The sequence below is a fragment of the Physella acuta genome, unplaced genomic scaffold (genome assembly GCF_028476545.2).
Source record: "Physella acuta isolate Inbredline_101_S28 unplaced genomic scaffold, ASM2847654v3 ptg000250l, whole genome shotgun sequence".
NCBI classification, from domain to species: domain Eukaryota; kingdom Metazoa; phylum Mollusca; class Gastropoda; family Physidae; genus Physella; species Physella acuta.
Window position 1 is genome coordinate 93881 of NW_026731769.1, and position 70934 is coordinate 164814.

At 32.3% G+C, this 70934-nt stretch overlaps 7 protein-coding genes across 10 annotated transcripts; 3 read left to right on the plus strand and 4 right to left on the minus strand.

Annotated features, from left to right (window-relative positions):
• The first annotated feature begins 2791 nt into the window (after positions 1-2791).
• Positions 2792-8870, plus strand: LOC131938578 (ribonuclease P protein subunit p14-like). Its single transcript, XM_059296676.1, has 6 exons — positions 2792-2904; positions 7191-7270; positions 7396-7483; positions 7837-7910; positions 8034-8115; positions 8412-8870. The coding sequence occupies exons 2-6, from the start codon at positions 7191-7193 to the stop codon at positions 8460-8462; spliced, it is 375 nt and encodes a 124-aa protein (XP_059152659.1). The 5' UTR covers positions 2792-2904; the 3' UTR covers positions 8463-8870.
• Positions 8871-10304: 1434 nt separating this feature from the next.
• LOC131938591 (cell division cycle protein 123 homolog) lies at positions 10305-16827 on the plus strand. Of its 2 annotated transcripts, none has more exons than XM_059296697.1 (13): positions 10305-10332; positions 11330-11406; positions 11897-11965; positions 12193-12292; positions 12439-12477; positions 12754-12849; positions 13134-13240; positions 13627-13760; positions 13945-14064; positions 14180-14208; positions 14293-14394; positions 15851-15985; positions 16652-16827. In XM_059296697.1, exons 2-13 carry the CDS (start codon positions 11333-11335, stop codon positions 16745-16747), a joined length of 1101 nt encoding a protein of 366 aa, XP_059152680.1. In that variant the 5' UTR covers positions 10305-10332; positions 11330-11332; the 3' UTR covers positions 16748-16827. The 2 variants fall into 2 exon arrangements, with proteins under 2 accessions (XP_059152680.1, XP_059152681.1); XM_059296698.1 differs by lacking the exon at positions 10305-10332 and adding an exon at positions 10574-10621.
• Positions 16828-21232: 4405 nt separating this feature from the next.
• Positions 21233-34159, minus strand: LOC131938590 (uncharacterized). Of its 2 annotated transcripts, XM_059296695.1 has the most exons (22): positions 33996-34159; positions 33083-33228; positions 31968-32066; positions 31503-31808; positions 30713-30950; positions 29591-29689; positions 29093-29170; positions 28702-28795; positions 27873-28106; positions 27598-27756; positions 27272-27383; positions 26761-26892; positions 26510-26614; positions 26270-26382; positions 25850-26058; positions 24222-24408; positions 23937-24066; positions 23611-23747; positions 23241-23442; positions 22263-22405; positions 21557-21715; positions 21233-21310 (listed from the first exon to the last, which is right to left on the minus strand). In XM_059296695.1, exons 2-22 carry the CDS (start codon positions 33197-33199, stop codon positions 21253-21255), a joined length of 3111 nt encoding a protein of 1036 aa, XP_059152678.1. In that variant the 5' UTR covers positions 33200-33228; positions 33996-34159; the 3' UTR covers positions 21233-21252. The 2 variants fall into 2 exon arrangements, with proteins under 2 accessions (XP_059152678.1, XP_059152679.1); XM_059296696.1 differs by lacking the exon at positions 29591-29689.
• A 1131-nt stretch (positions 34160-35290) lies between these two features.
• Positions 35291-49937, plus strand: LOC131938584 (conserved oligomeric Golgi complex subunit 5). The gene is made up of 21 exons (XM_059296687.1): positions 35291-35395; positions 37788-37927; positions 38146-38203; positions 38429-38483; positions 38640-38709; positions 39055-39175; positions 39436-39566; positions 39900-40065; positions 40336-40448; positions 40736-40813; positions 40984-41071; positions 41312-41510; positions 41682-41843; positions 42092-42191; positions 42597-42707; positions 42875-43041; positions 43350-43478; positions 43719-43904; positions 44078-44204; positions 44450-44529; positions 49523-49937. Exons 1-21 carry the CDS (start codon positions 35359-35361, stop codon positions 49626-49628), a joined length of 2424 nt encoding a protein of 807 aa, XP_059152670.1. The 5' UTR covers positions 35291-35358; the 3' UTR covers positions 49629-49937.
• On the minus strand, positions 44737-49126 carry LOC131938585 (uncharacterized). The gene is made up of 2 exons (XM_059296688.1): positions 46202-49126; positions 44737-45949 (listed from the first exon to the last, which is right to left on the minus strand). Exon 1 carries the CDS (start codon positions 48164-48166, stop codon positions 46580-46582), a length of 1587 nt encoding a protein of 528 aa, XP_059152671.1. The 5' UTR covers positions 48167-49126; the 3' UTR covers positions 44737-45949; positions 46202-46579.
• An 848-nt stretch (positions 49938-50785) lies between the features above and the next one.
• On the minus strand, positions 50786-58097 carry LOC131938586 (4-hydroxybenzoate polyprenyltransferase, mitochondrial). 2 transcript variants are annotated; one of them, XM_059296689.1, is made up of 8 exons: positions 57805-58097; positions 56342-56874; positions 55962-56128; positions 55723-55844; positions 55339-55424; positions 52828-52961; positions 51657-51845; positions 50786-51101 (listed from the first exon to the last, which is right to left on the minus strand). In XM_059296689.1, the coding sequence occupies exons 2-8, from the start codon at positions 56859-56861 to the stop codon at positions 50949-50951; spliced, it is 1371 nt and encodes a 456-aa protein (XP_059152672.1). In that variant the 5' UTR covers positions 56862-56874; positions 57805-58097; the 3' UTR covers positions 50786-50948. The 2 variants fall into 2 exon arrangements, with proteins under 2 accessions (XP_059152672.1, XP_059152673.1); XM_059296690.1 differs by lacking the exon at positions 52828-52961 and adding an exon at positions 54817-54947.
• Positions 58098-65156: 7059 nt separating this feature from the next.
• LOC131938587 (uncharacterized) lies at positions 65157-66474 on the minus strand. The gene has a single exon (XM_059296691.1). It carries the CDS (start codon positions 66376-66378, stop codon positions 65401-65403), a length of 978 nt encoding a protein of 325 aa, XP_059152674.1. The 5' UTR covers positions 66379-66474; the 3' UTR covers positions 65157-65400.
• Between the last annotated feature and the right edge of the window lie 4460 nt (positions 66475-70934).

Below are 70934 nucleotides of genomic sequence, written 5' to 3' on the forward strand. Positions count from 1 at the left end.
TAGGATTAGCACATGACGATTACATGTATTTTAACAATCAAACAGGTTTTTTTAATTTGTCTTTACAAAACAACAAATACTGCTTAGAAATAAAAGTTGTAAAAAACTTATTTACAGAAAATGTAGAGGAAAAATTTGACTTTTTATTGAAAGTTTTGAATACTTTTAAATTTTTTAATAGCTTAAAGGTATATATATATATATATATATATATATATATATATATATATAAGAACCATACCAGAATACTCAGGGAATGGTTGCCTTCTATTATCTATATATGAACACATTTCCCAACTGGTGTTCATGAATTTTTACCACTAGCTTGGGTAACAAATCAACCACTTTACACACCTCACCATATCACTATACGTTTTGCTAAATGAGTTTTTTAAAATAAATTAATGGCATACAATTTCTCACAAAAATGATAAAATTAACCATAATTATTCTTTACATTTTAATATTCTGAAAATATACTGCCTCAATTAAAATATAATTAAATGTCTATATCACTGTGTGACTTGTTTACCAAATTTTAATATTACTTTTATACTGGTATATATTATTCAATAATATCATTTTTTTAATAATATAAATTTATAACATTTTAAAATTTTGTACCCACTTGTTTATTTTAAATACTACTGGTACTTAACCTACTAATGAAGCAATATTATAAAATGTTAAAAAATAATTGATGGCTAAAATATTTTGAAAAATGTAATTTTGTAACAGTTTTAATTTTTCATTCGTTAAAAAATATTGAGTAATAAGACACTATATTTAATTTGTTCCAAAACGCTGCAGCTAAAGATATTTTATTATAAATATTATCTTGTTAACATTGGTAGTTTTTATAAATTATTTACCTATTGTAAAAATGGTTGTTAAACTAACTCAGATATCTTTGATCTATTTACAATTATAGTTACATCACTACTTTTACTTGCCATTTTGTGCTTTTGAAGAGTTGAAGAATAGTTAAATCTTTATAAAAACATTACAATACTTGGAAAGAAATGCAATTATGTTACTGTTTTTAATGCTTTTTGTTAATGAATACATTATAGGAACATTTCAATTACTTGACACTCGATTATTTAAGAAATTAGTTGGTTGGGGTTTTTTTGGCATTAGAAATACTTATAGGTCCATCTTTTGAAAGAATTACCTTTATCATTCAATAATAACCACATAAACATTGAAACATACAGCTAGTCACCACAACCTATGTCATGTAGTGTAAACATTTTGAAGTTATCATTATTATTCAAATCAGTTTTATTTTGTTAAAAAGCAATACATTTTTTGTGTGACTATGTGGTTGTTGTTTTTTAAGCTCCCTGACAGACATATCTTTAAAAGTAATCACAAAATGTATACCTTTGTACTCATTTAAATTTTTGTTATCTTAAAGTATGTCTCACCATACAAGTATTTACATATATATAAATTAATACCAGTAACCCCTGTGTTTCATCATATGCAATAATAAAGTTTCACAAAATTATCTATTTCTTAAAATGTTATATTTTTGTCATTAGACAACTGCATTTTGTGCATTTTTATATGTTGAGCAAGGAAAATCTTTTCGCATAGGACTCATCAATCTACATTTTTAATCTACATGGTTTCAATCCTCCCCCCCACCCCCCCAAAAAAAATTATATATATATATACATATATATATATATATATATATATATATATATATATATATATATATATATATATATATATATATATATATACCCCAATTCTATTTTGCCTACTGCCGTCAATTTGTGTGCACATTGTATTAATCCACCTAATAGTTAAAGTGGAAAAATCACCGTTTCCATAGTAAATTAAAAGTCTCGAGTTCAAACCCTCTGGCAGATAAGGTTCGATCCCTCCCAACACTAAAAATTAAGAATGAAGAAGAAGAAGAATAGTTAATTATTAGATTTTGGTATCACCTCCTCCCCTGTCGTTGATAGACTTATCAGTTATTTCAAATACTCAACAAAACCCACTTTCTTTGGTAATTTTTTCAGTAAGTGGAACCCCCCCCCCCCCCGGGTGATAGTTTAAAGTGTTAATAGTATACATTTGTATCCATTATCAGTTATTAATATAGATAGATTAACCAATTAACTAATTAGTCATTAATTGAATTTGCAAAATGCAAGTTTTCTCTATATATTTTGCAATTTTTTGCCATGGTGTCACCCCCCTAAATGGTGTCATCTGGTTTCGTCTGCATCCCCCGCCTTGCCACTATATATATATATATATATATATATATATATATATATATATATATATATATATATATATATATATCACTGCCTAAGAACCAGACTGTTCTAAAATGTTCACAATGCACCATGGTTAAAAGCTAAAAGCATTGGTCAATTATAAAATCTACAACACATTTTAGTGACTAACTAAAACAAATGTGTTTTATTTTCGTATTTTAGATTAGATACTAGAGTAGATCTATATAAGTTTAGACCTTTAAAGTTAAAGACTAAATCTCCTAAAAACGATTTCAGCTATTAACTAATTTAATATTAGGACGTCAAGAAAAAGGTGTTTTAAATGACAATCAGATAGGTGTAGACTCTAAACCTAATATAGAATCTAGATCTAGTTCCTATTTTTATTGTGATAATCATTTTAGATCTAGGTCTAGATCTAGATATTTTTTGACGTTTGACATTTTTTGGCTTTAATTTTTTTTCTCAGTATTTGGACTTCATCACATGGGATAATCTAAAAAATATGATCTTAAAAAAAAACGAAATGCGAACTTAAACTCAGCACTATGCCGGCAATTTATAAAACTTCTGTTTGTTTAGGCCTAGATCAAATTATTTATTAATTAAGGTAACTCTCTTATCATTGCCCTTTTATTTGGTAAGTTCACTGAAACATGATCCCTTATTCATTTTCCTTTCACGCAGGAAACCCTAAAGGAAACACTTTTTTAAAATAATCTTTTACTTTACTTTAGTTTTAGACTTTAGTTTTGAGCAGTGTGAGTGATCAGGATCAGTCCAGTACTCAAGTAAGTAGATCTAGATCTAGATTCTAGATCTAATTCTAAATCTACTTACTTTAGTTTAGTTAGTTAGTACTAGGAAATCTACTAATCTAGGTCTACTATTTACTATTACTAAGTTAGTAGGCCTAACTACTTATTTAGTATTTAGTTAGTCTACTAACTAGTCTAGTAGTAGTACTGTAGTAGAGTACAAGTATTAGATCTAGAAATCTAGATTATTATATTAATATTATACTATACTAAGTAATAATTAATAATTTATTAATTATAACTAATTTAAATAGTACTAGTACATAAGTACTATCTAGTACATTCACAAGGACGATATTTCGAGTCGTCCCTTTGAATCCCGGACAGATCGTCCCCCCCGGCGTGGCCTCAGCCAACCGGCGGGCTCGTTGCATTGAGTTAAATATAAACTCAAAACAATAATATAAACAATCTCCTTTTAGGTCGGTCAGGCCACATACCAGGCACGCACAGTGTTGTGTGTCGTGCCTTAACCAAAATAAACTATCTCCCTTCATTATCATTAGATATATTTCATTAGTTAATTAATTAATTAATTAGCTAATTTATAAAATTATGTATGATGCTATAGCATTAGGTAAGTTACAGTAAGTATCATTTTTTAAACTATGTATTTGTACTATAAAGAAACAGCTTCGTTGTTTGAATACCACCCCTTCCCCTTCTTGAACTCAAAGTTCAACTTTTAACCCCGTTCGTAGAGACATGCGGTATGTTGTAAGGCGGCGGGTGGGTAGGGTATATACTCATTGAAGAAAAAATCCACTGTGGTGCGTGTTATTGGCCTTGGGCCTTCTGTGACGTTGTTGGCGTTTGCTGTGAGGGGGAGAGGGGTGTGTTATATCCGTTTAAAAAAAATCGCAACATGGTATTGGCCTATGATGACGTCGGCGCAAGCGGGGAGGGGGGGGGGAGACACTTTTTTTTTTAAACCAAGAACTAGGCGTTTAAAGGCTGTAATGAAAATCAAGGACTGGTTTAGCCATGATGTCGAATTTAACGAGTGATGCTTGCTGGGTCTATCATCATTCGATTGCTTGGCGATGGGAATCTCGCCAAGCTCAGTTTATATTTACAGTGAACTATTGGGATGCTGTCATACACAAAGTAACAGCTACCGAATGTAGCACTTAAAACATCGAGTGCATCCCGCTCATTATAAATTTGAAATACAAGTTATGGATTGCCCAAAAACTTGAAGGACTATCAGAATATATGCATTGTATTATAACATTAATCATTACGATATAACTAAAATGTGTATCCAAATATTTTTAGGCTAACAGGATCTGCATTTAAATAAACAAGACCTATTAGGCTACTTTTGCATGGTAGCACAACTACATTTTTAGATTTAATAATGAGTAGCCTAGTCGTGCATTAAAGGGCTGTACTCAATAACAATGAAAAAAATGAAATGCCGGCTTCAAACTTCAAGCTATGATTTCCCCGTATTCTTCTACTAGAAATATAACTCCCTTGTTCTAATGACCTCACCCTCCTCCTCTCACCTAGTTCAATTTAAAGTTACACTTTCAACCCCGTTAGGATGCGTGAGCTACTGATGACCTAACTATTGAAAAAAAAAACTATTCTGGCGTTAAATTGCCCTCCCCTACTCGCAGCACTTTGGGGCCATACACACCAGGAAGGTCTAGGTCGGTGTTGTATCTCGTGCAAATTTACTCACAACACGACTACACACTATGGTTGTATCCAGGACTAAAGTCTAAAGCTGCGACACTCGCATAGAGTTGGATTTATTCGTTAGATCATTGTGCTTCAAATTCTGTTTCAATATTGGATTAGATGGATATAATGTTGGAATTCAGTTAGTTTGTTATATTATATTTATCTAAATGTCGTGTACCATCAGAAACTAAATTGGTTGACAAGACACATGTGTAGGCTAAAGAATGACCTCTAGATCGAGCCAAAGATGGCTGGTTAAGGTTGACAAACTGTGGTTTTCAAATTTCATGGTGATGCTTTTCTAAAGGATTTTATTTTGTGCTTTCTTTGGGATTATTTTGTGTGATGTGATTATTCAGAAGTAATTTGTAAGTAGAAGCTTTTCACATCCAACCATTTTAACAGTTTGCGATTGATCTGCGGCTGGGCTGATTAATTTACATTTAGCAAAACTACACACTACACGGCGCCCTCAGGCCGTTGTTTCAGCATGCCCTACTAGTCAATTATAGACAAGTTTAGAATCAATACATAGAGCCAACACACCGATTTTTATTTAATAATCTTCAAGAGCCATTCCTATAGGGTCGTTATTTTCACGAAATTGTCGTTTTCCATTTTGTTGTCAAGAAACTGGTATTTAGTTCACGAGAACGTATGAAAACCACTCATGCGTGACCGAAATCGTCGATTGGGTGCCTTCACGTGGTTTGACACGTGTTGACCTAGGCCATTGTTTACATCCAAAAATCACCCAAAACGGCCTTTTTTCGAAAAATTTGTTTGAAAAAATGGCTAAGTCCAGTTTGAAAAAGTGTCATTTTCGAGCCCATTTTAAAAAACGTAAAAAAATCCGAACTACACGTAGAAAAAAATGGCTTTTTCGGCCCTTTTTAGCTCCAAAAACGCGTCGCGTGACGTCACCGTGACGTCAGCCGCCAACCAAAACGCGGAGAAAGCGCGCGTTTGATTGGTTGGCGGCTGACACTATGAAATCCTCTAAGGACGATTCGAATGGTATACCCATTCACAATTATCAGACTGACTATGTGATTATGCAATTTTACCTGATATCGGAACATTTATATGATATGAAGGGTGACTGCTTAGGCCCTAATATTTATTATTTAACTTTCTTAACAAAATTAGAATTCTACTTTCTATATTACCACTGAAAAAGAAGACTGTCAGAGCAACCCATTTTTTTCAAAAAGTCAACTTAGCAGACTTTGCAAGTAGCGTCTTCAAATATCAGTTATTTTATATGATTTATTTTACACCCTATTTAAAAATTGGGTAGAATAAATTTTAAAGGAATTTTTTCTTTTATCTACATGTTATTATCATTAATTTTTGTATGTAATCAAAGAACTGCGAATATTAAAAGTTGAAATTTATGACTCCGAATTTTTTTTTGGTAGGTATAATTGATCGGTAAGACTTGTTAATTTTTATAAATTTTTATACCTATTTGAAAACAATTTAGTATAAATTTTTAAGGAATTTTTCTTTTGTCCAACTGTTTGTTTTCTTTGTTTATTTTTGCTTTTTGTGAAAGAACAGGGGAAATTATAAGTTTAAATTCCTGACGCTGTTATGTCCCTTTAACAATTAAAGTTGAGTAGTAAAAGCGTTCAATTATCAACCCCTTTTTAAAATTTTAATATGACATTTCTGAGAATCTGGTATATACTATTATTATATGATACGAGCCGACCCGCGGCATATCATACGCCGCTATTTAGTTGTTTTATTTTCTACTTTTCATTAATTCATAATTTGTGAATTCGACAGTACCAATGCTGCCACTGAAAATATTTGCTTTAAAACACTATCAGTAGGTCGTTAAGGATGATACTACCCCCCTCTTTTCCCCCAACCCCTACCCTACACCCCCCCCCTGTGAAAGCAGCCTCCTCTTAGTTACCTCCCCTAAGTTTAAAGTCGTTTTAAACTAAATTATCTGTCCCTAATAGCCGTCACTAAACCCTGCTCTACGATTGTAAACATTTTGCGTGAACCAAAGCTCATCAGACCATGTAGCTTACAGCTTGGTGTTTTCTAGCATCTCCAAGAAGAGAATTATATATATAGATAGGCCTAGCATATATCATAACATCTCAGAATAAGCATAAATTATAGATGCCATGTAGTATTATTACACCTGGTCGATAAAAATGTAAAAAATAAGTGCAATAGTGTTTTTAAAACATCAGCTTACTGTTTTAATTTTTAAGATTCCTAATTACTAAAAAGTAGAAAATAAATGTTAATGTCATTTAAATGCACCTATAAAATAAAATCATTTCTTTCTTTAATAAAAGCATTGGTTGCTCATGAAATCTCTACTGACTCTAACACCAGTTTGTAATAAAATCTCATGCCATGACCTATCTATAATTTTGATATGTTTCAGATGGAATCACATGAACACAGCCAGTCATGTTTGTTAATAGTGGATAAAAAGCATCCCTACTTTTACTTCAGACTTCAGTTGTAAGTATTGTAATATGTTATACATAAATATTGAAATACTTCATTAAAATATCTGCATATAAAACTTTGTGAAAATTAGAACTTACTCACACTCTACAGATCAGTTGATTAAAATTTTATTTCAGGACAATAGATGATGAAAATGTTAATGAATTAACACATACACAGTACAAATACTTAATTATGCAAGCTATTACAGAAACTTTAGGGCAGGTATGTACTAAACATTTTTAAATAACTTCACTAAATAAATCTAAATAGATTTTAAACAGTATATAGATAAAATTTTGCATAAAGAAACACATTTTAGTTCCAGAATTAAATATAAATTCTAAAAATATATAATCAACCAAGTTCTAAAAATGGACATATTTTATTTCTTTATTAATAAAGTTTTTCAGCATTAATAAGTCTTCCATGTGCAAGTGACCCCACTGACATTCAATACCACCAACATCTGTTTCATGACTAAAATCTGGAAGTAAATGTCTAAAAAGCTAAAAAGTTTGATGTGTGTTTCTTGTACTTATACTTTAAATTCAATTTTTTTTCTTTTACATCTGTAGATAGGTGCTGCCACAACTGTTGATCTTATAAGAGTTATGGACAGTGGCATGGCTTTGGTTAGAGTTCCAAGCAGGTGTGTGCATCAGACGTTTTATCTAAGTTAATAGTATATATGTTGTAAGAATAATTAGTAAAGCAGTACATTTTTTAAATTTTCAAAGCTTATAAACTACCTGTTTTTTTTATCAATACTTAGTAAAGCTGAGAAGATTTGGGCATCACTGACACTTTACGGGACAACTCCAGCCAAGAGAAGATGTGCATTTAGAGTTCTCCAGGTTTGTTATTATTATGAGATGAATTTTTTATACTTAGAAATTAATTATCAGACAGCAACAGGAAATAGTTTTTAACACACACAACAGTTTAATTAGTAACATTTATTAGTATTAGTGAGGAAATTACATTTTTAATTATGAGTTATCTAATATTTAATAATTAACACATTCTCTTGTAATTTTTGATAGAATGTACTCTCAATTTTACTGAGTAAAATGTGTATTTTAGAAAGATAATTATCCTTTACTGAGGTATGGCTGTAAAAATATAACTGAAATATAAATATTCTTTTCAGGCTTCTCCATTTCTTATGTGTCTTGCATTTAACTCAAGAGATGTGAGGTGACAATATGACAGATTCACATCTTGATGAAACAGTTTTGTACATATTTAGAATAAAACAGGAGAACATTTTTTTTTACTTCATTCAGCTGAAAACTTAACTTAGTAGTGGATTTCAAGCTGATTTGACGGAAAACCAACAATGTGTAACACAGTATTTCTCTTCTTGTTTTTTCTTCTAAAAGCTCAGAGATACCTCCTTAATTGAGCTCATATAACTATTATTATATATTGTTACTTTTATTTAATAAGAGAAGTAATAAAATATTTGTGTATTTTTTGTATATAAAGAATGACTGTTATTCAATTTTCATGAATATTACAATTTCACTTATAATGCATAAAATGATTAAAACCTCTTTACATCAAAACTAAGGATGCATTTTTAATTTTTGTTTTAAATGCTCATGAATACTTTGGTTTAACAAAAGAATACTTAAAATATGGGCAATAGAGCAATGATTGCTAATCCAAAATCTCAAGCTTGAATACTGGGCTTTTGTCCATAGAACATCTCTTAGTCCACCCAGCTTCCATGAGTACCTGACTCAGGGAAAGTAAAAGCGACTTAGCATTTATTTGACACACTATCCATTTAAATGCCAAGGTCACAGAAAAGATTAAACTCAACTTAATCTGTCCAATTATCTGGAAGGTTGGAAAGGAAAACTATTTTTTTTTAAATTTTACTCTAAATTTTTCCAACAGTGATAAACAGTTGATGTATTTAGATATACAGAGAATTTCTTATCAGCTTTAATCCAACTAATGCTTAATGCAGTTGTGCATACAGATGTATGTGCGGTTTATAAAATAAATTAATAAGCTTAAATATATGAAACAAAGCACTTGAATAGTGACTTATGTCTTAATAAGAGATGAACAGTTGAAAGAATTTTTATTTTAGCTCAAAATTGAGTGTCCAGCAAAAAACAACCACACAGAAATCTTAAAAACTTATTTCTTGGTTAGCAGTTTTTTTTTAAATGGCTGGTACCCCATCAGGGTTACAGGTAAATATAGGATTAAGGTTCATCTGCTTTTGCCTTACTTGGGTAATCAAAACTTGATGATTTCAGAACTATGACTTTGAATAATATGAATCTATGTGGCCTAGCAGTAGAGAGCTAGACTGCTAACACAAAAGTCTCGAGTTTGAATCAGGATTCAATTCAGTAGAATGTCCATGAGTCCACCCAGGTCTGATGGGTTCCCTAACCCACGTTAATACACACAAATGCTGCTAGGCTTAGTGCTGACCACACTATCTCTTCATTTGCCAAGGTCACAGAAACAGATGAACTCTACGTCTTGGATCCGAATGGGAAAAGATGATGAACTTTGAATAAAACATAATGATGTAGGAAGAGTTGAACCCTTTTTAAATTTACTAAAAAAATAAAGTAACTAAAATTAAGTTGTGCTCTTTTAAATTGTATTAACATAATTTATTAATACAAAATTAAAATCGCTTTAAAAGTGAAAGAGGAAGAATGCTAACATATTTCCTAATTTAAGGCTTAAGGAATGATATAGGCCCTCAACTTAAATTTGTATTATTGTTTAATCTTGAATTTAAACTAAAATACATCATATCATAACATTACTGTAAACTAAGCTCTAGATTAAGGTTTGTTACTTCCCTACTCAAAACGCTTGCTCTATTGTAATGATACAAAATATGTGACCTTGTACAAATTTTACAAACAACAATTTTTTTTTAGATTTAATTAATAATTAGATGGTGGTCGAAGAAAATTTATCTTTTGTCTCTTTTAAATTTTTTATTTTGTATTTGTCATTTTTGGCAATTTATGCTGAACTGATCTGGCAATTTTTATAATAAAATGTAAACAAACTAAAAACAAACTAAAGTAAGCTAAAGCATGTCTAAACTACTCTACTAAACTCTAGACTCTAGATCTAGATCTAAGTCTAAGCTCTTAACTAAAATCGAATCTAGAATCTAGATAGATTGTAGATCTATAATCTAGATCTACTAGTAGTGTAACTTGACTCCACAAGGAAGTCAGATCTAGAATCTAGATTAGATCTAGATTATTCTAGATCTAGAATCTAGTAGAAGAGATCTAGATCTAGATCTAGATCTAGATTACTAAAACTAAATTTTTAAACTAAAAAAAAACAACTCAGAACTGACTGGTATTTATAAATATTAATTAATTAATTAACTAGGCCTAATAATTTTAAATAATTATTAATTAAATGATTAAATATCACATTTTGATTGTAAGTTGTGGTAGGCCATGCCATGGGGTCGGTAAAACTAATTTTAGCGTATTTTTGTGTGTACTTGAGTGTTTACTGTTTAATTGTTTTGGTTGTTTATATAATATATTTATAATAAAATACGCTCAACTGGAGGTGAACGTGAAGCAGGGACCAAAGTGGCAGGGAATAAAATACGCTAAAATTACTAGAGTTTTACCTGGTCTTAGACTAGCACTAGATTCTAGATCTAGAGATGAATAGACTCAAGATACTGTCTTCTTAGAGTAACTTTAGACTTCAGGCCTTTATGATTATCATATTATAAAAAGTAAAAAGTAATTTAAGTTAATAAACAATAATTTATTGCAGGCATCTGTGCAGAGCAAATTGCATAATAATAAAATACATTAAATCATTAAATGAATAATTTTAATTATGGAATTCATAATCATATGCCAATGCTAGAAAAACAAAAGAGTGCTACTTCTGTCTTCATTTCTCCCAGAGAGTGTAGCGACCCTTCCCGGCCCCCAGGGACAAACTTTCGATTTGCACCCCCACCCTCAAACTTTTTATTTGCACCCCCCCCCCCTTGAAATTAAATTTGTTGTTTTTTGTTGTTGTTTTTTTTTTTTACAGGAAATGAAGGTCTGCAATGTTTTAAACTGCTCTTTCCCAGAATGGTATTGCAATTTTAAAGGCATTACCACAGAAAGGTTTGTATTAGTAGATCTATAACCTGTTAAAACTAAAACTGAATTTCAGTAAAATTGGAAATGTGTGCTAAGAGAAAAATAATTACATTGGCAAAAATAATGTAATAGCTTAAACCATCAAATTCATAAGTAGCATGGCAATACATTTGATTGGCTATTATTACTAACTGATTAGTTACAATTTTTAAAAAGTTATTGAGAAGCACTCAGCAAGGTGTTCATTTGTAAAAAATTTCATGCTATGTAAATGTGTTCATGCCCAACCATAAATTAAATAGCCAAGCACTAAAGTGATGTCACAATGTTCCAAACCTTTGATCAACTTAATTTTTGCTAAATGTGCACTTTTTTAAAATATAAAATTTTATGATGCTCCACAAACATGTCACCCCCTGTAGCACATTATCTGAATACTCCTCCTTGTATTTTTTTTTAAAAAAGTTTGTTTTGTATAATAAATAATAAACTTTTGGAAAATATTATATTTCAGCATCATAATTCCATTGCCAGGCACATTTCTGAACTATCTTCATACAGATGGTGTTGTTTTACCAGAAAGGTAATATGCCTTTGTAAAATGTGCAAAAAATGTTACTAAATTCAGGTAAATTACAGAAATCAATATAAATTATGAGTTATGAACAAATATTTTTCAGTCTTTCAAATGAAACATCTTTAAAACATATATAGGCCAATATCTAGATACAGAAATATACTTTTAAATTATTTTCAAAAATAAAAGTCTATTTTTCTGTTTATGTTATACTATAAGTTTTTGTTTTACAGTTCAAATCATGGCATATATACAAAAACCAAAAAGATGGCAATGGATGGAGATGAAGATGATGAAGATATCAGAGATGATGAGTTAATGAAAAAATATGAAGTAAGAATCTTTTAATATATATTTTCAGTCATAAAGAGCTGGCCAGTTTTTTAGCAGTTTTTGGAGAACAATATAATTACATAAAATATATATTTCTGATTAGTTTGTATTTTAGAAGTAACAGAATTTTTTGTGTGCACATCTAGGCTGACTGGGCAACAGATTACAGTTCAAAAACAGCAATGGTAAGTTTGTTAATTTTGTGAAGTTCAAATGATTGGATATAAATATAAATTTTTCTCACTGCTTATTTTAATGACAATGAATTGCATAATACAAGAGCTGTTATGCTGATCACCACTGAGACTATTTATCCATAAACCATTGACTGTATATTTGATCTGGTTTCCAGTAGTGGAATTTAAATAATTAATAAATAAGTCAACTCTAGAGAGCTTTGTTTATTAAAAAAAAATATATTGCTGTTAATTTTCTTTTTTAATTATTTTACATATTTTTAGTCACCAGATTTTGGAGAGTTTGACATTAAGGTCAAGTCAGCTATTAAAAGTCTGGGTGGTAAAGTATTTCCCAAGTTGAATTGGAGCTCCCCAAAAGTAAATTTTATTTGATTTTGCATGATTAAATGCAATATTTATAACTGTTTATAGTTTAAATTGGAATATTACATTTTTTATCTATATGGAAAAAAGAAAATAAGTATCCCCTTTGATGGAAATTTCTTTTGAGTTCCCAAGATTTCATGAAATGTTTATACGAAGAGAAAGGTGTGAAGCTTTTATTTATTCTTGTGACTTTTATGTGTTATCTCAATGATTATTGATATATTTTATGCTACCCATATACCTAAACTATCTCAGTAAATAATTTTTATTTTTAGGATGCCCACTGGATAGCATTTGATAAATCATTGATGTGTACCTGCCCCAGTGATGTTTATTTATTGCTGAAAAGTTCACAGTTCATAGCACATGATTTAGATCAACCGTAAGTAAAAATACCTTTGTTTTTAATAGGAAATAAATATGCTGACTTTATCATTATATAGCTTAAACATTAAGCTCTGAGCAGCAAGATTTCAAATACGTTTTCAGATTAATTTAAAAGACCTTAGATGAAAACTGTAACAGTCTATAGATTGTAGTTAGTAGGCAGTTATGTTGAGAACATTTAGCCACTCATACACTTTATAAAATACTGCCACTCATACACTATATAATATACTGTAACAAAAATGTTTTTTTTTTACTTTGAGTCTATCCTTTGTCTCTTGTCCCCTAAATAATGTCTGAACAAGGAAAACTGAGATAAACAATGCTGTTTCAGTACACATATAAAAGTCTATAGTTTAAATGTTAAGTCTCTTTGTCCAGGTTTCTTATGTGTGAAGATTATACCCCAAATACCCATGATTCGTCTTTGAACTTTTATCTCATACTGAGAAAGTGGGAGCCTCCTGATCCATCTACAGAGTTCAGATGTTTTGTACATGAAAATAAATTGATTGGTTTGTAGCTTAGGTTATTGCAGTTTTATAATGACTATAGACAATTTAATTTCAATATGAATAATCACTTGTGCCTAAAAACTAATTTAAGTTTACAATTAGAAAATATCTGTATGTACTTTGTTTGCTTGTAGATCTATTTCTGTATGTAACATAATGATTTATAAATTCTAATTTGTCATAGGTGTCTGTCAGAGAAATGCTAATAAATTTTATCCACACATTCTTAATGACAAGAAAAGCATCGTTGAAGATATTTCCACTTTCCTGAACCAGTCCTTGACAGTGTTTCCTGACTCAAATTGTAAGTTTTTATTTCTTGCTTAATGATCAAACGCTTTCTTCTTAAATCATAGCATTTCTTTTATATCTATGCTTGTGCTTAAAATTAAAATAAAATTTTAGTTTTTCTTTTTCAGATGTATTTGATATTGCTTACAAGAAAAAGGTAAAACTGAATTTTCTCATATGTAAACAAAGAAAAGTAAAATGGTATTGCAAATAATTTGTTAAAATGTTTATTTGTAAATAGGGCTGCGTATACTTGATTGACTTCAACCCTTATGGAGTTGTAACTGATGCTTTGATGTTCACTTGGGATGAACTCAACCAGATGGCAGATAATAAGAGAGAGGTAATTCTAAAATATGTTTGTTGCTTAATAGTTGGTAGTAAATTTCACTTTTTAGAGTTCACCTGTTTTTGTGGGTAAAGTCATCTTAACCATAAAAAAAATACCTGTGCTACTTTCAACTTGCATGTTCCTTGTAAACTGCTTGAAGATAAAATCTGAAATCTGAAGCCAAGAATTCTAAAAGCTAATTTGAATTTAATATATGTCTTCACACCCATGGCTTGTGTAAGTCTACATCCTTTAATAATCCATTAATTCAATGACACTGCTGTTTACGTTGCCGGGAAAGATTTCTTGTTTGTGTTCTCCCTTTTCAAAAATGTTTTTTATAATTGTCCATAAATAATCTTAGCCTTAAAACGTATTTTTTAAAAATGTTATCTTTTTGCTTAACATTCCTGTTCAAGCATCAAATCAGTGTAAAATATAATAAGCTACCTTGAACCTCTTTATTTAAAACTCCTGTTTAGTCCCCAGTGTCATTGAATCAATGTACATATTTAAAACTCCTGTATAGTCCCTCGTGTTATTGAACCAATTTACATATTTAAAACTCCTGTTTAGTCCCCAGTGTCATTGAATCAATGTACATATTTAAACTCCTGTATAGTCCCTCGTGTTATTGAACCAATTTACATATTTAAAACTCCTGTATGGTCCCCAGTGTCATTGAACCAATTTACATATTTAAAACTCCTGTGTAGTTCCCAGTGTCATTGAACCAATTTACATATTTAAAACTCCTGTATAGTCCCCAGTGTCATTGAACCAATTTACATATTTAAAACTCCTGTGTAGTCCCCAGTGTCATTGAACCAATTTACATATTTAAAACTCCTGTATAGTCCCCAGTGTCATTGAACCAATTTACATATTTAAAACTCCTGTATAGTCCCTAGTGTCATTGAACCAATTTACATATTTAAAACTCCTGTATAGTCCCTAGTGTCATTGAACCAATTTACATATTTAAAACTCCTGTGTAGTCCCCAGTGTTATTGAACCAATTTACATATTTAAAACTCCTGTATAGTCCCCAGTGTTATTGAACCAATTTACATATTTAAAACTCCTGTATAGTCCCCAGTGTCATTGAACCAATTTACATATTTAAAACTCCTGTGTAGTCCCCAGTGTCATTGAACCAATTTACATATTTAAAACTCCTGTATAGTCCCCAGTGTTATTGAACCAATTTACATATTTAAAACTCCTGTGTAGTCCCCAGTGTCATTGAACCAATTTACATATTTAAAACTCCTGTGTAGTCCCCAGTGTTATTAAACCAATTTACATATTTAAAACTCCGGTATAGTCCCCAGTGTTATTGAACCAATTTACATATTTAAAACTCCGGTATAGTCCCCCACGTCATTGAACCAATTTACATATTTAAAACTCCGGTATAGTCCCCAGTGTTATTGAACCAATTTACATATTTAAAACTCCTGTCTAGTCCCCAGTGTTTCGTTGTGTTGAAAGTGAGGCTGGTGTACAATGCTTGGACTATGCCAACTACTCCATACCCCAGGACATTCAGCATCTTACAACAGGAGAGGATTCTTATAAGCTCATGGATCTCATGAAACTTGTAAGTATACAACTTGGGCTGTCTGTTTAATGTTGATTATTTTTTCACGAGTCTGTGTATTCAGTAGGTGTATGGTCCATCAGATTTTGATGATCCTTTTATTTATCTTTTCCTTTGATACCACCTCTAGAATATCTTTTTTTTTGTAGATCTAGACGTTTAGTTGTCTTGGGCTGGGGGGGGGGGGGGGCTACTAGATATGTATAAATATGTACGTAGAAGTGTAGTTGGTTAAGCCCCAATTGTGTCCCGTTCTCCCCCCCCCCCTCCCCCCCACCAATCCACTGCTATACATGTACACATTAAAAAACTGAGCTGTTAAATATACTATAAAAGTGACAAATATGCAAACCTGGTAACTTTTGAAAGACCTACAATTTTCCTCTAGATCTGCCCATGGGGGCCAATCTAATTGATTCACCAAAGAATTGCTTATTCATTGATGCTTGTCAGCATGTTATCCTACATGACTTTAATTCATACTACTCATGAAGAAGTAGAGTTTGTAGTTGACACACTGGTCTGTTAGATCCTCTTTTTCATATTGCCTACATCTGTTTTAATAATGTACTGACATTTTTGTAGATTGCTTTCTACTCAACAGTTAATAAATTGAACAAACTAGTTTACAACTGACATAATTTATAATTTATTATCTTTTTACAGCAAATACAAAAAGAGTTTGACTCAAGTTCTAGCTCTGATGAGAATGAAGAAGCAAGTAATCAAATCAAGGACAGTTTTCAAAATGACAGCAGATGACACAGGGGAAAAAAGTTCAACAGTATTATATACAATTTTATTCTATTTCATTAATGTATATTAAAAAATCTGGTTAATTATTTTATTTGTTCTCATTGATTTTTAAAAGAATTTGAGCAAGTAATAATTCTTTTTGGCTTAAAGTCAGAATAATCAATTTATTTAAAATAATTAATTCCAGGATTAAAATTTTTAGATATCACAGACGTATAACAATAATGTAGTTTAATCATTAATAAATTATATTGTAGCATTTAGTTTAGTTATATAATTATGTTTTATAATGCAGGCTTAAGAAATGTTATAATTTAAGATACTGCATTGTTCATGAAACAGGTATAAACATAGTTGATCATTTGTATGTGGTTTATAAAATCGTCACAAAAAAAATAGATGCTTAAAACAAAGCAAAAACAAAAAGGCACTACAGTATTTAAACATATTTCTTTTGGCAGTTCTATTTTTCTGTTTATTGCTTCCAATCACAACCTATTAAAAATATCTACCTGAGATTTAAAAAAAAATCATATATTTAAGATTTGCTTACATGATTCACTGATTATTCTGCATTAAAATAAAATGGATGTATAAAATAATTTGCTATTGGGGGTGAGCAATTAAAATACAGTGGGTAAATAACATTTTACATTCTGTATAAGCAGGAATATTAAATAGGTGATTGTACATTAACATTACATATGGGTAGCTACCATAATACTTTTCAGCAGTGAAGTTGAACAGCTAAATACCCAACAAAAATGTAGAATTAATACTTTATAACCAACATGGAGATGATGACAGCAGTATGTACAATGGCTACAGAAACTGAAAGACAAAACAATTATAGGTGAACTTATGAACTTATTCAGTGGTGGGTGTAAATTCAAACCTCTCAATTTGTACAGTAACTCTGGTTAACAAAAGGTGTACACTAATAGATACTACTAATTAACTCTTACAGTAATTCTGGTTAAACAAAGGTGGACACTAAGTTAAACCACAAATTAACTTATACAGCAATTCTGGTTAAACAAAGTCAGACCACATATTAACTTATACAGCAATTCTGGTTAAACAAAAATTGAAACCAAGTCAAAGCAAAATTTAATTATAGAGCAAAACTGTTAAACAATATGACACTAATTTTAACAAGTAATTCACTTAGTATTAGCAAAAATGCTGTTTTATCATTCTCAAATCATATATCTCTGTAATATTAAAAATTTCAGTAAAAAAGAAAATTAAAAAAGCAGAATGGTTCTATAAGTTGTAACCCTTATTTTATAAGTATAAGGTACCCATTTTTATTGCCATTTTTTAAAATATTGAGCAAGGGAAGGTAACTTTGCTTACTGTAGGGCTGCATGAATAAAAACAAATTTTGGTAGAAGCTAGAAGTATCGCAACAAAAATTTTAAAATAGATCTGTATTATTTTCAGTCATAACTAAACATTTAACAAACAAGACATTAATGTCTAAAAATACTTAATGAATGGAACAGTTTTCAACGACAGATGTCACACTGTTGTCAAATTAGCCATAAAAAGTTATATAGAATTTCGGCAATGTGTTTTTTTACTCCAAATCAGAGTCACAAGTCCAGTTATAAATAGTCAGTGTAACTGTACTGATCCATCAATTTGTAGCAATAATGTGAGACAAGTTGTTTAGAGGCTAACAGGTTTAAGTTTTGGTGTGGGAAGTTTCAGCCTTGAAGTTATGACTCTTGAATCCTGATGAGACTGGCTGGGCAAGACAGCCTCACTTTGATGACCTTGACCCTTTTCAGCCACCTGCAAGTGGGAAAGCATATAAATGGTTTTTTGTATACATTATAAAATTGAAACTATTTTTGAAACAGTACATTACATTATAACATTCTTATCAATTAAGCAAATATATCGTTTCAATAAAGCAAACTTTGTTTTAGATAAGTATTTTTCTAAATGCATGTGATGAAATTTTTCTACTTGTCTGCTACCATTAAAGCCAAAATAATTAAGTTAAAAAATTTAAAATAAACTTAAAAAATAGAAGTGGTACTTCTAAAAATATAGAGCACTTTTTTATTAAAATGCTTTACAGAAAGAAAAAAAACTTTCAATGAAAACAGATCTCTCTACAAAACATCATTTGAAAAACTTTATATTTTTGTTCTGATTAATTTTTTGTATGGGAACATGACACAGTAATTACACTTCACATAAATGAAAACTTCATTAAGTCCCATTTTCTGTGATAAAACAAGTATGTAAACCAATAAAAACTGAAAAACCTTTTAGTGATATACATTTGGGTAAAAGTTAATGTGGCATAAAAAAAAATTGAAAATGTTTACAAATGACATAAAACAGGAAATTGTTTTGTTTATTCCTACCTGAGCTGTGGGGTGGTATATTGAAGGTAGCTCTGGTATCTGTGAACTGTAAAACAAAGATATTTCTTTCATTTGCCTCCAAAGTCTCACTGATTTGTTATTTCAAGTTTGTAATCAACAAATATTTGTAACAAGTAAATAAGGCAAAGATTAATAAATAAAAACAAGTGTTTTATTTTGAATTTTATTTGAAATTTTTAAATTTTAAAGTTTTAAAATTATTTAACTATTCGTAAACCCAATCTTAAACTCAAAATTATTTATTGAAATGTTATCCCTAATTGCATTTATATTAAAACATGTTTCCACTATTAGGGTATTTTTTTAAAAAATCAATTAAGTTTGTCACAGAATATGAGAAATATTGTTTTCAAAGGTTTTAGGTGTTAAAAACATATCCTGTAATCCCAAAAAAAAAACAAAAAAAAAACAGGGAAAACTAATCCAGCTTCTCAAACAAGAAAATAAAACAATAAAAAATTAAACTACCAACATCAAGAGACTTTTCATTTAAAAATTAGAAACAAAGCTATTACAAAAAGCTTGAGATAAATAAACTTTTTAGATGATTTTTAGTGTATAGAGATATAAATTTGTCAGTTGATTAATCTAACAATCTGTGTGACATGTAGTGCTTGATACTACTTGAAATTCTTAATAATAACTTAATTTCATATGCAAATGGCATTTCTAATTTTTTTAAAACCTTTTATTTAAAGTATTAGAGTTAGAAAGCAAACACCCTAATGGCTGCAGTATCTCAAAATATATTTTAATGGCTAACTGTAAATACATAATTACTTTAGATGAACCAACAAATTTAATTTTAGCAGCTTTTCTTAATACTAATAAACATTGGAGATAATATGTATGTAATATTGGTGATAAAACATTTCATTTCAGTAACTGTGCAAAATAAAGCTATAAGATAACTGTCATGTTTTAAACAAACCACAAGTCTAATATAGAAAAGTTAATGAAATATTAGTAGTAGTATTTTTATTTCATGAGACATCTAGCTATATCATTTAATGCCAAGTAAGCAACCTAAAAAATTAACAAACAAAAACATCAATCTAAGGTGCAATTTTAACTAGCAATATAATTCTTTAGTATGAACTTCGTAATTTTTCTTACAAAACATTTGCTTATAATCTTTTGTTAATGCTTTACCAAGCTATTAGCAGACAATACATTTTTTTAATTTTATTTAGTAAATAAACTGTAGAGAACAAAACTCATTTTTGTATGTTCAGTCAATAGTGTTGGAATAGAAGTACTAACATTTTAACTGAAATTTAAACTTTTATAATTTGCAACTATTAATGATCAGTTACATTTTGAGATTTGTTTGATATTAACAGTTTCAAAATTGTAAATATTCATGCGTTTCTTAAATTCCAAGTATAATAGTTATCATGTAACTGATTCTGGTAGATCTGGCATGTTTGAGGCTTAAAGAGTAATATTTCAGCCATACATGCTGATCCCTTATACAACTGTTGATAACCATCAAATTTGAAGAGCAACGTTTCAAAAAAAAATTTAAAATCTTGTTTAAAGTTTTTGTACTGGTTCCATCAAAATGAGGTTAAATTTTGATGAGATAGTCTGCCTACTTTCGACATGCACAAAATTGTGCCCCATATACTGAAATGTTTCTGTTTCAATTCTTCAATGTGCATTAGGTAATTTAACTATGCTTCAATCAAACACACAATTTGTAAGTTCATAACTTTAAAAAAATGGTTTATGAAGTTTCTCAGTCCAATATCAAAGTTGTAACAAATAGAAACCTAAAAAAATATTAGCATTTTTCAAACATATTAAAATAGCTCAATTTTAAAGCTTAAATTTAATACAGAATTAAAAATTGGTGCAATTCAAAAACAAAACTAAAAATAAAATGCTGAAAGATCTAGAAGGCTACTAAATTTCTGGCACAAAATCTTTTGTTTTTAACAACCTTTGAAATAGTTACAATGTCTAACAAATTAAGCTTTAATAAAAAATAAGTCATGTAAATTAACATTAAGGTTTTTTTTTGTATTACATTTGTGCCATCAACATTTTGTTAATAAACTTTTAAATCTAGGTCTAGTTGTTTGGTAAACACGACTAAGCTAGTTACCTTTCCTGAGTTGTTTGCAGACTTAAAATATCTCCAATATATTTGCAAACGGCTCTGTTGATTTTAAATGTAAATGTCACGTTGAAAGCAATATACTTATATTTAATCAAGTAAAAACCAATAACCTTCATACAAAAAATATAAACATAAAAGTATTGGCAAATTCTGTTAAAAGAATGATGATCCAGAGTTATCCAAAGCTGTGAAGTATACTTGACCAAAATTGGCAATCAAAATATTTTCTGGCAATAAAAGATATTTGGGAAAATTGTTATGCCAAATTGAAAGTAGGCTACTTACTTGAGATTTTCAGCCTGAGAATCTTCAAAGCTGTCATTATTCTCTTGATTGGTTGGTGTTTGTGCCATTGCCGTACCTGGATTGCCCAAATGATCTATACCAGGGCCGCCTATCTCTCCACCCCACGGTGCTCTGGGTCCATGCTTACCTCGTAAAGGGCTTTCAAAATATTACAAGACTTATTCAATTCCTATTAAGTTTTATTTAATAAATTCTTATATTAAAAAATGATTTTATTTATTTTTATTTTTTTTAAAAGAGAAAAACAATTGAAAATAAATTTTTATATTTTCTTTTTTTTAATAATCTTTATTAACCTAAGTACCAAGCAGTTAAGCACCATAAATAAAAGTTGACTTTGACTAGCTATTAGACTGCCTTAGCTTTGTTAAGGCTGTTTTCTTGCTTTGCCAACCACTAAAACTGGAGAGTGCCAAGTCAGCATTCATTAAATATTTCTTTGATTTCTTTCCTTTATTTTTAAATAAAAAGGTTAGTTTCTGTTACTTGTTAGAATAGGACTAGTAATTTGTTTTTGCGATAAAAAAATCCAGTGACCAACATCTGTAGGTGGTGTAGTAACACTAGCATTGCAGTTACTTTGGGCCAAACCTATTCTACAGAATGATCATGGTTCTTATTAGCTATATATGTAAATTGTACTTTCAATATTAGTTTAACCTAAAACTATGAATCTTTTATTTACCTGAATCTAAAATCTCTAGGTAAGGAAAACCCAAGATTGAAGTCAAGCCTTGTTTTTATAACTTGTTTTTTAAAGTCTTTTCTTGCATTGCCATAGCCATTAAATATGTGGTCACAAAAGAGCAAGCATCCTCCTGCATAGATCTTAAAGTGTAAATAAAATGAAAGTATTATCAGCAAATTATGTTGCAAAAGTATGTAGGTTAATGTGATGTACTTGTTGCGCTGTTATGTGTGTCCTATATTGTTAAGTGAGTAAAGTGAATTGTTTTTTTTTTTGGACATATTTTATGGGTATTTAATGTTGTGTCAAATGTCAATTGTGGCCTTGCTCCAGTGATTCTAAGCACTATGTTTGTCATATTATTCAAGTGTATAGTAAGGTAGTAAGTAGATAGTTTCCAGTGTGCCACCATTTTTCTTTATTTTGTTATCAGTGTTTTCTAGCGTAAAGAATAACTGTGTGTACTTAGTGTGTCCACTGTAATTGATTGTGTAGATAGTGTTTTTGTTTCTTATTTTCTAGTGTAAAGAATAACTGTGTGTATTTATTGTTGTGTATTTATTGTTGTGTAGTTATTGTATCCACCCTAATTTATTGTGTAGATAGTGTTTTTGTTTCTTGTTTTCTAGTGTAGGGAACAACTGTGTGTAGTTATTGTTGTGTAGTTATTGTTGTGTAGTTATTGTGTCCACCCTAATTTATTATGTAGATAGTGTTTTTGTTTCTTGTTTATCTGTCAACATCATGCTGGGTCAGAGTAAGTGAGAGCCAGCATGTTCACAAAATTCAAACTTTATTAAAATTACTGCTTCAATAAGTCAATAAAGACCTTCAGACCTATTATAATCAGATAATTTTATAAAGACTTTTATCCCTGCATTAAATTTTTAGCATTTTTAAAAACAAAGCAAAACAATCACCATTAAAATAAAATTGATTTACTAAAATTTACTTAGAACTCTCTAATGAACTCACCAAAAACATGCCGGGAACTACATTATGCCTGGTGAGCAGCATTGGTTGGGTGTGGTTGGACCCCTCCATGGCTGTGTTAATGTCATAGCGCAAAAGCCTAAATGTGTCAGTTCGACACTGTAGGCAAGGACGAGTCCGGTTGCGGTTTTGATTTTCATAAATTGTGTTTAACATTGCCTCTGCAGGGTTACTTTCAGGATAGCTGTGAAAATTAAAAAAGAAAAAAATTTTTAACATATGGGCCTGTGTTAAACTCTGCTGCTTTTTAACACATGTTTATAGCTTCCTATACTAATAACTTTTTGAGATATAAAATCTATTGGTGAACAACAATGACAACGAGATTTAAACTTAAAACAAAATTACATACAGAGAAGAGACAATGACAATAATCTGAAGCTGTTCCTTTGGTGCAGCCTCTGTGATGTAGAGTTCATATTCTGTGTCAGTTATGTAAGGGATGCTATGTCTATTGCAGCGACACTGAGGTTTGGCATCAGTCAACATCTGGTTTAAAATATTAAAATATTTTTAAACTGTCTTGTCTTTGCACATTTTTCATTAAAAATTTAACTAAACAAAGAAAATTAAAGAATTCAACTTGATCAACTACTTTTATCAGATAAATTAAACTTGTTTTATATTTTAAACTGTACATTAAAAATAAGCCAAAGGAAGAACGGAAAATTTAAAGACCTGTAATCTTAATGCAACAGGACAAAGACTCAAATTTGCTAAAAGATTTTCTTTCTCTGGTAATGGAACAGATTTTCTTGACAGGCCAGATTTTTTCCTGTTGTTGGCAGACTTACTTCTCTGACCAGATCTATGGGTAAAATTTGGAATATTGAAAAAAAAAAGACTGATTTCAAGAAGAAAAAAAAATGTATTTGCTAATTTACTGGGTAATATTCAAAGCTTTTACTGGATTGACATATAAATGAGAAAGTTGCAAAAGGATAGAATGACATTCAAACTTACAATATAAGTTTTGTAAGCCTCTCAGTGACAGCTGAGACTTGAGTGCTCTCCCCTTCAGGATTGGTCTCAGCTGGGTTGTCCTCATCTGCTGGATCTTCAAACTTGACAGTGGGGGGAGCAGGAGCAGTGGTGGCAGGGGCTGGGGCCTCATCATTTGTTACATCTTTCAGTTTGGTAAAGGTCGGTCCTGGAATACAGTTTGATAATGATTACAAATTACATGTATATATGAGAACTATCTAAATATATATACAAGTTTAAAAACTTTATGTATATTACTAGCCGTCCCGGCCAGGCCCTGCTCTGGCTTCTGTGAAAAACCTTTCCGTTAAAGACCATTACCTGTGTGTTTAGTAATCATCATAAACCCGGCATTGCCCACCCAAACCACAACCAACCAAAACAACAAAACGCAAACATAACGCTAACACAATTAGAAATACAAACGAAAACAAAAACCTAACAACAAACCCAACCACAACCACAAACACCAATACAAACACAAAGAAAAAACAAACGAAAACAAAAACCTAACAACAAACCCAACCACAAACACCAATACCAAAAAAAAAACAACGAAAAAGCAAACGAAAACAAACCAAATCCAAACGCAAAACCAACCAAAAACACAAATACAAACCCAAACAAAAAAAAACAAAAACGAAAAAAGAAAGAACAAAAACGAACCAAATCAAAACGCAACCACTAACGCAAACCCACCTAAACACAAAGAAAACACTAACGCGAACATAAACGCCCGGGGCAGAATCGCTTGTTTTAGCTTAATAAACGACTATAGTACCCCAACTTATTCATAGTTTTTGCACTCACTTAAACGAACGCGCCTGTTTCAATTTAATGAACAATTATAATACTCCAAGCTTATCCGTAAAATACCTAAAACATTTGCACTTGATCAATCCCCGCTAATTATGTAATTATTTTTTTCCCAACACCAAAACAAAGTAATTAAAAAGTAAATGCTTTTCAACTAATGCAATGGTTTCATAAAGGGAAGTAATTGTGTTTTGCCTAATTTATCAAAGGGAAGTAAGCGCTATAGGACTAAATAAAAACATAATTAGAATTTTTGTAAAAGATGATATTTTTTTAAAACTTGTGTTTAATGAACATGCCGACAATTATTACTATAATTTGAAAAATGAAAATGATTTCCCAACACTTTTAATAGTAATTTTTTAACTCATAAATTTAGACAAACGCGCACGAGAATTGATCTAACACTTAAATCCGTAGAAATGCCAACGACAAACATATGCGTTACAGAATTGAGCTTTATATATTAGATTCAAGCCCTAACAAACATTAGCAGAATTTAATTTTAAAATTAAACAAATATATTAAATAATACATAAGGATATTTTTATTATTTGGCAATAGAATAAGTGAACTGGAAAAGTTTTAAGAATTTAAAAAAAATTAACAAATTAACAGTAAGTGTCTCAAGAACCTTGTCGTATTTGAATAAAAATAAAATTATGTAATTTACTCAGGTTGGTTAAAAATATAAGGCTGAACTTGAGTTCTAGAAAAAAAAATCCACCTAAAGTTTATTTCCTATGAATTTACATCTATAAATGTGAGTATGGCAATTACTGGTGACTTACTGGAGGGGGCAGATGGCGCTCTTTTTGAGACAGATAACTCGCGTACATTGAACCCAAAAGTGGTGATTCGATGTTCTTTCCCCTCAGTGGCTTTAGCTGAGAAAGCACCAACTCTTGACTTGCGAGGTGAATCATTGAGCTGGCCAAGAGTAGGCGACATTAGACCTATGGTCACTCTATAGTGCTCCATCCAGTCATCTATCAGGATCCTGTGTTAATGTATTTTAATAGCTTATGATGTCAACATAAATGTTATAAGTTCCACAGTAACTGCACTTTTCTATTGAAAATGTTATGAATATAATAATTTTTTATAAATATGTTTAAAACTGTTAATAATATGAATAGGTAAGCTGATGTATACTTGCTTTAAAGAGCATAATTATTTCATTAAAAAACACTTTTGTAAAGGTTATTTACCTTGTTTTTCTTTGAAGCCTTGCTAGATGTTTATCAGCCTCTGATTCATACAGAAGATTATCTTGAATATCAACTGATTTTACAAGTTCTGCCAGTTTTTGGCCAAATTTATCCTAGTTTGAAAAAAGATTTAACATGTAAAATTTCACTGAAAAAATTCTCAATAAATAAGGTAAAAGATTAATGCAACTGTTTACATAATGTTTTGATTAAAAACTATTACAAAATAATTAGACTTACTTTTTTCTTCTTTGATTTTGACTTTACTTTGGGTGCTGTCATACGCTGAATATGTTTGGCAGATTTAGATGTAAATGTTAAATTTGTCAACAGCTGTTCTTGCAACTAAAATTGATTGTTAAAAAAAAAACAATTCTATTAGTTGGGTTCTGTAGCTTGCCTGTAATTGAATATATTCTTATTAAGTTTTATGGTAAAGAAATTAATTTGTCATCAGAATTAACATAAAATGCACATTTATTTGACCTTACATTCTCTTCAAACTTTTTGTCCTGGGCACCTGGTGCTGCATTGACAAAAAATCTGGCCGATTCTTTTTGGCATGAAAACACAATCACAATGTAGTTTTCTGACACACAGCGGAAACTCAGATACTGATTGATCTGAAGAACAAGACATTTGTCAATTTATTTTGGAAAACACTCACAAATTTATCAGGCAGTAAATGTCTATTTTAATATTTTTTTTAGTAAAATTAAAGAATATCCTTTAGACCTAGCAATTCATTGGGCAGATGAAGTAGCCTAGAGACCTCGGCATATCAAGGGAAGGTGTGGTCAGCACTTTCCCTAGCTGCCTTTTCATTACCCTTAAATGAGTTAGGTACCCACCAGAGCTGGGTGGTCTTAAGGATGTTCTACTGACTTGGACCCGGATTCAAACTTATGTTTTAACAAAAACTAATTCTGTACACCTGTAATTTTGTTTAAAACATTGAACTATAGCATCTATTATTTTACATGGTGAAGTAGCAAACTGTACCTGAAACTGAACCCCAGTTGTGAGTTTTACTTGAGCTTGTGGCCATCTCCAGCGTTGTATAACTTTTCCATCTTCATTTGCTAGGAACCCTCCCTTGATAGTTGTCAAAACTCTATTTTTTTAATCAGAAATAATTTTTTAAAAATTATGAAGTGTATTAATTTGATTCTTATGGGATTTATTTGAGTAACTTATAGATAGTTATCATTAATCATTTGCTGAATCAAACAATCATTAAATAAATTACCATGTGTTTAGTTTTTGTCATTATTTAACAAAAGCACCACTTTATATAAAATTGTAAGTAGAAATTAATGTTTAATTACCGCACAGTGCCATTGTTGTGGTAACAAACACCTCTTCCACTGGGTGTAAAAACAGCCAACATTTTCATGTCAAGGTCGTCATCAAATGCTATTGTGTACAGTCCAGGTCGCTGTAACCCTGCAGCAGAGGCCACAACAGCAGGTCGACCTGAAGGGTAACTGACACCCTGGTCAAGGTTTGTTTTCAAATTTTAGTTCCAGGTATTTAAACAACACTTTAAAAAATTTCATTGAGAATTAGACATTTTTTAATTTAATAAATAATACAAGGATACTAAGCAACAGTGGTGCCATCTGGATGTGTTGTAAGCATGAGTTGCTTCCCTTGGTTTTTCTCATCATAAACATTTGGTATCTGAGGTTTGCCTTCTTTGAAAGAATTATTCAGTCCTGCTTTTACTGGAGGCTTACGGTACTTGAGCAATGTTTCTTTGTGTGTATCTCCATAGTAACGTACAACCACAGGTAGGGTGAACCCCATCTGTGCCTCAATGGCTTTTTGTCCTTTTCTAAATCATGAAATAGAAAATAGTTAAGCAGCTATTATGAAAAAATAGTTCTTAATGTATAAAAATTCAGTGTATTTGTAGTATAATTTTTTTAAGTTTAAAATATTTTTAACAGAAAATAGGCATAGTAAATATCTATTTAAAATATTCTGTAGTATTTTATTCCAATGCTTTTCAATACTAACCTCTAACAAAATAAATTGACAACTCTAAGCTGAAATCAACTGAAGAGCATTAAAAATTATACTCTATCTTCATGTATCAATTTGCTACAACATGTAGAAACCAGACAAAGCAATATTTTATGTATTTTATGTTTTGACTCTTTACCCACAAATGATATGACATAGACAAAGGAGTTCAATGAAAACAACAGTACTTGGTCACTCAGAGCTGCAGCTTACCAACCACTTGATAGACAGCATACATGAAAAGCACTGAACCAAACTACCAGTGATTAAAATATTCTTTGATCCATGATTACTGCCTTCCAGATTATTAAAAGTATTTCTTCTACTTTTACTAAATACTACTGTTCTTTCCTGTTAAGATAGGTTTTTAAGTTTTTTTCAAACAAACAAAAAATTCTACATACATGAGTTTCATTTCTTGCAGGAGTCTTTGTACACAATATTCTAAAATTGCCTCTTTTGCTAGGTGGTTCTCATTTCCTTTTTGAACAATCCACCCTAAATTTGATAATTGATTGATTATTTTAAAAAATACATAAAAAATATTTTAGAATTTTAAAATTCAAGAACATATAGTCATATAGTTTTACATACAGAAATGGTTGAATAATCATATAAATATATTTCTGTACAAACTAAACAAAAGACTCTTTAACAACATGCCAGATAAAGCTTATAATTGAGACACTGCTCCTCTGTAAGTTAACTGAATGAAATGACTTCATTTAGCACTTTGTTAATTATCAACATTGACAAGTTTGCAAGTGCTAATATAATAAGAGAATTTTTGTTTACCTTTTTCTTCACAAGCTTTGGAAGAGAGCTGAAACTGTATGACTGACATATAATAAGAAGGATTTGCAATGGAAGATGCTGGGGAAAGAATTTTTGTATTGACTATTAGCTTGATTTAAATTTAGAAATTTAAAATTTGATTTTGAATACTGTTTTTTAAAAAGTATTAAAAACTGAAATTTGTCAGTGGCTATTTATTAGTTTTGTAATTTAAAAACTAAAATCAAATAAAAAAAATTCAAGCGTATTTAAAAATTAAATGCAAAAAAAGAAGTATAAAAGTTTAAGCTTTATTAATTGCTTAAGAAAATTAAACTAAGCTACAAACTAAAAAAAGAAACAGAAAATAAAAGAAAAGAAATAATAAAATTGTTTTCAGTCACATGCAGTATGCTGGTTTTGTTTTCTCTTAAATGCAATCCATGCTGTTAAAATAAAAAAAATCTTTATCAAGATACATATCATTTGTTTTGTATGGCAGTATTTTCTTCTACCTACATCTGGTATCAGAGGCTGTTTCTGTTAGTGCAGACATGAACTCAAAGTCCAGAAAACCTCTTCTTAATGATGCTGACCTGCTAATGGCTGAATGGGAACCTATAATAAAATTGACACATTTAATGCACCACTAACACACAATTCTTGACTCCTTGCCTGTGTGTTGGTATGTTTTTCTTATTAAATATAATATACATGAATTTAGCTTGTAAGTGGCTATCTAATCACAACAGTAGGTCACCTCAATAGACTAGATTTATTACATTTGAAAATGAAAAAAAAAATTAATTATTTATTTGAATGATAAAACAAAATTTCCATAGGTGAGAGATCATCTTTATACAGTTTCTTTATATGTACTGATAAAGGCCTATACATGTTGCACAACAGAATTTAGACATTTAACTTATTAAATGTTATCTGAAATATCTTTTTTTTTTATTTCTTACACACAGACCTATATCATACTTTGAGGGCACTGGCTTTAAGTTAAAAGTGGAATAATATAATTACTTCATGATACACATTTTTTAAAGCATTTTTTTAAACAAATTAAACTATAAGTAAATCTAACAATTAATGATAAATTAGTCAAGCAGTTTCAAATTGAGTATATGATGTAAATAGAATGAGTGTTTACTCTGCATATGATTTACAAAAAGGTTATGATAAAAGAATTTTTAAAAACTTCTAATTTGTGATTCTATAAAAATAAAACTACATATCTAAAACCTAGACTAAAGTAATAAAACAAAGCTGTAAAAGGTAGAAGGAAAATGCAAACTTGAAAACCTGATCAGTATGATTTAACATCTCTCTCATAGAAAATTGTTAGTCAAAATATTCGGCATACAACTTTCAAATGGATCCATGACAATTTTGTGTGGTAATGTAATATGCTTACTCAGTAGTTGTGTTAAAATGATGCTAATTTCAATCTAGCATGGGGTGCACACCACATCTTTTACTCCAATATATATACATACATATGTTCGCTTGGGCAGATGACCCCACTTGACTCCCCCACCACCACCCCACCCCAAATGCAATTATGTAAAACTAGCTAAAAATCAAACTATTATTGTAATTTACATTTGAAATATGGTATACCACTAAACATACCTCGGAGGTCACTTTTTTTCACTGGACCACTGCGCCTTGAAGCTCCTGACATACGGCTATCATTTCGCTTGCCATTTTGACGCCCTGATTCAGATATTGCTTCACTGTCTTCTATGATTTCTGGTAGTCCTGCACCAGATTTAACGAGGATCTTTTTTTTGTTCCCACTTCGTCCAGCTTCAGAGGATATAGAGTGAGATCTTGTTGAACGCCCTTCATCCATAATACTTGGTGATGCCTGTGTTGAAGAAAATGTTTTTCTAATTATACAGTATTCCTGTTGTTGGATTATAGCTGACACACATTATAGACAAGTCCTTGCAACACAAAAAATTAACGGACCCTGTATGATTTAAGACTATGGGACATTAGGCTAACTTGACCCTGCCTAGACTTTAGATTTCTGTGTTAATAATAATTTTATAGTTCAAATAGTAATCATCATGTATCAGTTGTAACACAATCGCTTAGTCTGAATAAAACTTTTATATTATGACACATTGCAGGAATTGAAATGTGCTATAGACAACTAAACTTATCATTAGTGTTAAGTTAACAAAGAAAATATGCTTACTATTGTTCATTAAATTAATAGTAATTATACAATGCACTTTTGGGACAAACATGCATTGGAATAGTTAGATTGGAGGGAGAACAGTCTAGCTTGGCAAGATTACTGTTGTAATAAGGTCCTTTCAAATGGTATCAATACTAATGAATTTCCAAATTTTCATTGAGATTTGAATAGTTACAACCTAATTGCTATAATCAGTATTAAAATACCCACTACCTTATCAAAATCTTCAGTACTTGGTGTTTCACTCAACCGTTTTAAGTAAGCTTCTCTAGACGCATGTGTCTGCCACTCCCTGTGTATGACATGCACATCTGTTGTCAGCTCAGAATAACCAGACATCAAATGGCACTCAAGAGATTTGGGTATAAGTGAGGCTATATTGTCATAGAAGTAAATAATGCGGCTAAGCTGCTGTAACACACTGCCTGAGTTGATCTTGGCCTCTTCAAATAGATAACGTTGTGAGTCTTCATCATTGGAGAGTGAGGAGTCTAGATGATTTTTCAATGCATTGAAAGCCTGGCAAATGACAATTGTTATAGTGAAAATGTATTAAGATAAGCTTGCTTAAAATATTATGTAGTTTGTTTTTGTTATCTCCTCTACAAAGTAAAAAAAAAAATAGTTTACACTGACAATAAAAGGGGCAACAATTTCATTTATTATTTTTAGTCCCACCTGACTTATCTCTGGCATCAAACTCTTCTTTCCATTCGCCTCTCCCAATGCATCGTCTTCTTGTTTCTGTTTTTCTTTGTTGGCAAGAAAAGCTGCAACCTAGGCACATGTAAATTTAAGCATATATAAATCAAAAGTATCATTTCAGACCTGATGGTCCATAGGGACAAAAGTAGACAATTTATTTGGTTCTTTGACCTTAACATATGCATTGTGTCCAGCGATCTCAAGTTCCCCTGGCTTGAATGGACTAGAGCCAGGAACTTAACACAAGACTTTCAAGTTTACAATTAAATGAAACAAACATAATTAATATGTAGCCTACAGACCTTATTTTCTTTAAGTAAAGAGATTTTCTTAAAAAGGCTAGTTTTAATTAAAATTGTATGCTTCAATGTCAGTAGATTTTTAAATGTTCTAGACCAATGTAATCTAAAGGGTTCCTTCTCCTCTAGCACTACCAATATTACTGGAATACTATAGTCAAATATACTTTAATACTAATGTTACACGCCAAGCGCTTGAGTGGAACCCCCAGGGAAAGCGGAAAAGAGGGCGCCCAAGACAGACCTAGAGGCGGAGTCTTCTTGAAGAACTGAAGCCAACAGGGATGTCTTGGGAGATGACAAAATTTATAGCCGGGGATCGGAAGAAATGGAAGGAAATGGAGGAGGCCCTATGTTCCATAAGGAGCAAAGAGGACTAAGTCAAGTCAAGTCAAACTCTAAGTCCCCTAAGGGATGAAGTATTTTTACTGGAGATACTAATAGCTAAAAAAAAAGTATGACTCTTTAGTAGAGCATGGCATTAAATTGCTGATAATAATCACTTAACCCTTGTTAGTTTGTTAGATTTAGAAGTAGTTGGGCAAAAGAAAAATGGGCAGTTGTCTCCTGACATAAAATATCAAGGCCTACATAATTTTTTAATGAATAAAAAGTTTATGGTAAGTATGAAGACATTAGAATAGCTTTGCTAAAACTAAGAATATCAAAACATGAAATTAAGGTACTGAGTTTAGAAGTAAAATATCATTTTCAGTTTATGACTATTTATTGTAGGGCTGTGAATTCTAGTTTGAATAATATAAAACTTAAATAAAAATGTTAACTTACTTTGGGATTTAAATGAGCAAACTTAAGGCTGTCTGGCAAATCTTCAGATGATTTTTTGAACCTTTTGGTTATTTGTCTTAGACGCTTCTGTTCATAGAAGTAGTAGTCAGCATCCATTTTTAGTAGGATAATTATCAAAGAGAACCCTAAACATAAAGACGATGCAAGTTGATATTAATTTAATAACATAATAGTAGTTGTAGTCTTTGCCTATATAGTAGTATATAATAGTAAATAGATTTAGTTAGACTGCATTCCAACTAGGATGTATGGCAGCAACAAGAGCAATATATTACAACTAAATAGCTTTTTATTTTGTAGCCTATATTAAATTAAACAATAACACAAGGAACACAGGAAGTAGGCCTATGATTACTATGAATATAGTATATTGGCCTACATAAAAACAAATATTATGTGTTTAACTTAGTAAAGTTAGTAACTAAGCCCTGCCAGCTCATATTAATTAAATTCAAAATGTTTATTAATTTATTGTTGATAATTTAAAGTTTTCTTTTAAAATCCTGAAATGAAGATCTACTACAGAATATACAGTGTTTATACAGTACAGAGATCAACAGTTGAACAGAATGGAGGTGCTGCAGCTGTGACTATTGTCACTGTTGTGTGCTTGTCAGACAGAGAGCTGATTGAAATGAATGGAATCTGATTCTAGAGTCTAGATCTAATCTACAAATAATCCATTCTAATCCTATTCATAAACGTTTTTATAAGTGAAAACAACTGATGTTTAAGTTTAATTAAGACTGACTAAGAAGGCTAAGAGAAAAAAAAAAAAAACTTCGCCATCTCAGCAGTTGAGCAGTTGACTCAGTGACTGTCAACAGTTGACTAGATCAGTCCTAGTCAATTTAATAATTTATTACTATGTAATATCAATTCACTTTCTTACTCTTAATAATTATTTGAATTTAGATTATCCGCTTGTATTTAAAATACATGACTGGAGTTTTAAACTTATAAAATAGACAAGTCTATGTTTAAGCATCGTTTAGCTTCAAATTAAAACTTCTCAGTGAAATAATTTCAACATTGGTCGCCATCTTGTTTGATTACGCGAGTGCTTGACAACGCAAGAGAGAATCGCATATAAACGAAATGACCGTCACATTTTGAAAAACGAATTTTAATGTCTAGATTTTTATGTAGATCTAGATTAAGATCTAGATCTAGAATCTAGATCTTGATTTAGCCTAGATTATATTTCTTCCTTTGGTGATTTCATAAATTAAAATAAAAATTTCGGGCCTATTTCTACCAATTTTACCCATAAAATTAAAAACGACTCACTTTAGGCATTCTATACTTATATTATAATCAATAGATTTAATAAAATACTTAAATCTAGAATCTAGATTCTATTGATCTAAAAAATGAAACTCCTCATGGGTCTTTTCTTCGTTATAATATTTTAAGACATTGTGTCCAGTTAGTATAAATTAGTGACGTAGGATTTGTGTGCTATTGGGGGTCGTCCATAAATGACGTCACACTCGTAAGGGGAGGGGGGGGGGGGGGGTTTGTAATTTTGTAACGGTGTGTGATGAGGGGGAGGGGGTAGGTTCAGATGGTGTAACGTCACTTTTTTGCATCATAATCCTGGATAAGAACTTTTGAGATTGTGAGGCTGGGTTGATAATGGATATGGCTGGAAGTCGGGAATATAGCCACATTCTTGAGTCTAAAGTCTTTTGTCAAAGTCTGAAATCTACCCTGTTGACTCACACGGGGAGGGGGGCATTTTAAAAAAAATAATGTAAACTGAATATTAGCCGTTATTTTTTGTTTTAAAAGACTTTTTACTAATATACACTGATCAGGACATTTAATGTTTACCGAGCTCAGTAAATATTTAAAAATGAAGTCGTTGTTTTAAAAATTTGTTAATTTTAGGTAGGCTTTAACTTTAACTTTAGGGGAGGGTGTCTGGCTGTTTATGATTATGACGATGTGTAGTGTGTAGTCATGGAAGGAGGTTAAACTTAAATGGCTTCAAAAGCGTGGCGACGTTTATTGATGACCCCTATGCGTTTTACAATTTTTCTTGCCCTTTAATTCTAACATGGTTTAGTTTAGTTACGGTAACAGAAAGTTACAATGGCGACTTTCATATCTATTCATATAATATTTATTTTCCCTTTTTTCTGCTCTAGGTAACAAACGTTTTTTAATTTCTAAGTACAAAGTATCATAATACCGGCGGAATACTTATTTATCGATTACTTACATCTTCTTGATGTGTACACGGAAACAACATGGATGCTGTTGTATGGAATCAGTGGGAAAATGATGGTATGATTTTGTAAATCTTTTGTATTTACAACGTATGACAGTCATACAAATCGTAAAAACATTTTAACAAGTTTTGAATGTAGGAAAACAACAATGTATGCATCTTTATCATATTCATCTCTAAACAAGAATGAATACAGAGAATGGGAAACTGAGGGAAGAGGGGGGGGGGGGCAATAAATTGCCATTCATTGGTGTGCTCGAACTGGACTGGAGAATGAACCTCTTCTATGTAGGCCGTTTGATTCAACGCATCCGGGTTTGTCATTTTCGTGGCAACTCACGGCTCATGCGCTTACTAAAATGGCATGGCGACCAGTTTCGCTGTCACTATTCGGTAGAGGGATAAAACTAATGATTACAAAGCCATCATTAATTTTAGAAATTGGAACTATCTGTTTCTATTTAAGTCTGTTATTTAAGAATTGTCAGATCTACTTTTGGCCTAATTTCTTTGTTTATCTTGCTAGCGGCGCCTAAATGAAAGTAGCTCTATATACCTATAATTCTTATCTTTCGAATCAAATAACTCTAAAATACCGCATGTATAATAAACCAGACAAAATGTATATGAAACTTGAAAGTATCAATTTTACACACATTACAATTAACTGGTAATAAATTATGGTCGGTATGAGATGTGGTCCGTTCAAGTAATAATGCCATTTTATTATAATCTTTTTTGGTGAACACTAGGCACGGAGAAAATGTGTGCCGCGCAAGAATCCAATCATTTGGCTAGATTTATGACTGTTTTTCATGTCACACCTAAAAATGGAATGTTTAGGCTTTCTTCATTGATGATTGTTTTTATTATTTTTTAAAGTTTATTAAACTGAAAGTATTATTAGTTAGATTTCAGGTTTTGTAGCTTGGTATACTTACCCTTTATCAATTTTAAAAGCATAGCATGCTGATTGTGAACAAATATAGTCACAAAACACAGAAATAAAAAGTTAGAATGCAATGTGCCACACCCAGGTCACACCCCCTCAAGAAAACACGTGTTTATTAAGCTGTTTATCTCACTTTACAACAGTAATTAAAATTAATTATCAAATTTTTACTACTTATTGGGTAAGATTAAGCACATGTTTACTAATAGTTAAAAAAAAACATAAGTAAATTCTGTTTTAATGAAGGTCACAGGTCAAATATTTTTTCCTTTAGTCAAGTTCAGTGAAGGGTGCCACAGGCTGACCTGACTTTGGAATTTTTTTCATTAATAATGACTGCACAGAAAGTTAATATATGCTAAATTGGCTTAGTTTACTAGTGTGCTAGCTATTATTGATACTTTTTTTAAATTAAAAAATCATTTTGAAATTGTTAACAAAATGCCTATATTATGCAAATAAAACTATTACTTAATTTTAAGCTCATCAGAGTTAAGACATAAACTGATTTCATTTTTCATTTTGTAGTCTCCATTGACTAGCAGAACTTTGTTATATTATGATTAAAGGTATAAATGATCATCTATTATTGCGCCAGTATTTTTAAATTAAGAAATAGGGCTACAGGTTTTTACAACAGTATCTTCTTTATCACTAGCTAGCTCAAATCTAACGCTAGATAAATATTCTGATGTTTTAGAAATATTCACATTTATAACAATGTTACAATAACTTACAAAGAGTTTTTAAATTGTAATTGTAATAATTGTCATGTTTTTAAAAATAATTAATTCATTATAAATATTAAAAACATTAAAAGAAAACAATCAGGCATGGATTAAATACTATTGGGTCAGCTTCTCACGTTTTCCATTTTTCTCAATTATTTTTTACCATTACAATTACACGAGTTACCAAGATTTTAAAAAATGATTTACTTTTATTAAGCTATGTAGTGGAGTAGGTAAAATATACAAAATACTTTTTTGTTATGGTTTCCTGTGTTAGTGTTGGCTCAGCTTTTTTACATCAGAATAATTTTAAAGTAGCTTCTTCTTTGTAGATCTATATACTATATGTTTATTATTTAGTGCACAGATATGTCAGATAGAAACTAGAGGAAGCAAAGTGATAGTAATAAGTATTGAAGTTAGGGGTTAGAGAGTGGGGGGTATATAAAGGCAGGGGAAAGTAAAATGTATTGTTCTAGTGCAGAAGTAACCTGCAAACTAATTTTGTTAAATGGTGTCAAATGCAGTTCATTTATTAATTAGTGATGCTCACAATAATCCATTCCATACCCCCGCATAACACCAACCAAGCCAGCGTGTATTGTTACTATTAATAAAATTCAGAATATTTTTGCTCTGTTTGGGATGAACACTTTTAAAAACTCCTATTCTTTTATAGCTATTTTAAGCTGCAACCCCGTGTCTTTTTATTGTGTGGTGCAACTTAATTTCATTTATATTTTGAAAAAAATTTGTTGTGAACAGATGTATTTCGAGAGTTTTTGGATGAAAGCTTTGATGTCAAAGCATATGCCAATAGAGCAATACAAGGCTCAATAATATCTGAACAGCTGGGCAAATTAGCCGAGGGGATCAGTCTATTGGATAAAGAGATTCATTCACAGGTTAGTCTGGCAAACAACAGTTCTGTTTGTTTGTTTCGATCAAAAGTTTAACTCTACACAAAACAAAATATTAATTTGAGCTTGATTTTTACTGCGATTTTTATTTATACTATAAATTATATCATTCATTAATTTCTCTTAAAAATAGCCATGTTTTGATTACATTTCAAAAATTGAAACTATCATGTTTTATAAAAACTGTATTGTCACTTACATAGATTGTGACACACCATGAAGACTTGCTATCACAAGCTACAGGTGTTGAAACATTGGAAGGTACCTTGTTATGTCATTATTTTGTTTATTCCTGTATGTTGACTCAGTTAATAAAATATCAGCCTGAGCTAAGGTATACAGTTATAATTAATCATTTAATACATTAATTATGCAACTCTTTACTTTCAATTAGATAGAAACAGGTAGCAGCTAGCAGTTTTTTTTTAATTAGATTGATTGAATTACATAATGGTTTGTCTAACTGTAAATACATTTTAAAAATAGGGGTCCTGCAGATGATGCAGACAAGAATACAGTCTTTGCTTGCAGCAATGGATAGGTATTAAAACATTTTGTAATGAACATGATTGTGAACAAATGTGCTGTTCAGATTAGAAGCATTTGACATTAAGGATCAGATAACTTTTTGTTGTAATTTGTTAATTTATATTTTCATTTGTAAAATAATTTTATTTTAAAACTTTATTCTTTTTAGAATACGCACAAAAGTTTCTGAGCCATATGCAAAGATTCTGGCAAGGACAACACAGTTAAGGCATTTACAGGTATGTGTAGCAGATAGGATTACACAGCTGCTGGGATTTTGTGACAATGGTAACCTGAAAATTCCATATTTGAATAGTGGTGCAGTCATAATATTATCTTGGTTGGCAGGCTATTTTTAGGATGTCTTTTGTACCTTCTCCAGTAGTTAGTACAGAACAATTCTAAAGCAACTGGATTCACAATATTCCTAAATCCATACTTATTTACTCAGTTACTTATCAATACTTTTATATATTTGTCTTTTTTAATCTTAGGATGACAAAAGAAACTAGTAATGCTGCAAATTTATTTCAAAATAACTTAATTCCAGTAGAAATATAATTAACTTTATCATATATTTATAGGAAACCTGTGATCTACTGCGTCGCATCATTCGTATCATGTACCTTAGTAAACGACTGCATGGACAGCTGGAGGGTGGAGCTAGAGAGATAACTAAAGCAGCTCAAAGTTTGAATGAATTAGGTCAGTACTGGTCAGAAAGTGCACCATTTGAAACTATAATTAGATGTCAATCTTACTTTTGCTCATAATCAGGAAACAAAAAATGACTGAAAAATTTCTTCAGCTGTTTGTTGATAAATAGCTTCCTCTGTTATAATAACTTTTTGTGTATATTTTTTTTCCAGAAAAAAACTGTTTATATTTAATTACAGTTTTTAGATCTTGTTATCTTAATTTCTGAATATTTGATTGGCTTTTAAATTGCTGTGCTGTTTTTCTAGATTACATTTGTGAAGGCTTTGACTTGGGAGGTGTGGAAGTGATTGAACAAGATAGAAGATTTGTCAAACAAGCCAGAAAAGAGGTGGAGACCCAGGCCCAGAAGATGCTAGAACAGGGGATGGAAACACAGGTAACTTAGTTTTTGATAAACCTTATAAGTCTAATTTTGACATTGTCATTACATTGGGTTTATAGCATCTAACAGTGATTATACAGGTATTGTGATGTACTCATCATGCAGTTCTTTTTTTAAAACAAATGAGTATACTATTTGGCTGCAGATATTTTTTGTTGGTTCAGTTTTCAAGATCATGCTTATAATTTATGCATAATTCAGTTGAATAAGTGAAGTTAGTATCTAAGTAAATAAGTAAAGGTATAGTTTTACTTGCTTCACTGTTTGATTTGATCAACAACATCCTTTGCCATTGTTAAACAAAATTGTTTTAATGTTGACTTCTAGAATCAGACTGCGGTGGCCACATCCCTTCAAGTGTTCTACAACCTGGGCTGTCTTCACACAGTGGTTGATCGCGTGGTTGACGGTTGTAGAGCTACGCTCAACCAACAAGTTAGAAACTGTTTGGACATCCAGGCCCTCTCAATGGCTCAGGGCACAGCTGGAAGGGGTTGGTTCTCATAATAATTTAATACATTTTACATTGTACACAAAAATATCACTTTTAATATATTATGACAACAGATGTGAAAAAATGTTTATTTGATGTATTGTTACAACAGCCACATGTAATTAACTTAAGAATTAAATTGTTTACAAGTTTAGTTAATTTTTTAGTTTGATAATAAACATTTGTTTCATTTAGATGATTCCTATGGTAATATGTAAGATGATAAGCCTCATGTTAGATATTTGTAATTGATTAAAATGTTCTCCCTAGGAGGTCCAGGCCGAGCAGCTATGCCTTCACCTGGCAACACTGCTGTACTGCGTGCCAACTTATGGACCAACATGGAGAAACTAATGGACAACATCTACTCTGCTTGTGCACAGGTCTGTTGCTTTATGCCAGTCATGACTGTCTTAAATTATGTTAATACTAGCTGGCTGTTATTTCCTATAGTTTTACCAGGTTTTAAAACTATTTTAAATTTTCTTAATATGTGATCAAGTTGATCAGTTCCCATAGCTAAATAAAACTTTATCTTGTATACTCTTGTTTTACGTTAATAGTTCTATTTCTTTTTCTTATATTATAAAGATACTGACTTATTAAAAATGTGTTAATATATATCTTATGCATTAGACTGAATAATATTCTATTATTTTCATGCATTTAGGTTCAACATTTGCAGAAAGTTGTTGTAAAGAAGAGAGATCCTGTTTCCCATGTTTCTTTTCTTGATGAACTTGCAAAGGTATAAAAAGTTATTTATTTTGTGTCTTGCTTACTTTTAATATTTACATACTCCATGAGGTCCTCATTCTTTATAGGGCTCACATTTGTAAATAGACAATTTTAAACTTGATTTGAATTTTTAAAGCTATGATTAGAGGAAGCAAATTCAGTTGAATTTTTAACCTCCAGCATCATCATGGTGAAGTTAATATTATCCACACATTTTGGGAGGATGTGACTAAAATGCTGACTAAAGAAATGAATAATGCATCAGAAAGTAAGCCTTCACGTTTAGAGCTTCTTTAAATCCTGTTTTATTACTCTATTTGTTTCTTTTTTTTTATTATATACAATTATTTATACATAAAATAATTCTAAAAACAAGTATAATAATTTAACTTATGAATTTCTGAGATCAAAATCAGTGATGTTTAAGAGAGCAGCTTTAAACTTGATTTTCAACAGCCCTGCCATAGCTCAATCCCACCATCAATAACAGCATGAAGTTTACTTTCAGATTCAACATTCCTAAAGCAAGCATTTGAAGGAGAATATCCAAAGCTCTTAAGGCTGTATAATGATTTATGGAAGAGGTTGCAACAGTTTAGCATTACTTTAGCTGTAACTCCTAGTGCTGGTGCTATTGACATCTTAGGGGCTGGGGATGCAGAGGAAGATTTTTTTGCTCAGACTGAGAAGGCTAGACAGAATTATGAGTATGGCCTAAATAGATATATTTTATAATTTTCTTGTAGTTGAAACTTTAAGCTTTTTAACCATACATGTTTGAAATTAAGCTATAGAATTTTAAAAAAATACCAGTAGCTTTTTTAATATGAAAGTAAAAAGTTTGAATTTTATGTATGATAATACTTATTTTTTTTTAGCTCTGAAAAAGCATTGCGAGAAACACTGGCCAATTTTGAAAATTCTTACTTATCCCGCTCTTTATCCCGATTGTTTGATCCAATCAACCTTGTGTTCACATCAACCACTTCAAACCCTCCAACACCTGAAGAGGTTGAAAATATTGTTAAAACTATTTCCAGGTTTGTTATTGTATTTTTATTTTTAAAAATATATTTTGTATTTGTGTTTATTTCCCAATCTGAAATTATATTAACTGCATTTAATAGAACTGAAAAAGAACTTATAAATAAATATTCATAAAAATGGAGTAAAGTAATCCAAAGTTATCCGAAAATTTTAATTAACCCTTACATCACTAGTATAGTTAAAAACAAACCTCTCAACCAAGGCAGCTTCAGTGTTCAAGCCAGTTTTGATTTTGTTTTAGTGAGCTGAATGTGTCCAGTGTTGACACCAAACTGAGTGTAACTGTGGCTAAAAATGTTTCCAAGACTGTCAAATTGTTTGCTGTTAAAAGTGAACAACTGGTGAGTCTTTGAATACATTTTCCTGATTAAAAAGAAGCATTTATCTTTGTTTATGATACATCAAATTTCAGTGATTAATTTTTTTAAAATGGGATAACATTTCCCATGTGAACAAGCTATTTAAGTTAAAACAGAAATGTTTTTATGAAAATCTGCATAACTTCTAGGCAGAAATGCCTTTTATGATTAGGCAGATGTTTAAAATGGTTAAATGAATTTTAGTTTTAAAATTGTTTTTAAAAAATCTGTATTCATTGTATTGACCACTTTGTACCAGTTTTTTTTATCAATTTGTTTTTCTTCTATCTATAATCTCATGACTTTTGGGTATTATAGCAAAAATTAGGCTTGTTGATATTTGACATAATACATTTTGAATGGTGGTTTAACTTTGTCATTTTTCAGCTGTCAACTGATGGAGAAGCTAGTCAGGTAATAGGGCCACCAACCAATGGCCAGACACGCAATGTTGCTGTAGTCAACACACTTTTTCAATTTCATCAGGCAATAACTAAGGTAACTTCATTTTAAATTATTTACTTTATGAAACTAGACTTCTTCACAATTTCTGATTAAGCATTAATCTTTAATTTAAAAATATAGATTGTTTTTTAATAACTAAGTTTGCCTACATTTTTTAACTATTATATTTTCACATTTCTTTACCTATTTGTTATTTAAAGGTGCTCACAAGCATAGCTCACTTCCCTGACGAGGCTAAGAGTAGCATCCAAGCCTCCCTGGAATCTGTGGTTCAGTTGATGGGAGCAGCCATCCAGCCTTTGCTCTCTTCCATATCTGATGCCTTGGAAGCAATTATTTTAACTATCCATCAAGAAGACTTTTCTGGGTATATAGTTCTTATTTAATTTCTGATGGCTGTATATAATCATATCTTCAGTTAAATCACCCATAGATTTCTCATTGATCTAAACTTTGAGTTAGTTCCCATTGAATCAGTTAATTCCCCATAAAAGACTCCAAAAAATAGAAAGTATGTTAAAAGTTAAATAAAAAAACTGTACAAAAGTAAAGTAACAAATGAGGATTTTCCTGTACATATTTTTTGTTAGTTCAAAGTTTTACCTGAACAGAAACATTTCTTTGTGTGTTATTTTATCAAATAAAATTTTAAAAAGTGTTTTTATTCAACACCAGGCCTGCCCCTAGTAAAACAGAAACTGAGTCACCATGTTCGCTGTATATGCGGGAACTTCAAAGTTTTATAGTTAGGTGTCAGTCAGACTATCTCGCTCCATTCAAGTGTAAAGACTTTATCATGGACAGGTTAGTTCTTCTGTTGTTTTTATGGAATGTATTAAAATATAACATAAGAATATAACATGGCAATAATAATAATCAATGAAACATAAATTTTAAAACCTCATAAGCGATAGTAGAAAAAAAAAAGAAAGTGTGCATACGATCAATACTAAAGGAATTAAATATAGAAAGATAAAATATAAGCAATAAAAATTTTAAGAGAAATCTTGAAATAAATAAAAATGTTATGTTTTGCATTCTCAGTATTATACCAATAGCTTGCCGTTGTGTTGAGCTGTTTGTACGACATGCAAGCCTGGTGCGCCCCCTAGGGGATGGAGGGAAACTGAGAATGGCTGCAGATTTTGCCCAGATGGAACTGGCTATCTCACCTTTGTGTAGGAGACCAGCAGACCTGGGCAAATCTTACAGGCTGTTGCGAGCCTTTAGGTTAGTTTTTACTCTCAAATATTTTTTTATTTTACTTTTTGCGACAATTTTCTCTGTGCACATTCTGATCAAAATTCGAAACATAAGAGAACGTTATAAGTGTAAGCAGCGTTAGTTTACAAAAATAAAATAAAAGGATTTCTAATTGAAGAATTATTTTTGTTTTCCATTAGACCACTTTTATTTCAAACTGTGGAGCATGTTTCCCAGAGCCCAGCTTTGGGTGAAATCATTCCATACAGCACAGCGCTTCAGTTCTTATTTGCTAGAGCGCCCCCAGAACTGAAGTCTCCTCACCAGGTAGATCTACGTCATTTAGTGTTTAGCCCATTGTTTTTTTTTAAGCTTTGATTATAACAGTACTTGTTTATTAAGTTCTTTTTGAATGACGTTTCTTTATTGGTCTGTAATAAATCGATGCCATAGAATGTCTGTATCATATATAGTAATAAAAAAATGAACCAAATAGACCTAACTTAATTTTGTTTCATTTAAGTTCCTTTCATTCTTAAAAAAACTTGTTCTGATTTAAACTATTTATGCAGATATCTGATTGGTCAGTAAGCAGATATTCACAATGGTTAGATGACCATCCCCAAGAAGCAGACAGGCTTAAAATTATGAAGTAAGCAATCAGTCATGTTTTTATTAGTTAACTTTCAGTTAATTTGGTAAAAACTTAAGTAGTAATCACAACTTTAGATTGCTAGGACATAATTCTTTAAATGCCATGCCTCCACATCCAAAACGTAAACAAAGTTGACACTTTTCCCATTGTGTGTATGCAACATAAGACTTTTTAGACCAGGGGTTCCTGTGATGGGGGGTTTCATATATATTATATAATTATATCTTCTCTATATTCTGATCTGCTACTATTCATACGACAACTATTATACTTGTGAGTAGGACGGGAATCACTCTTATGTTCCGCAGACACTAATTAACAAACGTCAACCACTTCGTTTATGAAAAGAACACTAACTTTATTAATACACACTTATTTGCACAATATCAAAGAATACCTCCGTCTCCTACCATTACTAACCCCCAACTCACGTTACTGCCGCGGTCTACGTCATTGGTACATTGTCGTGTCATGCTCACGTCACATTCGCGCCACAAATATTGTATTCAACATGCGCACAATACTCTCGCACCAAATCGTCTACAGTCAAGTTCGCACCGTCCTTTGTAACCTCTACTAGTCGTCTAATTCTTTATATCTACGCTATGACATCTCCTCCCCCCCTACAATTAAAAAAACTAATACTATTAGTTTTTTTTTTTCTGTCTTCTTAGTCAATCATCGTATAAATACATAGTCATAGCGTCATCAATGACTGAATTACATTAACATTTCAATAGCAACAATTCCAGCATTCACATTTTCAAAAAAACAAACGACAACAATGTCATGCCGCATCTTGAACTGCCAGTAGAGAACTTTATCATCTGTATTGACAAATTTACAAAATATATACGTCACTCAATGAATCTATATCTTCGGTAGAGACAGTTCCACAAACGTTTATCATCTGTGTAGACAAATTAACAAAATGTACGTCACTCAATGAATCTTTATCTTCGGTAAAGACAGTTCCACAAATGTTATCATCTGTGTAGACAGTTTTCCCTGTTATACTTGACGTCTAAATGTTCCCTTGAGCTTTATAAACACAAAACTTGGCAACACTGTGACCGAAAAACAAATATTTATAAGCTGAAGTTGCCGTTACGACTTGATCGAAAATTGACCGCGACCGTGCGTAAGGCTTTTGTTAGTTGGTTATGGTGACCCTTCTTGCCGTTACGACTTGGTCGGAAATTGACCGCGACCATGCGTAAGGCTTCAGTAATCTGGTTAGGATGACCCATCTCACATTGATTTGGTTCCTCTAGATGTGTTACTTGACGTGATCCTGCGGACGTGTCCTTGACGATGTGTTTCATATGTTCACGTTCATGATGTACTGGTCGTTTGACCGCTGCATTCATTTAAGCTGGGCATCAGTGCGTAGCATTCACGAAGATGACGTCAGATTCTGAGAAAATATGAGCGGACATGTCGTCTTAAACATATGCCAGCTAAGCGTTTTTGTGCCCGTCGGACAAATAACCTTCCTCTTTTAAAGAAAAACCCACCAAATTTTGATATGCTGGTTATTTGTCCACGACACACTACATAATAATAATAGTAACTACATTATTATAATTATCAACAAAATACCAACTACATTACTAAATCATTAACTACACACGACTAGCATTAAAATAGAAAGAGATCTACTACACACAAAGAAAAGACATGTGTGTTGTATTGCGTGTCACATATCTGTAGTGCAGGAGCAGCTCTCTGCCTGTGACTGTAGACTGTACATAGCCATAATTATTCATCCTCCAATAGCAACTAACATATTCTTCACCTTATGGCTATAATGGAGCAGCTCTCATTATACCATGTTATGACAACGACTTCCTTCTGCACCATCAGAATTGAAAAATTGCCTCACGTCGATATTTACGACGACTTAGATTCATACCATACATTTAGCTGTTCGATAACTTGAATTTACTTTACTTATTAATCCTTGTGTAGTCGCTGTTCAAAACCGTTCGTAAGGGGGTGTGCGTGGTCCAAGTTCTATCCGTCATGGGGTAAAGCACATGGGGCGCTAGGTTAAGGTTAGGGTTGAACAGGTCCGTCGTCTGTCTTGTACTCGTGTGCAGGTCATTTCTTTAGGCTCTGTAGTTTCTTGTACTTTTGACATTATCTGATTAAGTGCTGACCAGGAATAGTAGTAAGCTCTCTCACCAATTGAATTATTTAGGACATATTCTTCATTTTCATTGTTGACTTTTTTCTCTAATCTGAGCAATCTGTCATTAAGTTGATCATTCTGTTTCCTCAAACTGAGAACAACTGAGCCGATTTCTGTGATTTTTTTAGACAACTCTTCAGTAACTGTGTTCATGTCTACCACCAAATTATCACTCCTTTTCTGTAGATCGTACATCGTTCTGTTTACCGGTTCGATAGAACTTTGTGTGTCGGCCTGCTCGCTTCTTACTTGTGTTGTATGGTTCATGTCATTCTCAACTTGAAATCGTTTGACACCTCTGATGTTGCCTAGGATCAGATCGTGTGGACCATATCTAAACACAACAGCTTCTACTGTTCTTGTTGCTGATGGCGTGCTAATCTGGATTATAGCTGTTGGCCAAACATATGTTATGCCTCGTGAACTCTGAACATGTTGTGTTCTGCCTGTGTATTGATGTCGTCTAACAAAGTAGCTTCTAACAGCTATTGTTGAGCATCGTGTGTCCCTTATGGCCCGCGCGAATCTGTTGTTAATCTTGGCTGTAAATGTTTCTTTCCTGTTGCTGGCTTCACTAAAAGATGTAATGTATGCTGATCTATAAATTGGTCTCTTGTATTGACGTCTATTCTGCTGTATATTCCGCTGGAGTCTATCATTATATAGTTTCTTACAATTAACCTTTTTGTGACCTGATCTATTGCAGTAATAACATCTGATATTGTGATAGTTCTTTTGTCGACAATAGTTCATCTGTATGTTGTGGGCTGTTGTGGTATCTTCTTGAACTGAGTGTGGCGTATTAATTTTTGTAGTAGGCTTGCTCTCTGTTTCACTGTATGAGTCATCTGAATCGTAGTAATATTCATAAGTAGATCTAGGTAGCTCTGCTTTTTGTTGTAGCGTTGACTCATGTTTAGGTTGCTGTGATCGATTCTCTAACTTTAATTTATATTGACGTAGTTCTTCTTCTACTTCTTTTCGCCTTATTTCTACTTGTAGTCTCATTTCGCTTAGTTCAAGTTCAGTTTGTTTTTCAATCTCGGCTTTATAAAGTTCAAATTGTTTTTCCATCTCGGCTCTACGAAGTTCGGATTCTCTTTCTCTTTCTTGCCGAGCCTTGGCAAACATAAATTCAACTTCTGCTTCACGTTTTTTGTAGTCTTCTGATTTCTCATCTAATTTAGCTTTAGCTTCAACGGATTCTTCTTCTCGTTTGGCCTCTAGCTGAACTCTATAGTGAGCTAACGCCACTTGACATTGTCTTTCCTGTTCTGCATCCTCTAAAAGTCTTAACTGGACTAACTCAAATAATTTATCTTCATCGACAACTTTGTCTTGCTTTCCATATTTGTTCTTCTTCAGCGATGGTTCACCAATGGTATACTCTAAGCCTAACTCGGGCTTAGTTCTAGTTAGAAGTTCGTTAAATGGAGGCATGTCTTAGTGTGGTGTAATAAAGGTGATGTGTGGGAGAAAAAAAAGAGTAACAAAATAACATTAACTGAACAGGACGATACACATAAATGGGCGAGAGTAAGATAGATGTAGCTTACTCCAAGCCTACCACAGTACGTAACACGTGACAGGTTATAAAGAGAAAAAAAAATGCTGGGAGCAGCACTATAGACACGATAATGCGAACATTACGTGATACAGCTAACTATAAATGTGTACCTCTTAAATAGCAGGCCTACACTCAGTGTGTCCTATCGTTAGGAAGCCTCAGCCAATTTAAGAATAACAAGACTAGATCTATAAAGACATAAAACAAACACGAAGAAGAAAAACTGCTGAATAACCAGCACAGGATCCAAACAATCCCGGTTACTTAAAAAAAATCAGAGGAAGGTACTTATCTTGCTTCCCTGCGATGATCTAGTAGCACCTCTGGTCAACACGAATCCGCTTCAAACTTCACAACTTCGAATCCTTTTTAAAACACCACTTGCGGAATTAAGGACCACTTGTGCTCCACCAATATGTGATGGGGGGTTTCATATATATTATATAATTATATCTTCTCTATATTCTGATCTGCTACTATTCATACGACAACTATTATACTTGTGAGTAGGACGGGAATCACTCTTATGTTCCGCAGACACTAATTAACAAACGTCAACCACTTCGTTTATGAAAAGAACACTAACTTTATTAATACACACTTATTTGCACAATATCAAAGAATACCTCCGTCTCCTACCATTACTAACCCCCAACTCACGTTACTGCCGCGGTCTACGTCATTGGTACATTGTCGTGTCATGCTCACGTCACATTCGCGCCACAAATATTGTATTCAACATGCGCACAATACTCTCGCACCAAATCGTCTACAGTCAAGTTCGCACCGTCCTTTGTAACCTCTACTAGTCGTCTAATTCTTTATATCTACGCTATGACAGTTCCCAACCCCATGCCCGCGGGTGCCACGGCGCCCGCCGAACGATTCGTATGTGCCCGCCTCTCACTATTCGACAGAGACAGAATTTTTTTCATAAACATTATTGAAAGGTTGAAGGGGATGGAAATCGAAAGTTTGAGGGGGGGGATGCAAATGGAAAGTTTTGTCCCCGAGTGACGGGAAGGGTCGCTACGCCTCTGGAAGGAGTTTGTCGATTTAAAATAGGTGGTGCCCGCCACCCTACCGATATTTTAGAATGTGCTCTAGAGTAAAAAAAGGTTGGGAACCCCTGTTTTAGACTAAGATTGTTGTCATACGAGATCTAAAATAAAAATGTATTATTTTTTGGCCTCAATTATTATTCATTTAAAATGTGTTTTTAACCACAGAGGAGCACTAGAAGCCTATGCTAGACTTGTGAGGCAGAATCAAAGCAAAGAATATGCTGCAGTTTATCCAGTTATGTTGGAGATGTTACAGAAAGGCTTACAGTAATTTCTGCAGTGCTAGCAAAGTATTTAAATTTTTTGTCAACTTTTGGCTGTACAATTCTAATAGTGAATAGTAAAATTACTGAGTTTCATTTGTTCTCTAAATGATCTATTTTAAAGTAAAACCTGTGATATGATGAACTAATTTGATTATGTAAATAAGACTTTGTACAGTGTTAATTTTAAAATGAGGGCCCTTATTATTGTATATATCAATGTATTGAATAATTGACAATGGAAGACTCAGTGATTATATTATTTTTATTGCTGAGCTTATTTCTTATGAGGGTTTTTTAATTGGAATAAAGTTTAAAATGTTTTTATTCGTTTCACTTTTTCTTTTCATTTTTGAGCTTTTGTTTTATCCGAGCATGTTTGAAACGTATTTATAAAGTGTTGAATGTTTTGCTGTCCTTCACGGGTAGACTGGGATTGATTGTTAATGTTACCTGTTGTTCATCTGTTACGTTCATGTATGTGTTGGTTTTAAAATCTAGTAAATTGTAATAACTGCTGTAAAAAGTTTCCTTTTCAAACCTGACAGTCTATAGGGCAAGTGAAGTAGAGTTTACTTGTTTCTATGACCTCGGCATATGAAGAGATAGTGGTCAGCACTATGCCCAGCCACCTTTACTTACCCTAACATGCGTTAGATACCCATCAGAGTTGGGTGGACTCAGGGACGGTATACTGACTTGAACCCGGATTCGAGACTTATGGGTTAGCAGTCTAGCTCTCTACAGCTAGACCACTCCTGCTGTTTATGCATTTGATGACCAATAATTTATTTTTTATATATAAGTACTTTGTTGAGTGCAACATCATATTAAGATCTACAATGAACTATTCAAATTTTAAGTCTTTCCAAAATATTATTTGAGACGCAGAATGGCTATCCCATAAGCAGTGTCAGAAAAATTATTTTAAGTAGTGAACAACATGCTGATTAACTGAACATGTTTTCACTCTATCAGTAATTATATTCTTCCAATTCCATGCTCTATTTTGTTTATCATTTATAAAGCAATTCAAGAAGTCATTATTTATGGATAAATAAAATAATTGAACTTCAGTTTTCAGAGAATTAGTTGCAGTACAGAGGTATTCAAGAAAAGCAATTGTCCACAATTATGTTTATATTATAATATATTTATTGCAGGTATAAAATGTACACTATAGACAGAAACTTTGAAACGGTTACAGACTATTTATTAAAAATAATAATCACATAATCACAGTTTTAACAGAAAACATTTTACATCAAAATGTACAATAAATTTTAAGTTCCAGCAGTTCACCTATTAAATTAAAAATTAAACTAAAATCAGCTATCGTCAGATGTGGCGACCTTCTCTTTTTCTTTAGCTTTTAGTAAGTTAGCAAAAACAATACCAAGGAACATAACTCCACCTAGATAAAAATTTCCTCGAAAAGCTGAAGCACAATCATCTGCATTGTCGAGATCAACACAATAAATCTGAAAATTAATTTGAAATCAGATTATCCTTAAACTTATTGAAGTATACACATGTTAAATGAACTTTTACAACGATAATATAAACGAGTGGTTTCTTGTAAATTAGCAACCACTAATTAAAACAACTGTTTCACATCTAAAAATGTGTTACATGTACAATATTTTTAAAAGAGAACATGATCCAGTTAATAAATCAAAATTTCAAATCAAGAAGTCATCAAATTTATATAACAACTTAAAAATACACAATGTGTGGGGTGTAAACAGGAGTTGTGACAGAAATAGCAGCATTAGACATTGAGTATAATATCAATGCCCTAATGAAGGTACAAAAAATTAGTCCAGCTTGATGTTAAGGAACAAGGCAGCGGAGGGGTGGTCTCTCTCCCCTAATCAATATTTTTTTGTCTGTATCTTTCATAAAATATGAATCTTAAGGATGTAGAAATACAATCTATACTATATCTATACTATAGAGTTTGAGAATACAGATAGGTTATAGAATCTATCTTGTATGTTGTAACAGTACTGTAACAATGACAAAAAACTTCCTACCTGTTGGGCTAACCTGCCAGCAGTAATCCCCACAGCCACATAGTAAGGCCACAACATGTCACACAGCATGCCTGACCCTATCAACCCCCCAGCCATCACAGCAGTGAATGCTGACATCCATGGCTTGGTCTGATCACCCAGTCTGATGGCCGTTGATTTGACACCAATCAGCATGTCATCATATTTATCCTGTCAAACAATAAAACCATATCATTTTAGGAATAGTGTAAAAATTAATAGGCAATATTAAGAACTACATTTATATCTTTTTTTAAAATCATGCTGAAGAATAGTGATACATAATTTAAATAGCAAATACATACATATTACATATATACGAAAGTCAAAAAAATTATATTTAGTCCTAGTTTGTTTTGAAAAATTGATTCTATAAAGAATAAAACAAAGAAAAAGCTGCTAGATCTAAAATATTTCAATGTGCAAGAGCAAGGAAATAGGCATGACAGCTGACAGTGTTTTCTGTATCAGTATGGCTGTGTGGCATTCAAACCATTAATAGATTTTTAAAATGTATAAAACAGATGAGGGACACTTAACAGTGCACTAGATACTATAAGTTGTAAGTGATTGTGATATAATAAGTAAATAAAAGAATTAGTTTCTATTACAAAAATAAATTAAATAAAAATTTTAAGTTAACTGAACAGGGTTAACAACAACCAAGCAGGCAACATTGCTATTATAATAATTAAGCACCTTTTCAAAGCCAGTACTAAAATAACAATGTCAAGCTGACAAAACAAGTTTCAGAAAAAAGAAAAACACAGGTAACAAACTGAAAATGTATAAACAGCCATTGATTAGAACTCACCACATGAGCACAGAAACCAAGTTTGAACTAAACCTAACCCATTCAGAAAGGCCATACAAACATAAAACATCCTGAAACTTCATTTCATCATCACTTGTGAAACCTTCAACCATCCTCATTTCAGTTAACAGATAAACAATCCTGAACTTTGACCTACATTGTACTAAACTAGGCCAAAGCATGAAGCTAAGGGCTTAATGTAGATGGTGATTTATGTCCCAAATCTTATGGTCAATACATTCAAAATCCAATCTAACCTCTTTCTAAACCTTACATGTTTACAAGAAAAAATGTAGGAGAATCTCAAAAAGATAAATTAATTATTTTTGATCATCTTACCTGGTGTGCATAGATTGTATCATAAACTAAAGTCCACATGATACATGAGAAATACAGAGGTAGACAGACAGACCAATCTACTGAGGACTTGACTGCAGCCCACCCTAACAGAGTGCCATAGTTGAATGCAAAGCCTAGAAGATGGTAGGAAAGTTTGCTCATGTCAAAATCTGCCAAGTGCTTGTAAGCACTGGTAATCTGATAACACTAAAGTCTATAGCCTTACACTATTTCAACTTAACTATTATTTAGAATTTTTTTATAATCACTATTTTTTTTTGTCTTGAGTTAAATTGCATGGGATTAATGATATGTCGACCCCCAAAAGTGTAGCATTAGATACATTTTTTAAATACATGCAGTCAGTTCTAAAATGGCACTTCATAAAAAATTTAAAAAAAAAATGGATAAACCAAACAACTATCAATATTTCCTGCCTTACAATATTTTTTCTCTTAAACTTAAATTAAGGACAATAAAATAAGGAAAAAATATATATATATAAAATACAACAAAAATTGAATCAGGTGGGGTCAGCAATAAACTCGGAGGACAAAAATTGTAAAGGTGAGAGAGAAAATGGACTCATACCTGAACAGACGCTCAAAGCTGAAGATTTACAGACAACTGTATAACACAATATCTAATTCTACTTTTTATGTAAACATTTCATACTAAACTAATGTACATTCCACATACATACACATTCAACAAAATCCCAAGACAGCTAAACATCCAACAAACCTGATCCAAAAGACAAGAGAACCTTGCTGTTTAAAATGTTTGTACAATTTGAGCAAATATTCCTGTTAAATACTATCCCTGAAGCACAAATAAGGTGGGAAATATTTAATTCAAGCCACGAAGCAACAAAGTCTAGCTACATCACACAAGTTCATTCATCATAACATCAAAACAAAATCAAATGTATCTAATCACACATTATCACTGCAGTGGGATCGAATAACCTTCTCTTTAATGGTAGTTACTTAAAAAAGAAGTATAGTATAGGTAAAACATTTATAACCATTTACAGATATCATTTAATGTAAATTGTATTGGTGTAAGTTTTTAAATTATAATAATTGTTACATCTGTTATTTGTAGTTAGATGTCAAGAGCAGCAAGTACACTGATATCAAAAAATTACTTTGAAATTTAAAAAAATGATTCTGATTTTTTTAACAATATTATTAAAGCATGGTTAGGTCTAATTACTAGGCAAAGATAATTTAGATTATAGTTAAAAAATGTGGGAAAAGGATAATTATAAAATGTTTTAGGGAGAGAAAAGGAAAATTATTAATTTTATCAAACAATATAATATTAACAACTAATATATGATCATTATTAATTTTAAAAGCTGTGATGGTGTTTCAAAGAAATTTACATTAGTAATAAAACATTGCAATTAGTAGTACTTTGATCAAATGAACTTGCAATAAAAAAGATTAAAAATTATTTTTACAAAAATAAATTGAGAAGCAGCTAAATTAAATATTGTACATATAAAAAGAAGGTTGATTTGATTTCATGAACATTGTCGGAGTGTGCCACACTGCCATAATGATAAACTTATGTTCATGCTTTGTATTCATTGATAAACATTTTATTCCTGAACAAACATTTTAGTATAAAGTTTATAAAATATTTGTAGGTGAGCAATCACTTTTTAATAAGCAAATTTTTTTTAGATGTAGGTGTGTATAGGTCAAGCAGGAATTAGATAAAAAGCAATGTGCACTCAGTATAAAAATGTGAGAATAATTTTTTACAAATGCTTAAACAAACCAGACTAATCTAAATTTCTTTTTTCAAAGTTACAATGTAAACAAGTCCTAAAAAAATCATTCAAGTTTGAGAAATCAAGAACAGTTTAATAACTGCAAGTTAATACGTGGAAAATATATAGGAGCATAAGGAAGGATTTTAACTGAACACCTATGCTACCCATGTCCCCTGGCCAATAACTGAACTGACTGCATGTACCTGGTGTGAGTACAATGTATCGTAAATGACGGTGTACAGCGTGCAGGCACAGTACAAGATGAATCCAGCCAGCTCCACTGACCCCTGGAGGGTAGCCCAGGCCAATAGCACACCCCAATTCAGGGTAAGTCCTGAAATTGATACACATGTGAAAACCTGCTCCATCACCCTTTTTGGTTAGTGCATGTTTTCTCCCATTTCATCAACTGATGCTTGAGTTTAAAAGCCTAACTTTTATGTTATTAGGTATGTATCTAGGGTAACCTAATAGGTTACAAATTTTTAAGTTCTATTTTTCTCAGGCATCACGAATGGATCACAATTTAGGTCTACCCATCCTGAAAAGGCTGTAAAATTTAATTAAAAGAACATATATCTATTTTAAAAAACATTGCTTACAAAAATTTTGCTTTTTTGGCATAAAACTATAACATTTCATATACTATTAATTTTAACATTTATCCTTAACCTCGCCTAAATGGAAAACAACAATCTGAATTTTTAAAATTTGAATAGACCTACCCAAAATTATCTGTGGCCAGTAGGTAAACCGTTTACACAATGGATAAATGACAACAAGACCCATAGATGCTACTCCTAATACAATACTAAACAGGACAAAAAAACAGTATATTAGTTTTGAGAAATTAGACATTGTTTTCAAGTTAAAAACCGGAACTCATCTAATATTCTTTTCATTCTGCTGAATTATTTAATCAACAATTTTGTTCAAGAAGTAAATAAAATAATTGAACCCAAACATATTTTGTTTTATTGAATAAACTTAAATAGCCTGATTGTCTACAAATTCAGAATGATTTATGATAATAAAACTTTATATAGGCCTAGATCTTTGATATTCTTGTAACTATCTTTTTTAAAATTAGATTTTTTAATGTTAAGTACCTGTAATAATTAAGCTGCAAAAGAATCACCAAAGCACAAGTGAGTTGTGTACTAAGGAATAAAAGGGCCTGAAAATATGTTATCTCCCCTGAAGCCAATGGCCGTGTTTTTGTTCTTGCAACCTATTGGGTTTTTTTTTAAAGAAAAAAAAATATGTCAGTATTTGCCATAAAAATACACAAGTTTAATCATATGCTTAAGATAAGAGAAATGCAGGTGGTAACTAAGAGGTCTTATACCTTTGCATCAAAGTCTTTATCCCACATATCATTGATAATACAGCCTGCTCCTCTCATGAAAAATGCACCGGCTCCAAACAACGCCAGCAATTTCAGATCTGGCATGCATCCAGGCTGAGCAGCCAATGCTATGCTCCAGGTACAAGGCCAATACAAAAGCCAAGTTCCTGAGTAAAGAGTGCAGTTTAGATAAGTAATGTTTATACTTAAACTTATATCATTACAGTTCTGACAAATATCATGCAATATATATCCTAAAAATCCAAAATTTTAAAATTAATCCCTATTAACACTATTATAATTTATGTATTATAACTCTTAATTAGAAAATAATTATAAAAATAAAATAGTTCAATTAATGTGTTGTTTTTTTTACCTACCTATTGGCTTGTCGAATCGAATCAACCGAAGATAAGGTTGAAAGCTCAAAGGAGAAGATTCCACAATAAGCCGAGTAGTAGAAAAGTTATGATGTGTCCTTTGGAAATAATCTGTCGATGACTTTTTATGGATAAATGCACAAGAAAGCGTTGAGTCTGGGGTTGGGGATGTAGTATCATCACTCACAAGATGATTAATCCCAGGAATACTTGCAGCTGGATGTTTATGTTTTAATATTTTATGTTTTACACTGTAAGACATTGGACTGGTGGGTTTCAGCTGAGAAGTAGAGTCTCTCAAAACCTCTTGAGAGTTCTGCAGATTTTGAAATTTGTTATAGGAGAGGTTCCGACTTGTAGTTATCAAAACATTGTGTCTTTTGTCAGCTACTTCCCTTGAAAAGCCCGAATACTTTGGTCTCTCACTTAGGCATGATGAGAGAATTTTACTATGAGATTTGATCAGCCGTAGCAAAAGAGACTGGCAAACTGGATGACATGTTATTAGTGTTGCTGCCATTGTCAACTTGTATCTGAAAAAAAAAATTGAGTTTAAATGTCAGAAACTTTTTTAAACAAAAAAAATAAAAAGTATCTCCAGGAGCAAGGAATAGGCGCAATATGGCTATTCCCAACAAATTGTGAATAGCAACGACCATACGTTATATTAATATTATTATATGATTATATGGCATATAGTAGGCCTATTACTAATACTAATGTCTAACTTAGTTTGTAGGCCTACTTGGTGTTTTTAGTCTAGATCTAGATCTGGATCCCCTAAATCTAGTGACTAGTCTAAATCGCCCTAATGAGTCTAGCATTATGATTAATAAATTGATTATAATTAGCCTATTATTCATTAGTAATAACGAGCCCACCCGCGGCATATCATACGCCGCTATTTAGTTGTTGTATTTTTCTACTTTTCAGTTATTCATAATTTGTGAATTCGACACTACCAACGCTGCCACTGAAGATATTTCTTTAAAACACTATAAGTAGCTCGTTAAGGACGATAACCCCCCCCCCCTCCGTTAAAGTAAACTGCACTTAGTTACCCCCCCCCCCCTACGTTTAAAATCGTTTCAAACTAAATTATCTGCCCCTAATACTGGTCACTAAACCCGGCTCTGTTTGTAAACATTTAGAGTGAACCACAGCTCACCAGACCATGTAGGGGTGGGGGTGGTAGGGAGCGAGTTTACAGCTTGTTTTCTAGCATCTCCCAGATGAGAATTATATAGATCTAGATTTCCTATATATAGATTAGCCTATTATCTAGCATGCATTTTTATTCCCAGTCACTAGATTCTAGATCAGCTAGATTCTAGAGCAGGGAGAGTTAGCCAAATATTTAGGGCCTACTGGTTAAATTTTTACATCATGTACTTGATCTAGATTTAGATCTAGATATAGTTTTCTTATAGATCTAGGGCCTAGATTTCTAGACCTACTTTTACCTGGTCTTTATAACAGCTTTCCTGAGTCACGAGTGGTGAGAGTAGCTCATCCACTACGAGCTGCAACTCACTGGAACGGAACGCTTCTGCACAGTGTCTGTAAGTCTAGATCTAGAACACATGCTTCGTATTGAATCTTGATTAGATTTATAGATATCTAGATGACCAAATAAATTTAAAAGCTAAAACTTGAGTTAAGTTGATATTAGGAACTAAAAATCTAGATTCCGGTGATTCCTAGTCTGACTAGCAGACTAGGTTAATGCATAGAGATCTAGAGATCTAGCCCTTTCTGAGTTGAAACTACTGCTATGCACTTCAGGGTCAAGGTCCAGGTTAGCCAGGTCAAGGCAAACATTTATATTTTATTCCAGTTTACCGATTTCTTTTTTCAATTCGTACGCTGGATAATTGTTTTAACGTAGGGCCCAAATTTGATGCAATATAGTGTAGATCTAGATTTAAAAAAAAAAATAAAAAAATTATACATTATAGATCTGTTATCCTTGACCTTCGTCAACATAAAGCCGCAAAATTTTTTTTAGACAGCTTACCTGTTGTGGGCCTAGCCAGATCCAATGTAATGTTGGCCTGATTTAATTAAGATAAAAAAAAAAATATCTAATTTAAATTGGTTATTACATGCAAGAAAATGTTTTGCCTATTATTTATAAGTATCGTTAATCTAAAAATAATGGTTAATTACGATTTCGTATCACCTTTCGTAAAGTTTTGTAGGCCTAATTTAAATTAATATGCCAAACAAATTTATGTAGACCTATGTATAATGTAAGGCCTAGATAGCAAGAAGGCCTAGATCTATATCGTATATCCTCTCCCAGTTATAAGTTTCCTTAGATTCTTAGTTTTAAATATTATTTTGGGGTATTGGTAATATCAAAAGGATGAACTTATTGAAACTATATGACGTTAGATATAGATCTAGATCTAGAGACGTGTGATATCGCTATTAAATAACCTTGAGAGCCGTTTCTCAATGTCAAAGATTTCAACCAGTGTACGGGCAGATCTTTGAATTCAACTTAACCAACCACAAACGAGTGATATCACCTACCCCTTATCACTTTGATCGGCTTTACTTAGCAGTAATACCTGTACGCCTATTCAATCACTATGAGGGGGGGGGGGGGTCGTCCATAAAAGACGACACACTCGTAGGGGAGAGGGGGTGTCCGTAATTTTGTGACGGTGTGTGATGAGGGGGGGGGGGGGGGTTCAGATCGTGTGGCGTCACACTTTTGGATTATAAAAAAGCAATGTTAGAAAACGATTTTAGACGTTATTGTGCGTTTTAGAAAACTGTTTTAATAGGAATTTAATACTCTATTTTGACAGAGTTCAGACAAGATTTTGGAAAAATATCGATGTTTTAAGAAAAATTCAACTGCAATTTTGAGGGGGGGTTGTAGACTGAGGTGTGACATCATTTTAGGGGGGGGGGGGTCTGGCTTTTTGTGACGATGTGTGACGGAGGGTAGGGGGGAGGTAAAAACTGTCCCCAAAAAGCGTGACGTCATTTATGAATGACCCCTATGACAATAACATTTGGAAGAAACTGATTTTTTTTAAAAAATGTAACTAAACAACAGCTGTACAAAACTCTTTGAAATTGGGTTTCCTGAAATTAAGACTGCCCTGTCGAACTTCTAAATATCATACTGATGTTCAACTTACATCGGCGCTTCGCTTGAAAAAAACTGCTCCATTGGCAAAGATATTTTCTCTGAGAAGACAGTTTCAACAGAGCTCCGTAGGCCGGGCGTTTTATGGCCCCCGCGAGTGGACCGGAAGAAACGGGGGGGGGGGGGGGGGTAGGGGGGGGGGAAAGGGACGACGACAGCACTTCCATTAATTGTGCTATTCTTCGCACATTCTAAGCCAAAGAGTCAATGTTAAAATGTAACTCCTCGACATCTTCCCCATATCCCTTCACCTGGAGTGGAATCCACAGGGCAAAAGGAAAAGAGGATGGCCAAGGAAGACCTAGAAGAAGGCACAAGAATATTAAATACACATGGGACAGTTGGAGAGACTAGCCCACAGTGGCGTAGGCAGGGGGGAGGATAGGGGGGGTCATAACCCCCCATAGACCCCTCGGTATATATATATATATATATAAAGTATGAGGGGGGTGCAAATCAAAAGTTTGAGGGGGGGGGGTGCAAATCGAAAGTTTGAGGGGGGGGGTGCAAATCGAAAAAATTTTCCCCGGGTAAAAATTGGAACCCCCCCTTGAGACGATCCTGGCTACACCACTGCTAGCCCAGGACAGGGATGCCTGGAAAGCTCTTGTCAGCTGCCTATGATGTCCAAGGCGGGGCTACAGGCTAACCTAGCCTAACCATCTAAAATATTTTATTTTCTCTATTTCGTTCAGGGTGGGGGTGGTGGACTGAGAACCGATAAAGGGTTTCTACTAGCAGGGGTCTTATTGAATGGGGCTGTTTTACCGGGAGATTTAATGTAGGTAGCCTAGTCGTATTGGTAGAATCCTAATTACTGAAGCAGCCATTTGTCGGGAACTTATTAGCAGTTTTGTCTAGAGCCCCTTTTGACAGATCTATTTTGTTGGTGTTGTTCTGACGCCTCACTTTTTTGAGTTAGTAAATGTTTATTGTTCTATTTCACACCAATCACTCGACATTTGTCAGCATAGTAAAATAGTTTTTCACTGAGGCATGTAGTATGTAGACCAAAGGTTTAAAACTTAAACATTGGATCTTGTCCTGATAAGTCTAGTAAAAAAGCTGACCCCCATCACCCAAAAGGATATGGAAGTTGTCAGTGGCGTAGGCAGGGGGGGGGGTCATAACCCCCCCACCCCCATAGACCCCTCGGTATATATAAAAAGTATGAGGGGGGGTGCAAATCGAAAGTTTGAGGGGAGGGGGGGGGTGCAAATCGAAAGTTTGAGGGGGGGGGGTGCAAATCGAAAGTTTGTCCCCGGGTAAAAATTGGAACCCCCCCCCCCCCCCTTGAGACGATCCTGGCTACGCCACTGGAAGTTGTACATTTAGATTATAATTGAAGAGGGTGAAAGTAGGATGGGTCATTAACAATTTATCACGTAAAGTTCTGTATTTTGGTACCTTTAACCTTAACCCTCAATGTTTGTGCATTAAATTAGAGCAGGCAAAAAGTCACAGGGCTTAACTTTACGCACTTGCACTTTTTGCATTAGTGGCAAAGCTTATCTGGATAAGGGGTCATCCATAAATGACGTCACACTCGTAGGGGGGAGGGGGTCTGTAATTTTGTGACGATGTGTGATGAGGGGGAGGGGTTCAGATGTTGCGACGTCACACTTTTGCATTATAAAAAAGCAATGTTAGAAAACGAATTTTAGACGTTATTTTGCGTTTTAGATAACTGTTTTAATAAATTGTAGATCTAATAGTTTAGACAAGATTTTAGAAAAATATCAACATTTAAAAAAAAATTCAACTGCAATTTTGAGGGGGGTTGTAGGTTGAGGTGTGGCGTCATTTTAGGGGGGGGGGGGTCCGGCTTTTTGTGACGACGTGTGACGGAGGGGGGAGGTAAAAATCGTCAAAAAAAGCGTGACGTCATTTATGGACGACCCCTAAGACCCCCAATATTTTTGTGGATGTCATAAATTGATGACCCCTCACCGCATGATAGTCCAAAGAGCAATAGCTTTTGCATATGATGTAGAAAATATGACAATATTTATTATTTATTTATTGCTAGGTTGCTTCACAAAAACTTGAAAGTTCTTCCACACAGAACCATTGATGCGCATAACTGCCAAACCTATCTAACAACCAGCAGTTACTCAAGCTGATTCTCTGTAGTGCAGATGGTATTCTAAGTCCCTTAATATAACAAGTGAAGCCATAGAGACAGTAACTTATAATGCATACAGCTGCACAAGGTATTAAATACTTCAGTGGAGTTTGCTAGGTAGAAATTATCTTTCAAATACAAAATTTTACAACATTGATGGGTTTAAAAAAATAAAATAAACAAAGCATTTCTTATCAATACTTTTATTGAACTAGCATTCGTTATGTAAAACACTAGTTTATTATAAAACAACAAAAAAACAAAAAAAAAACAAGTTTCCAAGATATTCTTTTTCAAATTGTAAAAGTATATCATTTGAAAGTAAATTAATAACAGAAATAAAACTTTTTGGATGAGCTTTGGTTTAAAAAATAAACAGATTTGTACATATAATAACATGTTTTTAAAAAAAAATGTTATACAACACAAACAGTCTCTACATCTTCTGTGTGTAAAATAATTACACCAACTTTTGATATATTTTTAATTTGTATGAATTTTGTAAAACAACATTACCAATGAATGTGAAATATGAATATTTAAAAAAAACAATCTTATGTGAAGATCTTTTGAGTAATTTAAAAGTCACAACAACATGAAAACTGTCAAGGGTTTCTTAACAAAAGACATGATGATTTTTTAACTTCTGACATCAGAGAAAGTCAAGTCATCCCCCCCCCCCCCCCAAACACATTGGCATAACCTTCTCCCTAATTTCAACTTTTAAAAAAAAAATCTTTTAAAATACTATAGAGCTGGTTTAAGATTAACTTGTATATAAATTTACAGTTTACAAAAAGTCTGGGGAAGCTTAAGCACTGCTGAAATTCAGTTTAAAAATTTCCCTTTGAAATGTGTGATTCACTTTATTAACCCCCTCCCCTCAGATAAAAAATAACCTATCATCCAAGGAATGTGACATTATTTATGGATAAACCCTCACATACAAATGGTATAATTAACTTCTTAAATGCATAAAGAGTAAAGCTTAAAAAAAACTAAACAGCACCCACCAAAAAGTTGAAAAACAGCAGGACCATAGCATTTTAGTGGTGATTAAAACACACCACTAAAGGAAAAAAATACTTCACCTAACAAAGAAATATAGTTATGCACACATAAAATCTGTTAGCTGAGATTCTTAACAGCACCAAAATATGTGCATTAAATAGCACAGGATAATACTTTTGATGTACTTTACTGAACTTAACCTATTAAAGTTATTAACCTTATAATTATAATGAATAAAACCAAATTAATAAAGAAATACTTGTAAAATTGATTACCTTGAATCTTAATAAATTCACTGTTTTATTGCTACTTAAACAGTAAAAATGGTAAAATTCTTAAAAATTGAAATAATGAAACATTTTTCAGCCATTTTGAAGTTTAAGCCATGGGCTACAAATTTAGAAAATATATTCCACAAATTAAAAAACAAAAAGTACACAACACTAAAATGTTTTAATCTATGTAAAAGTAAATGTTCATTAATAAGCAGCGTCAGTAACAAATATTATTAAAATAGTGTAAAATGTAAGCAAAACAAAGAAAATGCAAGTGCATGCTATGTACAAAAAGAGTGCGAAAAAAGGTGCTTTAATAAAAAAAAAATGAGCCATTTTGAAAAAAAATAAAAGAATGGATTGACAAGGTTTAAAAATAACTTGTGGTTGGGATTTTAAAAAGAGTATGGTATAGGCAATTATATATTGGCTATAGTGCAACACCTTTAGAGTATAATACATAAACATAATATACATGGAATTCAAAAACTGGAAATAGCAACATAAAAAAACACCAGGTTTTCCGAGGTTGGAAAGAAGCTAAATAAATGTATTAACAAGGAGTATTTTGAAGAAAAAGGATAACAGAAACAGACTTGTGCTGCGCTGAAATGACAAGTGGCAACCAAAAAGAAAAAAATATAAGTGCCATTTTTGTCATTCATTAAAAGAAAGTGTAAAATAAATGTACACAAATGTAGTAGAATCAATTACATTCAAATTATAATACATCAAGTAATGTTTAAAAGTTACTTTAACCTACACTTCTTAGGAATACAATAGAGGAATATAACGACCAAAAGTTTAAAATAAATCATTAAAATATAATATTCACAACAATACTACTGAAAATCAAACTTACTTTTTACAATAAAGTTTTTGATTTAGAAATAAAAAGAACACAATGACTGCCAATCAATATTACCCCCAATAATTAGTTCACTTTAAAAAACTCCAATTTTAGATGCTTGGGTAGTTTACATCTACGAGATACAGTGGTACCTTGACATACAAGATTTTTGAGATACAAGCAACAGAGCTAGTTAAATTTTGCTCTTACAACACACACGAGCAAAATTTGATATACAAGAGAACGGATTAGCAAGTTTAACAGCCTGAGGGAAAAAACACCATGAAAAAGTTGCAACTGATTGCCGTTTGGATTCTTTCTATGAGACTTACATAACTAATAAACAAACCTCCTTGGACAGGTCTATGTTTATTTTAACAGCCTGTGTGGACAAGTCAGGTAAAAAAAAAAGCAAAGAACAGCCATAAGAAAAGCAAGGATGAAAAGTAATCCATAGTAACAAAAAGTATTTAGGTTCAATTTACGTTTTACCTTACGTTAACATTAGAGATAATGTTAAGTGTTAAGAGCATAAGGAGTAAGTAAATTAGAGTGATTGAAAGATCTTAGCATTAATGTTGAGTAAGTGAGCAAAGTGAAGCTCCTCAGTTTATCTCCGTCACCCTACACTGGGTCTACATCTCTTCCAGCATCTTCCATATGCTTAAGTCAGCTGATTTTTTTGAAGAAAAAACATTTTATTGCACCAGTTTATTTCTTTGCAATGTCCATTATTATGTTATTAAACAATGTTTATTATATATGAAAACATTTTTCTTATTTAAAAAAAACTTCTATAAAAACAACTGGGGTGGCGTTTGGTGAGGCTGGAATGAATTAATTGCATTTCAATTGATTTCAATGGAGAAAATTGCATTGAGATACGAGCAACTTGACAATATGAGTAATGTTAAGGAACTAAAACTTGTAACTTGAGGTACCACTGTAATGTTAAAAATGTATTCTCGCTTTTGGAATCAGATGAGTATTTAGAAGTACATCTAATTTTAATCTAAATAAAAACAAATTGTTGATGAACAGTTAAAAATGTACATATTATTCCTAATCAGAATACAACACAGGTGATGCCAAACAAATTATAAAATTTAATACTTTTTGTTTTGTAAATTTTTGAAACCAGCAGATTGCAGTTCAAGGCACAAGAAAAAAAAGTTAATACTTGTATTTCACCAATGAATTATATAGTAACAGCTTAACACAAATAGTATTTATTCCCATATTTTTTCACAAACCAGGAAATTGAGCAGCATTTGTAGCACACAATAAAAATCAACAGGATTGAGATCAAAAACCTAATAACAATAATAATTAATTTAGTAATTACCAGAAGGATATGACAAAATTAAAATGAAGTTTTACTTATACAATAATTTTCAATAAAAATAAGAACAACCTAATATCATAACCGGGTAGATATAAATTACCAATGGTGTATATGTCAGCTTTACAGGAATGTCAAGCAAGTATGGTTTTGCATAGTAAACGACCTCAAAAAATTAAAGAAGTGTTTATAGATATAACTGCCTTATAAGCAAAATAAAACTCAAAAAAATATTTACATGTCGTGCAAAATAATACACAACAGCCCTTACAGCTTAGCTCAAAGATTGATCAATCATGAATGCTGTTATTATTGTTAAAAGAATCATTCATTGCATCAGGACTTTCATTTCTCATCGATACAGTTTCCTCAGCCTCCTCGTGGTTTGGGTCTCTTTTCTTTACACATTCAGTTTCAAACACATCTTTAAGCCCATACAGGATACAGATGATGTTTTTCACAATCAGAGGTGACACCTCCATATTTTCTTTGTACCACAGAAGAAGGCGAATGGCCAGCAGGGGGGCATTGATGATGAAAATGTGAAAAAGGTTGTTGAGGATGCTCTTAATTGGGGCCACAGGCTGTAATCCATAATGACTACCGCTTAGGATCATCAAAGGCACAACAGGAAAGACTAAATTTGCACATGCAATAACAACTATTGCCCATACAACTGCAGGTTCAACTACATCTTGGCTTAATGTGAAGAATATTGTAAGGACATCAACAGCGTCGATGATGTCAAATGGAATTATAGCTGTCAACACATTAATTTGGTGACGAACATAAGTTCCAGAGTCTGAGTCATGATGAGCAGCAACCAGTAACAGAAAGACCAGCCCTGACATCGCTACTGTAAATTTTAAAATGTTTCTCCCCAAAAACATTTCAGGCTGGATTTCAAATGCCAGGTCCTTGTAAATAATTCCAACTCTGGCTGCCAGAATAACTGAGTAGACCAACCATGCAAAATAGCTCAAAGGAAAGCTTCCAGGTTCAACGCGCGACTTCATTGCTTTATGTATGGAGGAATTAGCATCATGGACAAATTTCAGTTCTCTATACGAGATGAAAAATGTGACCAAAAAACTTAAAATGACAGCAACATCTCCAGCTATCCATGCATACCAGTTGTGGTTTTGATAGTGAACCAGAAAGTAATCCAACACACAACCTTGTAGACAAATAAGGATAACAGCAAGAACACGACTAGGCAGAAGGAAGCAGATGTTGCAAAGTTTTCGTTTAGAATTTAAAGTGAGCATTGTAGCTGTTCTGTTTTTTTTCCTGGAGATGTTTTAATTGTTCTTTCCAGCACGAGTTTTAAATGTTCGAAATGCCGCACATTGCTGTTTTTACTTGTTACTGCTGTTCTAGCTGAGAACTGAAAAGGATATTACACAACTAAATAAAATCATAGGCCTATAGACTATAGCTCAAATTAGTTATGTAACTTTCTTTTTCTTCGTTCTTAATTTATGTTGGAAGGGATCTCCTCCAACACAAAAAGTATATGTGTCAACTGGTTATGCGCCATTGAGGCAATTGACTCCGATTTCAGCCTGCTTTTCTTTTTAGAACCAAGAACAAACTACAAGGCAGCAGTTGTTTGATTTTGGAGTTGTCTCTCCTAGAAGAGTGGCTGTCCCCAGCTAACGAGCCTCATCTGCCCGAAGGTTTGAACTTGAGACTTTTCAGTTTAGCAACCATAAGGTTTACTGACTCCACCATGCCGACCTCCGTTATGTAACCAAAAAAAATTTAGTTCAAATTATTAGAAAGTGGGCTTTTTCAGAAGATCTCTCATGGAATTTCTGCACAGCCAAACATTGCTTGTCTTTCGAAAATGAAACTTCAGGTTATAATTAATAATTTATTAATATGGCCATTTTGGCCTAAAGGTTAGATGAAAGTAAATAGCCTTAAAAACTTACACTTTATTAGTAATATTTAGTTAGGCCCAACAAGTTCTCTGCAACAATCTATTATTAATATTTACTACTTAGTTAGGCTATGCCACGATGGGTACTATTTAATTATAGGCTATTGTATAGGGTAGTGGCCTATGATACTACATAATTCATAAAATTCAAATATTAGGCCTAGATACTTAAGTTTAGATAGGCCTAATTTACCAATTTAAAAAATTAGGACCTAAATGTAAAAAAAAGTATTCGTATTACTAGATAGAGATAGATCTGGTAAAACCTGGCTTTAGTTTAGCCGCCGCAGTTACACTAGTACTAGAATCTAGATCTAGTAACTAAGTTAGTAACTAGTTAGCTTGGTAATCTATCGCTTTAGGAAGTAAAATCGCCCGCGACTAGTAATGTGAAAAACAGGTGACTCCTTAAATTTCAATAATTATTTCACATTTATAGGAGGATTTTAGTTTTGAAAAATACAAAAATGTTCCCTTGTTTCATTTAAGTACCTGTTTTTAAACAGTTGAATTAAAACTTTTCAGTAATAAATAAAGACTAGCTATGTTTCCAACAGATGCAACCATGCTCATTTACTATAGGCCTATATAGCAGCCATCTTGTATAAGTTTTTATTTTTGTAAACTTCTAGCGGGAGATTCAGGGGAAGCCCCTCTATTTTACAAATGGCTGCTGTTTATATAGCAAATCTTGCTTGCAAACACTGCTGTTTAAAGTTAATATCTGGCCTATAGGCCTTTTGACATATTATTAATATTTAGTAGTAGTAGGCCTATTATTTAATATTTAGCCATTGATTTAGGTTTATTAATAATAATAATTATTATTAATTATTCATTTATCTATTTGACACAAAATGTGACACAAATGTATCACAATATACTTCTACTAAAGCCTTGACAATGAGGTAACTTTTTCGAATCTAGCCGCTGGCGATTTTACGTACCTAGAATCTAAAAGAGGTAAAACTAGTAAAAGTTAAGTCTAAAATCTAGGTAATCTATTGTTTTAGGTACGTAAAATCACCCGCGGCTATTAATGTACAAAAAAGTTAACTCATTGTCAAGGCTTTAATAGAAGTATATTGTGATATATTTGTGTCAAATATTAGGCCTACAGATAAATGAATAATAAACCTAAATCAATGGCTAAATATATCAATATAGATTTAGGCAAGAAATTATCTTTAAACAGCAGTGTTTGCGAGCAGGATTTGCTATATATAAAAAGTGGCCATCTGTAAGTTAGAGTGGCTTCCCCTGAATCTTGCGCTATAAGTTTACTATAAAAAAACGAAGTGTCTATTCACAGTCGACTGTGAATAGCCGTATTGGGGCTATTCACAGTCGTATTCACGTGACCATTTTTCATAGATTTAATGTTAAAAATACCTAACTAGGTATGAAGATGTGTGGTCGAGAGGTCATTGGGAGTGGCTGCCGTGCCAGAAGGAGTGGGTTCAAATCCTTCAGATGCCCTATTTCTATGACTCTTAATTAGTCTTAATGTACGCCTCTCAATCTTAATATGAGAATATTTTTTCAGTTACTTAAGTTACTCATCGAAGGGTTACTTTTGTTAATTTTTTTTGTGACGTAATTGTTGGCATATCAACAAAAAAAAAAAAAAAAAAGAGAAAAACACAAAAGTGTGATGGAAACTGTGAATTATAGCTGATGAAAAAGGACATCCTATTTCACCTGATATTTATTCTATGTGATAATGTGAATTTTTAATGATAATTGATAAGTGAATAGCAATGTGAACAACCAACTAAACTTTTCGATTTGCACCCCCCCACTCAAGATTTCCATTTGCACCCCCCTCCCCTCAAACTTTTGATTTGCACCACCATTTTGGCGCCCCCCCCCCCCTCTCGCTACGCTACTGTCTATGACCTACGTAGCCTGTAGCAGATATGTCTGATATGAGCATAAAAGCTAAACTAAACTAAACTTTTTTATAACAAAATATAAATAGCACTGCTCTCTTAATCTATACCTCATTCCCCAGTCACAATAAATGCTTTTATTATTTTAAGATATTATTCACAGTCGTATTTAGCATGAAATGACAGCCGACTGTGAATAGCCGTATTGGGGCTATTCACAGTCGGCTGGGAATAGCCCCAATACGGCTATTCCCAACCGGCTGGGAATAGCCTTGGCCATAAACAAATTAACAAGATGGCTGCTATAGTAAATGAGCATGGTTGCATCTGTTGGAAACATCGCTAGTCTTCATTTATTAGGCCTACAGATAAGTTTTAATTCAATTGTTTAAAAACAGGTAGATTCTACATAAATGAAACAAGGGAACATTTTTGTATTTTTCAAAACATAAATCCTCCTCAAAATGTGAAATAATTATTAAAATTTAAGGAGTCACCTGTTTTTCACATTACTAGATCTAGTCGCGGGCGATTTTACGTACCTAAAAAAAAAATTAAAAATAGTAAAATCCTAACCTAAGCTAAACTAAAACTAAAAGAGTAAAACTTACTAAAACGATAGAAAAATCGTAAAACGTCCAGCTAGCTTAGTAGCTAGATCTAGATTCTAGAGTAAAATGTGGTGGAGAGTGAATTAATTAATGAATAGGCCTATGTCTTTAAATATGAGTATATATTCGTATATATTAATAAAATATTATAGATAATTGAATAATAGATCACCTGAAATTAATTTTTGGTTCGAGATAGTAAATGTGTACAAACGGCAGCCATCTTAAGAAAATATTATTTATTTAGAGTACTTTCCCTTTCATATGAATATGTATTCAAATATGATTGTCTTGTTATATATATAATATATAGTCCTACAAAGCATTTTTTTTTTTATCATTTTGACATTACTATTTACTATTTTCATTTCAGATTTTTCTTTTCTTTTATTAGTGATTCTATCGTAAATTATGGCATTTTTTTTTTTACTTCTCTTTACCTTAATTAAACCCCAACCTCAATCGAATTTTCGTTTCAATGTCACAAAAAGTCATATAATATAAAAAAAAAAATTAGTTTCGCTCTGCCTTACCTAAGATCTCTAGCCATAATTTTGACAACAATAAATGTTTTTCATCATTTATATAAATTATCTACGGGAGGGGGTGGGAAGGGAAGGGCTTATCCCCTATCCGAAGAGATGCGTGAAAGAAATTCTTCACACAATTTATTTTTAAGATTAGACAAAAGAGTTAGGCGGTAATGCCAGTATTTTTTATTATGTAGTATCGATGACGTCATTGCATCTTATTTGTCTTTCGAGGGTAGTAAAACCCTCACCAAATCCCCCACACTAAATTTCATTATCTCCGACTATTATTGATTCTGGCACTGTATATTTCTTGATTGCTATCTAATGACATTTTAGCTGTTTCACAAGTCCTAATTATTTGCTCACGTAGATCAATAACTCTCTCATAAGACATTTTTGTGTCTCTATCTATTTCTTATTGTTCATTCAATAGCAGAGACTTCCTTAGCTGCATGGGCGTCGAGGGGGGGGGGGGGGTCAACTTTTTTTCCGGGGGGAGGGGGTGGGGTGACACTGGTAAAAGTATACATTTTCTATATAAATTCCATTTCGTTCGGGGAAGAGATGCCTGTAAGAAACTCAGCGCGCCATATACTAATTCAAATGGGGAAAACCCGGTGGCTGTATGCGGTAATTCCCTATACGCAAATAACAAACATGGTAAAATTAAATCCCAATTAGGGCTATCCGTGCGGCGTCAAAACGGCCAATGATTGACAAAACGGCCCCGTCAAAACGACCCCGACAAATCGGCCCCGACATAACAGCCCCGTGAAATGGACCCCGTCAAAATTGCCAGCGACATATGGACCCCGTCAAAAAGGCTCCCAATAAATAGGCTCC

What these genes read in the sequence shown, in the direction of transcription:
- LOC131938590 (XM_059296695.1), bottom strand. Translation starts at nt 33,199, where the DNA reads ATGGATGCTGACTACTACTTCTATGAACAGAAGCGTCTAAGACAAATA. An exon ending in CAAAGCTTGTGAAGAAAAAG is followed by an intron (nt 28,796 to 29,092) that starts GTAAACAAAAAT and finishes TATCAAATTTAG; the next exon opens with GGTGGATTGTTCAAAAAGGA. An exon ending in TCTCAGGCTGAAAATCTCAA is followed by an intron (nt 21,311 to 21,556) that starts GTAAGTAGCCTA and finishes TAAAATCAACAG; the next exon opens with AGCCGTTTGCAAATATATTG.
- LOC131938585 (XM_059296688.1), bottom strand. Translation starts at nt 48,166, where the DNA reads ATGCCTCCATTTAACGAACTTCTAACTAGAACTAAGCCCGAGTTAGGC.
- LOC131938591 (XM_059296697.1), top strand. Translation starts at nt 11,333, where the DNA reads ATGAAGGTCTGCAATGTTTTAAACTGCTCTTTCCCAGAATGGTATTGC. An exon ending in GCACATGATTTAGATCAACC is followed by an intron (nt 13,241 to 13,626) that starts GTAAGTAAAAAT and finishes CTCTTTGTCCAG; the next exon opens with GTTTCTTATGTGTGAAGATT. An exon ending in TCATGGATCTCATGAAACTT is followed by an intron (nt 15,986 to 16,651) that starts GTAAGTATACAA and finishes ATCTTTTTACAG; the next exon opens with CAAATACAAAAAGAGTTTGA.
- LOC131938587 (XM_059296691.1), bottom strand. Translation starts at nt 66,378, where the DNA reads ATGCTCACTTTAAATTCTAAACGAAAACTTTGCAACATCTGCTTCCTT.
- LOC131938578 (XM_059296676.1), top strand. Translation starts at nt 7,191, where the DNA reads ATGGAATCACATGAACACAGCCAGTCATGTTTGTTAATAGTGGATAAA. An exon ending in TTACAGAAACTTTAGGGCAG is followed by an intron (nt 7,484 to 7,836) that starts GTATGTACTAAA and finishes TTACATCTGTAG; the next exon opens with ATAGGTGCTGCCACAACTGT. An exon ending in TTGGTTAGAGTTCCAAGCAG is followed by an intron (nt 7,911 to 8,033) that starts GTGTGTGCATCA and finishes ATCAATACTTAG; the next exon opens with TAAAGCTGAGAAGATTTGGG.
- LOC131938586 (XM_059296689.1), bottom strand. Translation starts at nt 56,861, where the DNA reads ATGGCAGCAACACTAATAACATGTCATCCAGTTTGCCAGTCTCTTTTG. An exon ending in ATACAATCTATGCACACCAG is followed by an intron (nt 51,846 to 52,827) that starts GTAAGATGATCA and finishes ATTGTTTGACAG; the next exon opens with GATAAATATGATGACATGCT. An exon ending in CTGGCAGGTTAGCCCAACAG is followed by an intron (nt 51,102 to 51,656) that starts GTAGGAAGTTTT and finishes ATTAATTTTCAG; the next exon opens with ATTTATTGTGTTGATCTCGA.
- LOC131938584 (XM_059296687.1), top strand. Translation starts at nt 35,359, where the DNA reads ATGGATGCTGTTGTATGGAATCAGTGGGAAAATGATG. An exon ending in TTGCTTGCAGCAATGGATAG is followed by an intron (nt 38,484 to 38,639) that starts GTATTAAAACAT and finishes TATTCTTTTTAG; the next exon opens with AATACGCACAAAAGTTTCTG. An exon ending in AGGCTGTTGCGAGCCTTTAG is followed by an intron (nt 43,905 to 44,077) that starts GTTAGTTTTTAC and finishes GTTTTCCATTAG; the next exon opens with ACCACTTTTATTTCAAACTG.